We start from the raw sequence: 70,245 nt of genomic DNA on the forward strand, positions 1-70,245 counted from the left end.
CAGGGAACAGCAGAGGCTGGCAGGACCATAGGGACTCCCACCTAGCCCGGAGTCTTCTGCAGGGCGCAACAGACACTCAGGAGCGGGCTCCTGTGAGGCAGAGAACCTAAGGCTGAGTCACGCTGACTTCCTATAACTAAATCAAAAGGAAAACCCCACACCTCCATGCCCAAGTAACAAAACAATCAGAGCCCACTCCCTTTGCAACCCCTGACTTTGCACTGCCTGGCAGAGGAAAAATGGAAAGTACCTCTGATTGTTCCCCTCCCACAACCAATCAGACTGGCCACCAGCCAAGTCTTCATTTGCAAAAGGGTGTAACCTGGTAACTTCCCTTCAGCCTCTGATTGGTTGCCTCCTGTAAGCAATCAAACTAAACAATCAGACCAATCAAACCAATGTCGGCCACTACTTCATTTACATAGGGTGTAACCAAGTAACCAATGGGAAACCTCTAGATGATATTTACACCCAGAAAACTCTGTAACCAGTGCTCTTTGAGCCACTTGCTCCAGTCCACTCCCACTCTGTGGAGGGTACTTTCATTTCAGTACATCTGTGCTTTCCCTGCTTCATTCTTTGTTGCTTTGTTTGTTAAAAATGCCAAGAACCTGGACAACTCATAGTCAAGACTCTCCACAGGTAACACCTGTAGACAGTGCTTGGGCGGGACCTGAGTTCACCTGCAGATGGAGCAGCTGCCAGCCCATCAGTGTCCTAGAGCAGGCCTGGCCCAGGGAAAGCAAGCGCAGCCCATCGGACAGCGGCAGCTCCCTCCCTCACATGTGGCCTTGAGACCTCACAATGGAGCCAGTGCCTGAGCTGCCTGGCTGGGATGTGGACACAGCCCGACTAGGGCACAGCAAGGTGGTTAGGCACAGCCTGCCTGGCCCTCTGAGGGCCAGTGGCAGTCACCTGACTACTCCCAGCCTTAATTTTCCAATATGAGAAATGGCGCTTGCTGTAGTGATGAGAGGAGGTAATGAACACGAGGGCTCAGCCTGCAACCCAGCAACCCATGCTCAGCAAATGGGGGTGAAAAGGAGCCACGAGCCATCAGCAGCCCCCAGGCCCGCACCTCACTGCTCCTGCATTCCTACCACCATCCCCACGGAGCCTTGGTGCCCACCAGTCAAGACCCTTGTCCTCCCCGCCCACTGCCCCAGCCCAAGCACCCTGTGCCACCTCCCACCATCCCGACCCCACTGCCCCAGCCACGGTACCCTGTGTCACCCCCTGCCACCCCCACCCCACTGCCCCAGCCCCGGTACCCTGTGTCACCCCCTGCCACCCCCACCCCACTGCCCCAGCCCCGGTACACTGTGTCACCCCCTGCCACCCCCACCCCACTGCCCTAGCCCCGGTACCCTGTGTCACCCCCTGCCACCCCCACCCCACTGCCCCAGCCCCGGTACCCTGTGTCATGCCCTGCCATCCCCACCCCACCGTCCCAGCCCAGGGACCCTGTGTCACCCCCTGCCACCCCCACCCCACTGCCCCAGCCCCGGTACACTGTGTCACCCCCTGCCACCCCCACCCCACTGCCCTAGCCCCGGTACCCTGTGTCATGCCCTGCCACCCCCACCCCACCGTCCCAGCCCAGGGACCCTGTGTTACCCCCTGCCACCCCCACCCCACTGCCCCAGCCCCGGTACCCTGTGTCACCCCCTGCCACCCCCACCCCACTGCCCCAGCCCCGGTACACTGTGTCACCCCCTGCCACCCCCACCCCACTGCCCTAGCCCCGGTACCCTGTGTCATGCCCTGCCACCCCCACCCCACCGTCCCAGCCCAGGGACCCTGTGTCACCCCCTGCCACCCCCACCCCACCGTCCCAGCCCAGGGACCCTGTGTCACCCCCTGCCACCCCCACCCCACCGTCCCAGCCCAGGGACCCTGTGTCACCCCCTGCCATCCCCACCCCACCGTCCCAGCCCAGGGACCCTGTGTCACCCCCTGCCACCCCCACCCCACCGTCCCAGCCCAGGGACCCTGTGTCACCCCCTGCCATCCCCACCCCACTGCCCCAGCCCCGGCACCCCATTGTCCCCACCACACTGTCCCAGCCCTGGGACCCTGTGTCATCTCCGGCCGTTTTGCTTTTTCAGGGTTGGCTCAGGGCCTGCTCTCAAAGGTCCCCAGGGGTGGGTCCTATGTGAATCCCGTTTTACAGATTTGAAAGCTAAGGCCCATTAAGGGACACACAGCAGCCAGTGCTGGAGCAGGGACTCCGATGGGATCCCCAGTATCCCTAGCCCTCACCCTACCTCAGTGTCCACAGAAACTCTCTTGGCGTTAAACTCATGTGTTTCTTTTTGCTTCCTTTGAGGAAAATGGCTCCCCCAAAAGCCTGTGCTAGTGAGGGGAGCAAGAGAAGGTGAAGGGGTCTAAGAATTGCATGGTTTTATCCAGAAAATCACATTTTAGATTAGTCTTAGCCTGTGTATAAAGAATCGGTAAGGGCCTGAAGAAGCCGCCACATTTGTCTGTGATTTTATTGCACTTGAATGGGCTAAATTAGCCGCTGGTTTTATATCCAAGAACTGGAGACTCGGGAACACCTTCTGGAATTGTCTGTCCCTGTCTCTGTCTTCTGTGGTAGGCTCAGAGCCCCTTTAGGCTGGGGTGTCTGGTTTGAGCCTTTGGCATGGAGCTGTGCGATCATTAACCTTCTGCAGAGTTGGGCTGCAGGGTAACCCCACAGGGCCACGTTCCCCCCGCCTGCCTGGGACCAGTGCAGACTGACAGTCTCCTGGTAGGAGGGACCCCGGGGAAGCTCCTCTGGCTGTCAGTCTTCTCCAAACCTCAGCCCAGCTCCAGAATTCACAGGCCAGGCCAGGAGCCGATGGGCCGCAGTAAGAGTTTAATTGAATCCTTTCCCAGCCCTTCTGGAGCTAATGTCAGCTTCTTGGAATGACCTGATGCAGCCACAGTTTTTCTTCTTTATTATGGCCTGCCACAGCCAATTTAACAGGGACAACAGGAGCCAGCCTGAGCGAGACAAACAGCCTGAGGGCTGATAGGAGAGCCCGTCCTGCTAATTACAGAAATGAGGAGCCTGGAAGCTGGGGAATCGTGATGCTGGTGGACGGACAGCTGGCCACCTTTCAGGCTGTGCTGCACTGGGGACAGCGGAGGGGTCAGTGCTGGAGGCACTAGCCAGAGAAGGCACTTTTCATGGAATCTGGACGAGCCACTGATGTCCTTGAAACAGGAAGCTGTTTGGGGGTGGAGTAGCGGCCGTGAGGCTGGGGTCCTCCAGGAATAACGATTCAATAAGCGAAACTGAAACAAGAGACACGCAGCAACAACATCATTCTTGGCGACCTTATTTTCCAGCCCGTAGCGGGAAGGAAAAGATCGATAAGGAAATTGCTGTTTCTTTTCACAGTCAGCTGCTGGAACCTGCAGTGTTGCTACTGCCCAGCCTCCTGGCTCTGACTGGGGAAGGAAGAAAGCGGCCTCCGGAGGAGTGGGCTCCTGCCCCCAAGCAATTCTGAAAACTTTGGCCCATTCGAAGGCAGCTGCTTGATATCACACCAATTTCTCCAAACATGGCTCTTGGAAAAAGCCCGAGGCTGGGTGTCAGGGGACTTGGGTTCCGTCTCAGGCCCATCTCTCCCTTACCATGCTAACTTGGGCAGGTGTTAACTAGTCTTTTCGGGCCGCGATGTCTCTACTTGCCGAGTGGGGATGACAATGCCTTAGAGGCAGAGCAAAGGGCTGTGGCAGCCCCTGGAGGGAGGAACTGCATGAGCACAGGGGAGGGAGGTTTGCAGCCGGCCAGAGGGTGCTTTGCCTCGAGGCCAGGAAAAGTCCGACTTTGAGGCCTTTTCCAGGTAAAGGGAGCAGAGAGACCCCTGAAGTCATCTGATGTGATGCCCGGTGCCCCCGCCAGCCTGGGGGAGCCATCTCAAGAGCCTTGGCTGCCACTTCCATGAATGGGGAGCGGCGCCTGCTGGCACTGGACCCATGCTTCCCCAGCACAGCCCCCTCACTGTGACACCAGCGTTGGTATCCTCGGCTGTCAGGTGGGGAAACTGCGGCCCAGAGTAGGCTGTGCGTGGTGGAGGCAGGGTTCGAGCCCAGGTCTGGGTGACTTCATGCCCGAGCTTTGCTCCTCCTGCCGGGCTGGGGGTCTGGAGCTGTGGGACATGGGAGCAGAAGTTTGCCGGGAAGCAGGCAGTGGGGGCTTGCCACTCCCGTTTTCCAGGGAGGAGATTAAACCAGAGGAAGCAAAGCGAGTCTGCAAGGCCTGCTTGTTAACCCGCAGCTGCTTGGCGTCTGGTGGGGTGCTCAGTATTAGCTGGCGTGCGTGCTGTATGCATGTGTGTGTGTGTGCGTGCACGCACGTGGGTGTGCACATGTGTGTGCACGTGTGTGTGTGTGGTGGGGCACAGGGATAGAGAGCGCACAGAGGAAAGGCTCAGCTCCCCATCAGCCATCCTCCCCTGAGAGGGCAGAGGCAGAAGTGATGCCGCCTGCTGGCTCGGCCTTCTCTCGCCTCCCTCTGCTGCCCTACTCCACGCTGGCAGCAGTGACTCACCAGCACAGAGCCTGGTAGGGCACGCCATTCTGGCACCTTCCACTGCCTGCTGCGTGATGAATAAGTGGCCGGTGACTCACCAACTGGAGGACGCACTGTGGGTGCCAGCAGGCCTGTCGAAGGCGGGAAAGAGCAGCGCCCAGGCTCGGCAGCCCCAGGTCGGCACCCGGAGCTGTGGCTCATCAGTGGGTCTGGGCTGCTGCGTAATCTCCCCGTGTCTATTTCTGTAAGATGGAGGTCACACAGCACCCCGTGGGGTGAGGGTTTCCCTGAAAGATCCTTCCAAAGACAAAACCTCGCCTTGCCTTAGAATCCTGGCAGAGTCTCTGGAGTTAGGCACTTGGTTTAGAACAACCAAGAACCATGTCCGAGAGACACAGCACCCCGAAGTCACTGCGGTCTTTGCTGACCCAACAACACTGGTGAAGGCAAAAGATGGCGCTCAGGTTTCCGGATGCTTCCTGGAGTAGGGCCTGACAATCACAGGGGTCAGGCATCATGGTTTATAAGCTACTCAGAGATCACTTTGGAAAACAATCCAGGGACCAGGTGCAGTGGCTCACACCTGTAATCCCAGCAGGTTTACAGCTGGGAGGCCGAGGCAGATGGATCACTTGAGGTCAGGAGTTCAAGACCATTCTGGCCAACATGGTGAAACCCTGTCTCAACTAAAACAAAACAAAACAAAACAAACACACACACACACATACACACACACACACAATTAGCCAGGCATAGTGGTGCTTGCCTGTAATCCCAGCTACTTAGGAGGCTGAGGCAGGAGAATTGCTTGAACCCAAGAGGTGGAGGTTGCAGTGAGCCAGGATTGCACCACTGCACTCCAGTCTGGGCAACAGAGCAAGACCCTGTCTCAAAAAAAAAAAAATAAAATAAAATAAAAATAACTTAAAAAATTAAAACTTAAAAAACCATATAGGAAGTGTGCAAGGTGGGTGCCTGTGAAAAAGCTCCTGCCCAGGTGAGTCAATGGGTCCTTTTGCCTTCTGAACACAGGCGCCAGCACAGACCCAGGGAGAGGAGGGCCCAGGGATGGACTTTAGCACAAAGGGTCCAGGGGAGAAAGTTGGGCCATTTAACAAATAGCACTGGGGCCAAGGAGCAGCCTTTGGAAGAAGATGAAACTGGCTCCACACTTCACACTATCAAAGCCAGGACATGGACAGCCCCAGGGTAAACAGACAGACTTTGCAAGGACCAAGAGGAGTAGGGATCATTTGGCCCTAACTCCAACCCCAAAGCCATGAGCATCACAAGGATGATGGATAACTCTGACTACACTCAAACACACACACAGACACACACACACTCACAACACATAACCGACATCAGGAGACAAATGGCAGACCAGACAATATGTGCACCTCAGACCACAGAATCACAAAAGCTGACTTTCCACACATAGAAAGAACTCCTAAATTTTGAGAAAGTAAAGACCAACAACTGAATAGAAAACAGTGGGCAGGAGATAGGAACTGAAGGTTCACAGAAAACAGAGTCAGTCCTCTCCGCTGCCCTGAATGATGGCTCCCTTCCACCTCACACCCCTGAGGGTGGAAACAGAGGCAAAATTACTCACTGGCCAGGCCTTATAGGAGGCTGGACCAGGAGCTGACCCAATTCCTCTGCCTCCCGGTCCCCCTTGAGCACCAGGAACTGTCTGCTGTCCCAAATCGCAGGCTCAGCTGATCTCCAAGCTTCAACTGCTGTCCTAGACCCTTCTCCATGTTGGGCTGTGCTCATCTTGTGGACTCTGGGTTGGAAGCGCAGTGGCCCAGGGAAATTACTGGTGTCTCAGAGCCTGACTTCTTTCCATCTAGCATGGGGCCTGACGCCTCTTCAACGGGGCAGTGAGGTCCCAGGGCTGCTGGGGGCATGGCATCCAGGTATTATCTGCTCCAAGCCACCCCTTCCTTCCTTCCTTCCTTCCTTCCTTCCTTCCTTCCTTCCTTCCTTCCTTCTTTCTTTCTTTCTTTCTTTCTTTCTTTCTTTCTTTCTTTCTTCTTTCTTTCTCGTTCTTTTGTTCTTTTCATTCTTTCTTTTCTTCCTTTCTTCCTTTCTCTCTTTCTCTTTCTTTCTTTCCTTCTTTCTTTCTTTTGTTCTTTCTTTTTTCTTTCTCTTTCTTTCTTTTATTTCTTCTTTCTTTCCTTCTTTCTTCCCTTCCTTCCTTCCTTCCTTCCTTCCTTCCTTCCTTCCTTCCTTCCTTCCTCTCTCACTTCCTTGCTTGCTCTCTTGCCCAGGCTGGAGTGTAGTGGCATGATCTCAGCTCACTGCAACCTTCACCTCCCGGGTTCAACCAGTTCTCCTGCCTCAGCCTCCCGAGTAGCTGGGATTACAGGCACACCCCACCACGCCCGGCTAATTTTTGTATTTTTAGTACAGACCAGGTTTCACCATGTTGGTCAGGCTGGTCTCGAACTCCTGGCTGCGTGATCTGCCTGCCTCAGCCTCCCAAAGTGCTGGGATTACAGGCATGAGCCATCGTGCCCGGCCCACTTGCTGCTTTCAAAGGGAATTAGGTGGAATGTTCCAATAAAAAACATTTTCACACTCCGCAGCTTTATGGACTATGACTAGATGACCTACGGGTTTCTGGGTTGAAGAGTCCCTTGGGCTGAGACAATGGGCCTGTTTGTGCTCAGTACCTGCCCCGATGTCGCCTGGCTTGCTGACTGTTGGCTGTTCCAGAGCGTTCAGCTATTGGAAATAACGGTGCCTTTCATTTCTGGATCCCTTCCAAGGACAGAGCTGGGCACTGGCTGTCCACCCAGCACTTCCCAAGGATCGTGGAGACGGAGCGCCCCACCCAGAGCCACCTACCCAGAGCCAACCCCTCCTGCTCACTGGCTCAGAGAGCAGAGCCGCCCACATCTTCTGTTTCCCCCACCAAGTGCTACCTGAGCACCTGCAGCTCTGACGGGGCCAGGGGAGGATTCGGTGGGGAGCTGTGGGACCACCAGTCACAGGCTTCCCTCTGGAAATTAGGAGAATTTCAGACCCAGCTGCAAACAGAACTGTCTCTTGCTCCGGCCTCTGAGTACTGGGAATAACTGCCAGATCTTGACCCTGGGCCAAACTTTTAATAAAGAAAATTCATCCACAGATGTTCCACCATCAGCCAATATATTCGGTTATTGGAATCTGGGAGATTTAATGGCAGCCTGGTTATTTTATTTGCTCTCTGGGTGGAACCATTTTTCTTGCGTATGTAATATCCTGGAGGAATATTTTCCCTAGCAAATACTCAGCCTGAGACAGCAAATCCATTCTGGACCTGTCAGGTCATTATTTTGTCTTCTGGTGACTCAGAACAGATATTTGAACGCTTGTTTTTTACTATGTCATTAAGGGGAGATTACAAAGAAATCAGCCCGTAATCACAGCCTGTAATTATAGAATAGTTCCCACCTGATTGTGCTTGGACAGGTTTCTGCCTCGTCGGGGTAAAGTCATTGGCCTGCTAGACTGAGTTACGGCTTGATGGAAACTCAGGGCTTTTCTCTGAATATCCACTCCTGTGTCTTGCAGGGGGGCATTTTGTGTGCCACCACGCTCTGAGACAATTTGTAAACAGAAAGTATGAACGTGCCTCCAGCCCTGAAAGTCCTCACTACACGTGCACTCCGCAGTGGCGTGTAAGCGCTGCCTTCCTGCCAGTGAGGCTATAGTTATGGATCAGGCATTTCTGCCCCACTTCCTCCCAAATGTCGGGCTTTTTTGTCTTGGGTTTGGAAATTCACCTATTTTGGATACCCCCAAATCCCCCTCAGATTCCAAAGAACATGTCACGTCAGGTGCAAGAGACTCGTAGATGATGGATGCAGGGGCTGGTGAGAGCCGGGGAACGGGAGAACGGAGGCCTGGAGGAACGCAAGGCCAAGGAGGAATGCTCCCTGGAGGTGAGAAGGAGTCATTCCCAAAATGATGGCCCCTGAGCTGGCCCCTGGGGGAGGCGGAGAGCGGGGACAGCAGGGCACACAGGGCAGGCAGGGCAGGGGAGAGGCTTGGAGGCGGGTGGGGCCTCAGAGAGCAGATGGGAAGTGGCCAGACTGACTGGGAGATGCGTGTGCAGGGCAGAGACAGGCACTGAGCCCCTGCCGTGGGGTTCTAGGCAGCTTGGGACTGGGGCATCACTGGCCCACCCAACCCACTGTAGAAATATGGTCCTAGCGGCCGGGAGGAAGGGACCTGGGGCAGACTTCGACTCCACGAGCGGCTGATGGCCATGGGGACTGGGAGCTGGGCTCTGCACCTCTCCGGAGATGCTGGCATCTCCTCCCCTTCCCACTCAGTGGGTTAGGGCTCACCTGTGCCCTATTTGTCATCCCGTATTTTCCTAACTGTTGTCCAGGGTCAGGTAACAAGGGAGCTAGACGTGGTCCCCAAATGTCTCCAGCTGCCTCCTTCCCTGACCAGTTCACTCTTTCAGCAGCCCCAACTTCTGTGTGGTTTCAGGAGCTGGTGTCGCACCTTCTCACATTCTTGGACTCAGTTCCACCGGGTGCTACAGACATCAGCTTCTTCTGACTAAGTGCCATCCACGATTCCACCTGGGTACTGCCCAGCTGGCTGTCTTTCCAGGACAAATGATGGAAATACTAGAAGCTCATCCACTTACCAGTTTGAGCAGGTGCCACTGGGCCAGGCTCACAGGGTTGCCTGGCTTTCCCCAATGCCCCACGTCTCTGCCCTGCCATCCACGTTGCTGGGGGTGCCAGCTGCCCCCGAGCAGAGGACAGGTGAGACCAGGGTGGCTCCCAACCTCACACTATACCTGGGGACGCAGACGAGCAGCCCTCTTCTGCCAAGTTGGTGTCAGTAACGTTGTGAGGGAGTTACTCTGACATTCTTCCTTCTCTGGCTGACAGAAAGTGCCAGTACATTCCAGAACGACTCTGGACATTGAGTTGTGGCCTGTCCTGCAGAGACCTCAGGGCCTGCTGAGTGGCAGGGGCCTTACGAGGCTCCCAGGATCTAGCCCATGTGACGCCCTGGGCCCCTCAGGGTTGCCAAGGGCTGCACACACCTGGCCACGGTCTCCAAGGCCTGGGGAGATACGGGTCCCAGAGAGGGCTGTCACTCACCTCCAGGGCCTGCTGCAGCCGTAGATGAGTGAACTTTTCCTCAGCAGGGTCTCTGCCCACCACGCCAGGGCTGTCTAAAGTGGGTGCCACCCCAGGCCCCCTCCAGCGGTGTCTGTGGAGGGAGAGCAGGGAGGAGGTGGGGTGTGGGTGGGGTCCCTGGCACACAGCCCCAAGTTGGAGTAGCGCCCCAGAGTCACCTAAGGGGCAGCGGGTAGATTCTAAGCTGCTTCTCCAGGCTGGGGGGATGGGAGGTTGGAGATCCAACAGGGACCTGTCTGTGCCCTCTTCCGAAAGAAAGGATTTATTTCCCTTTCTCAAAGGGCCACTCAAACCCAGGAATCCATCTGCAAGGACCTGGAAGTCTCGGTCATTTTTAAAACTCTCAGAAATGACAAGTGAAGCAACAAGATCTCCTAACGTTTTTATTGTTCCTTAGATAATTGGATAGTACAAAGTTCGCCTGTTTTTTACTTAAAAAATGTACTTTCTGCACACTGTTGCCCGTATGACTTTCCTGTCCCGTCGGAAACCAAAGTTTCCCTAAGCGAGCCCTTCCTATCTGCGGTTATATGATTTAGCTAATTTAACAAGAAGAGAGTAATTCCTTTGATTATTATCAACATGAACTTGACTATGTCTCTATAAGGGTGAACACTGATTTTTTTTTTCTTTTTAGAAACAAAAACCATCCACTTATTAATCCAAACTACGGCATTGCATTTACAACAATCATTGCATAAACTGAACATACGAAGTTACCACCTCAAGGGAATAACAGAAGAACGTTGCACAATATATCTATGGGGATACGCGAGTTCAAACAACGTGGGCACAGCAACTTCACTCTACACACTCTGACCATCGCTTCAGTATGTACTAGACACAGGTCCAGGAGCTACGTGGAGTCTCAGCACAGTTAATCTAAGAGACAGCAACACAGTCAAGAAACGGCACTGTGATGGGATGCGAGTTACACTAGCCTACGGCCGGGTGCGGCCCACGGCTCTCAAAGAGCCTGGACGCCACATCCCTCGGAGCTGACCACGATCTAAGGAAATGTTCATGCCATCCTAACAGTGGGTTGTTCCCCGGTGAGAGTTGGCCAACAGTCATTGCCTTGCCTCTTTAGTATGTTGTTTGACCAGAGAGGGACAGGGCAGGGAGGAAAACCGGGGCGCCGTGGGCTGCAGTTCCAGCTGCAAATACGGGAGTTTCTTCCGACGTCTGTGGCCCAGCGGCTCGAAAGGGAGAAACATGAGGTAATGCCTTCCCTCGATGTCAGAATCCGCACTGCTGATGATTTTTTGAGATTGGTACTGTTAGTATTATTGGTATCTTTTTGGCAGCGGTTTCACAGGAGTTTCCTTGTGGTGAGGACGTGGGCCCTTGGCTTCTAGGAGGAGGGAGCTACAACTCGTCGGAGCGGATGACGTGGAAGAGGGTCACGTTGTAGAGGATCTGGTGGCCGTTGTTCCAGGCATACAGGGCCCGGTCCTTGGGGTTGTAGTCCAGCATGGAGATGTGGGAGTATTTGTTCTGGAAGGGGATGTCGATGTACTCGTAGGTTGAGGCATTGGTCTGGTATGCGTAGTGGACCTTGGTGCCCCCCGAGTAGCCGTTGGTGACGTACAGCGTGCCACAGATGATGAAGGCCTCCCCGGCGCTGCGCTTGGGGTAGCTCGTGTTCCAGGTCTGCAGGGTCTGCAGGGACACGGGGTCCAGCCTGCTGACCACGATGTTGCCAGCGTTCTGGTTGGTGGCGTACACGGCCCACAGCCCGCTCTCGTCCACCATGAGGTCGATGTCCGAGTGGCCACCCCAGGCGTAGTGGTACATGTTGTTGTAACCGGCATAGTCCAGGCTGCGGGTCTTGAGGATGGTCTCTGTCTTCAGGTCAAACCTGATGATGATGTGGCTCTGGAACTTGTTGAAGTAGATAGACCCGTTGTAGACCACCTGCCCCGTGCCTGACCAGGGGTGGGGGAGACGGTGGGAGGTGAAATTGTCCGTGTTCATGAAGTCAACCATGGACTTGTACTCACGTACGAAGCGGTTGTTGTGATAGCCATCCATGTACCACACCTGTGGAGAGAGCAGACCCGGTGGTGAGCACTTCCAAAGACCCAGTGAGTACTCCAAAGACCCAGTGAGCACTTCCAAAGACCCAGCGAGCACTTCCAAAGACCCAGTGAGTACTCCAAAGACCCAGTGAGTACTCCAAAGGCCCAGTGAGCACTTCCAAAGACCCAGTGAGCACTCCAAAGACCCAGTGAGCACTTCCAAAGACCCAGTGAGTACTCCAAAGACCCAGTAAGCACTTCCAAAGACCCAGTGAGTACTCCAAATACCCAGTGAGCATTTCCAAAGACCCAGTAAGCACTTCCAAAGACCCAGTGAGTACTCCAAAGGACCAGTGAGCATTTCCAAAGACCCAGTGAGCACTCCAAAGACCCAGTGAGTACTCCAAAGACCCAGTAAGCACTTCCAAAGACCCAGCGAGCACTTCCAAAGAACCAGTGAGTAATCCAAAGACACAGTGAGCACTTCCAAAGACCAAGTGAGTACTCCAAAGAACCAGTGAGCACTCCAAAGACACGGCGAGCACTTCAAAGACACAGCGAGCACTCCAAAGATCCAGCGAGCACTTCCAAAGACCCAGTGAGTACTCCAAAGACCCAGTGAGCACTTCCAAAGACCCAGTGAGCACTCCAAAGACCCAGTGAGCACTCCAAAGATCCAGCGAGCACTTCCAAAGACCCAGTGAGTACTCCAAAGACCCAGTGAGCACTTCCAAAGATCCAGCGAGCACTTCCAAAGACCCAGTGAGTACTCCAAAGACCCAGTGAGCACTTCCAAAGACCCAGTGAGCACTTCCAAAGATCCAGCGAGCACTTCCAAAGATCCAGTGAGCACTCCAAAGACCCAGTGAGCACTCCAAAGACCCAGTGAGCACTCCAAAGACACAGTGAGTACTCCAAAGACACAGTGAGCACTTCCAAAGACACAGTGAGTACTCCAAAGACACAGTGAGCACTCCAAAGATCCAGTAAGTACTCCAAAGACCCAGTGAGCACTTCCAAAGTGGGGCGGAACAGGCTTGTGTGGAAAGCTGTTCCTTGGGCAGGAAGCTGTTCCCCGACTTGGAATTTCCTGGGCCTCAGGAGAAGGAGCTGAAAGAGCCAGGAAACAGTAGTCACGACCAAAGGATGCCGTGTCCTCCCTCCAAACCCAGAGAGCCAGGAAAGAGTAGTCACAACCAAAGGGTGCCACGTCCTACCTCCAAACCCAGCACACTCCTCAAAAGGAGACACAGCTATTGTGCTATCAGAGAAAGGATGGCCCAGTTTGAAGAAAGGGTCTAGCGGGAAGGTGGGATGGGAACACACAGTTTGAAGAAAGAATCTAGCGGGAAGGTGGGATGGGAGCACACAGGCGTATACGTGCAGCCATTCGCCCCTAATCCTGCCCTCTGCTTGCTTGGGATGACACCAGGTTGTGGGGCAGCAGCTGCACCTATCTGTTCACTGCCGTACCCTCAGCCAGGGGCCTGGCCCATAGTGGGGGTCATACACACATGTGCAAGAAAGGAGCTCCTTCAGTACAGAACCCACAGCTAAAGGGGGCCTTCGAAGGGGCACAGCCGCCTGGCCTAGCCGAGGGCAAATGCTCACAGCCCCGGGCAGCTCTTGTCTGCAGTGAGGATCAACTCTCAAAGTCACCAGGAAGGGGCAGCTCCCATATCCCAACGAGACACCATGCTTGAGGCCTCTCCTCCCACCAGGCCATCGCTGCAGCACGGATTGAGTCATCCTGTCTGCAGGGCGGAACATCATTAATTTGGCATTTGGGATGCTGTGAGTGTAATCACTCATTGTCACCCCTAATCCAGGGAAAGTGCCTCTCTGAGAAGAATATGGGCTTTGAAGAAGGCTCTCGTTGTCGAAATCAACCAAGATAGCAAATCCAGTAATGGCCCAAGTTTGGGGTTACAGAAGAAGAGATTTCCAATGAAATGCCAGTTGACTTGAGAACTGTCTGGACTTTGCGCAAAATGCTTTAGTCATTTTCCAACCAATGTGGGAGCAAAGTAGAAAGCAACGCAGTTAGGCAGAGGGAGTCTGGCAGGCTGGTGCCGCTCTGCATGCATCTGTCTGGCAATGAGACAGCTGCTTTATCCATCGAGCGCTCTGGAGCTGCAGGAGACTAGGGATGAGGGAGCTTTCAGGCTTGGCATTACACATGCGCTAAAAATTAAAAAAAAATTATAACCTTCTTCTCAAGACATCCATTCAGATACTTATAGGCAGATGCGCTTTTTGTTTTTAATGAGATTTTTTTTTTTTTTCAGCTGGGCCTCATTCGAGGCTATTATCCTTAGCCTCTCACAGACCAAACCTCAACGATATGGGTCACAGATTAGAACTGGGAGGGGTATTGGATGGAATGGGGCCGTGCGCTGAAACCCCCTTAATGACACTGCCACAGAGCTGCCCTCTTGCCCCCTCTTTGCTTGGCTATCTCATCAGACAGGGAGCTCACTGCTTCTGAAACTCACATCGAATACCATTCCTCCCCAAGCCCTCTCCTGACCTGCCTGGAGGGGAACCACCCCTGCCATCGCAGCACACAGAACACCTTTGACTGTGTTCACACATCACCCCCACAAACAAGCCCTTGATCGCGGGGACCCAGGGTGACTCACCCCTGTACCCTGGGTCCAGAGCCTCCTTCCCATGGGCAGAACGGAGAGACACCAGCATCAAGTTGCTAAGGATTTTTAAATCACTTTCTCTTCCAGTACACCGGCAAATCGGACACAGGGCACAGCACTCTGAAGATGTAATTGGGGGCGGGAGGGAGAATCGGCACACGGTGCTCAGGCAGGGTTCAGGGGAGGCCGCTCTGAGCGTTCGCCAGTTTCTGTGGGGTAAAAACTCCTTCGAGGCTGAGATCCAGTTACCAATGGGAAGGCACTCATGCAAAGAGAGGCACACGGAACCCCAAAGGCCTTGGGATAAGGAGCCCCGTGCTTCACAGTAGGCCCTCTCCTCTGAGTTCATTCTCTCAACCTTCTCATCTGAAAGGCCTTTTTCTTCCCCTTTCTCCAAGTCCCAAGGCTCAGATCAAATCCCATCAATGCCTGCTAGCTTCCTCTCTGGGGCCCCAAATACAGTACCAGCTTTTAGGGAGATTGAGCACTTGTGCCTCCAGGCAGGACCTATCGTTCTTTCCAAAAAGACCCAAGGGCACCCAGCAAAAGGCCAAGAGCGGAACCAGGCTGCCTGGATGCCAGGTCACTTGTGTGCCCTTACTCAGGGCATTCACTGCGCCGGACGCTGGCATCATCTCTTACCTTCAATTATCACATGAGCCCGTGCACCCAGGGAGCCGTGATCACCCCATTTTTAGCCTAGAAAATGGAGGCCAGGGAGGTTTGGTGACTTTCCAGTGGTCAGGGCCAGGAGGGGACTCCAAACCCTGAGCTTGAAACCACCGCTCTGGCCAGGGGTGATCTGCCATGGGGGCACTGGCCATGCCCAGAAACGGTTTGGATTGTCTTGACTGGGAAGGGGGGGAAAGTGCTGCTGGCATCTAGGGGCAGAAGCCAGGGGTGCTGCTACCCATCCCCACACACCGACAGCCCCCCGCAACAAGGCATGATCCAGTCCCACATGTCAGTGGGTGAGGCTGAAAAGCCCTGACGTGCTGCTGTCCACGCCATGAACCTACCAGGTAAATGGCCCATTTCCCTCCGTCCACTTATCCTTTCTGCCCCCAGGGGAACCTGGAGGGCAAACCCTCTGTCCCTGCGTCAGCCACCAGGCCTGACCTTGGGCAGGCAATCTTGTCCCTGTGCTGGGGAAGTAGGGCCTGGCCAGGTGAGGCTTTGCCAGCCTCCTCCCTCTTCTGACAGATGCAACCCAGATGTGGACGTGGGTTTGAAGGCTCGGCCTGAAGCTGCAGACCTGAGTGGTGAGTGTGTAGGAAGGTAAAGATGGCAGCCCTGGCTGAAGATCTCGGAGGCTCCCACAATAGAGGGTATTTCTTTCCCAGCAGGGCTGAATTACAAAGAAGTACATTCACCCTTGACGTTTTGTGGCCCTAGCGGTCTTGAGGAAAGGATCTGTGTGTGTTGAGCTCCAGCGGGGAAATTGTCCCAAATAGGGTGGACGCATTTGCAGGGAGAAGCTTGCTGTTCCTGCCTGGCCTCATCCTTCCTGCCATAGTGCAGGGGTGGGTGGGGGGCTTGGATGACATCAGCCCCGGGGGCCACACTGTGCCGCATGCAAAGAGGGCTGTTCCCCATGCACACGGGAATAATCCTTGTCTGGGGCCTGGTTCCCGCTGCCTCATTCCTCAGTGGTGCTGACAGCTCCCTCCTGGCCTCTGCAGCTCTGGTGTGGCCTGTGTGAACCTTCCAGAATGCCAGTCCAGCCTGTCCCTTACCCAGTCCCCTGTACACACCCTTCCTGATCCCAAATTCCAAACTCTGCTGCCCAGCCAGCCTCTCCCTCCCTCCCCAGGCTGCCCAGTCACATCCTTCAGTCCCAGAGCTTCCATCTCTTGCCTCTGTGCCTGCGGGAGCTGCCCCTCCGCCCCGTTCCCATGCCTGCCCCAGGGCACACTCACCCCCTCGGGAGGTATTTCCTAAACCCCTGTACCCCCAGGCAGGCAGGTGTCCACTCTGTAGTGGACTGAATAGTGGCCCCCAGAAGACAGGTCCACATCCTGGGACCTGCAAATGGGACCTTATTTGGGAAAAAGGTCTTTGCAGATAGGATTAAGAATCTCGGCTGGGCGTGGGGGCTCACGCTTGTAATCCCAGCATTCTGGGAGGCTGAGGTGGGCGGATCACGAGGTTAGGAGTTCGAGACCTGGCCAACACAGTGAAACCTCTTCTCTACTAAAAATACAAAAATTAGCCGGACATGGTGGCACGTGCCTGTAATTCCAGCTACTCGGGAGGCTAGGGCAGGAGAATCGCTTGCAGTGAGCCGAGATCGCACCACTGCACTCCAGCCTGGGCAACAGAGTGAGACTGTCTCAAAAAAAAAAAAAAAAAAAAAAAAATCTCAAGATGAGCTTGTCCTGGATGAAGGTGGGGGCTCTAAATCCAGTGACAAGTGTCTTTATAAGAGACAGAAGAGGGGACACAGACACAGGGAGGAGCCATGTGAAGACGGAAGCAGAGACTGGAGTGATGCACCCACAGCCAAGAACACTTGGAGCCACGAGAAGAGGCAGGAGGGTCCTCCCCTGGCATCTTCAGAGTGCAGCCCTGCAGGTGCCCTGGTCTGGGGCTTCCAGCCTCCAGCACTGGGTGGCAGTGAGCCCCTGTGGTGCCCCCCAGGCTGTGGCGCAGCCTGCAGCAGCCACAGGGCACCTCTTGGGCTTCCACATCCATGTGCTGGGGCATCAGGCATGTGTCCCCCACCTGACTGTGAGCCTGGAGGGGAGGCCTTGCTGCCTCACTGTGACCCAGCACCCCCACTCAGCTCAGGGCACACCGTGGGTCTGCCAAAGCTTTCTGGCCTCCCAGGCACTGCTTTGTGGATCCCAGAGAGTGAGGGGTGTCCATGTGGCTGGACTCCTGTTAATGCGGCACCAAGAAGCGCCTCCACTGCCAGCCACCACCAGTCTCCAGTGAGACCTGGGGAGTTTCCACCCCTCTCTGTGCCTCAGTTCCCTCTGCTGTAAAATAGGTCCTGTGGGGACCTGCCACCTGTAGTGGTTCGATGAATGGCAGCTATCATCATTTATAGCCCAGGACTCGAGTGGCCTGTGGTTCTGGGTAAGCTAGACATGGCCCTCAGAGCCTGCTGGAGCTCACCAGGCCCAGGCACCATCCAAAGGAAGAAGGCCGTAAGACCACCTGTGGGGACGTAGCGGTAGGGTCACCCCATCTGAAAACTGAGACCACAGGGGGATTGGCCTCCAGACTAGCCCAGGATGCAGCGAGACAGGCCGTGACACCCATCCCTCCACAGAATCACAGAGGCTTAGGGACTCCATCCCCACATCCCCAATTCAGAGAGGCCCAGAGAGAAGGAAGGCCTCTCTCAGGGTCACATGGCCAGCTGTGCTGGCTGCCACCTGCTCTGTGCATTAGGAAGCGTGCACGCTGGTCTGGATCTTGCACACAGCACATTCAAAGCCTGCCCTGACCCGGACACAGCTTGCTTCCACCCAGGTTCCCAAGGCTGCCCTCCCCCACCCCACAAAGTGGCTTTCATCTGTGAAGGAGACAGTGGTTCCCCGAACCTGCTCATCCCTGGACACCCCCAGCAATGACCTTCTCCCTCCTGCCATGGCCTCTCCTCATCCCCCTCAGGGACCCTATCCCAATCTCACTTGGCGACCCCATGTGGTGGCCCCTGTCTGTGCCCCTGCAGAAGGCAAGCTCTCATGCTGCCGTCCTCCCAGGAGCACCACGGTGTCCACACGAGTCCCTGCTGCTGAGCTCTCCAGTGTCAAGGCATCCACAGTGGCCCAGAAGACACCTGTCCAAGAGTGGCCCTGTGCAGACTGGGTGGACGGGTCACCCTCCGACTGGGAGAATGGTGCCTGAAAGCAGGTGTGCATGGCTGGCTGGCCATCCTGCTCCGGGTCTTGGCTACACAGAGCCCCAAGGCTGGGCCCCAAGCTCCACCAAGGGCCACCATTCATCTCCTATTTTCCAGGTGCTGGGGACACAGGCCCTGTCCTCCCAAAGCTTCTGACCTCATGAGGGGCCATGGCTCCATGCAAAAATCCTCGTGCTGGAAGAATCTTGGGGTTCCCCAGGCATAGGAACGGGAGACCAGAGAGAACATTCTGGGAAAAGAAGGCCAGTGCAGCCTGGAGGGAACAGGGACAGCAGAGACCAGAGACTCTTCTGCAGGTGCCTCTCCCAACTGAGAGCCCCACAGGGTGGGTGGCCCCTGGTGCTGTCTGTCCATGGAGCCCTCTTGGCAGATCAGCAGCCAGTGCATGTCCCTCCCTGACCTAACTGCTCTTTATTCACAGCTGGACGGCCTGCTGTGTGCCATGGGGTGAAATCTGGTGTATTAGAGCCACTGGTGCTGCCGCCACCGCATACGCTGAGAGCCCCCTGTGCAGGTGTGCCCTTTCTGATCATGACCCTGAGGAACAGAAGGTTAAGAATGTCCTGGCCGGGCGCGGTGGCTCACGCCTGTAACCCCAGCACTTTGGGAGGCTGAGGCAGGCGGATCATGAGGTCAGGAGATGGAGATCATTCTGGCCAACATGGTGAAACCCTGTCCCTACTAAAACACACACGCACACACAAATTAGCTGGAAGTGGTGGTGTGCGCCTGTAATCCCAGCTACTCAGGAGGCTGAGGCAGGGGAATTGCTTCAACTTGGGAGGCGGAGGTTGCAGTGAGCTGAGATTGCACCACTAAACTCCAGTCTGGCGACAGGGCAAGACTCTGTCTCAAAAAAAAAAAAAAAAAAAAAAAAGAAAGAATATCCCAGAGGTCACAGAGCTGGGAGGAGCAGCAGAGAGATGCAGACTCCAGTGTGGAGCAGCTCTGAACCTCTGTACCCAGCTCTGAACCACACCACCCACAGGGACCCCACACAGGAGCTCACTGGTAACATCTGATGTCCCCAACAGCTCTGCAACACACCCACCCTCAGCACAGGCAGGAAAGGTCAGATTCCCGGCCCCGAGACCTAGGAAGAGCAGGGGGTCAGGGCTGGACTCAGGCCTCCTGGGGGTCGTGGGGGTCTCTGCACACTGATCATCCTTCTCTAGTTCAATGAGTCGTGCGCTTAAGTCCCTGAGAGCCTGTGGCCAGACGGTGAGTGAGGCCACCCTGCCCCGAGCACAGCCTCACTCTAATTCGACGACACAGGCTGGAAGGCCCCAAGTTCCTGCCCAAATCTCCTCCCCAACCCATGAGGGTTTCTTTGTCGGAAAACATAAAATAAAGCAATGGGTGGATTCTTCCTTCTCACGCAAACACGCAATGTGTTTGTAAATACCATGCTTTCACGGGACCAGGCTTCTCCGAAACTGAGGCCCAACACAGCTTCCCATATAAGAAAAACTGGCTGGCTGAACCTCTGGACCACATTTCAGCCATATGTGGTGCAGTTTACTGAGAATGTGGGATTTTCCTAACTGTCCTGATTACTTTCATCAGCTTCCCAGTGAAGAGGGCCTCTCGGTTCAGGGTAGAGCTGGACGATGGGCACGGATCTGGCACAGCTGTCCCAAACGCCTCTGATGCAGCCCCCAGGAAGTGGGAAGCGGATGCTATTTAAAGGGTCTTGGCGTAGGGACTTGGGCCTGCATTGGCACTTCTCTTTGGTTTGGCGAGCATCTGTCACATGTCCTCCTCACAGAATTGCTAACATCAAGGAGCCTGGGCTGCTGGAAAAGACGCTCTAAAGGGGGCCATAGCTGAATGGGTGATGGGAAAGAGGTGGGGATGCTGGCAGTTTCTGCTGGAGGCTCCACTTGGGGAGTGAAGGCTGAAGGGGAACACACAACGATTCTCGGTCCTGGGAACGTCCCTTCTCACACCGAGAAGTGATTTGAAGGGACGTTGATGTTTATTGCACCACTGGCGGTGGCCTGACCACTGCCTGCACCCACACGGTTTTATGCATTTCCACCTTCTGGAAAAAAAGATTCCGTAGGATCCTTATAAAATATCTAGATGGCCTTGACGCTGTTTAGATGATGGGAAAGGACTTTGAAACGCTAAGCTAAGCTCGCTGCTGTTTGTAAAATGACAGTTTTCCTAAGTATATCACCCCTTCGAATATGAACTTCCTGGGGTGGTGGGAGTAGCGCTGCCCCCCTTTTTGGTGTCTGGTGTCTGATGTGAGCTGACCTGAGACTTTTATAGGAAGTGGGTCAGAAAGGAGGAGGCAGATGTCGGGCTCTGGAAGGCAGCCCATGGTCAGAGCAGGCCAGGAACCTCCGAGCTGGGGAAGGGGTCCCAGAACTCATGTGGTCTCCCAGTGGGCGGGAACACAGCCTGGCAGGGCATTCATGCATCAGGTTGAGAGCTGGCCAACCTCCACACAGCCCTTCCCTCCTCCAACACTGAGGCAATGGGATGGGTGGGAAGGAAAGGAGGGGCTCTGGGGCCCAGCGCCCTGGGAAGTGCAGGGGTGGCTCCCTGCTGAGAAGCACTGGGGGGTTCTCAGTGCTCAGCACAGGCCGGGCATACAGTCAGTGCTTAATAAATGAATCGAGAAAGGCCTGATGCAAAGGCGTCCCAAGCTAACCTTGTTCTGACAGCTTAGCGAGGCCCTGCAAGCTGGCTCAGGACCGTCCCTCCTGTGGTCACATGAACACAGAGATTCTGCAGGTCCCCCTGAGCCGGGCTCTTTCCTAGGCAGTCCCATTGTACTTCTCCCCTCTGCCCTTGGCCACACCCGTCTTATGATGCCCTCCATGGCAGCCTGCACTGAAGCCGCCGACATTGATTTCTTTTTCCTTTTTTTGGAGCGAGTTATTGGTCTCCTGTGTGTGTGATCAAAACTGAATGGGAGATTGGAAAAGATCAAAACAAACAAACCACGGCTGGCCTAGATCAATGGCAGGACCTGGGGACATGTCACTTAGCACGCTGGGAGTTGGAGGCTGTGCTGAGCGTATGGCTTGGAATGGCTGTGGCAGAGGGTGCTCTGAGCAGGCCCCCGGTGGTTCCTCTGCCAGCCCCAGCACCCATCTCCCCCACCCCCTTGCCAGGGATCCCTTCTCCTGGGGCTTCTTCTCCCCACACTCTACCCACCACCAAAACTTCTTTTCCTGAAGGGCAATCCAGTCATCAAGCAGAAAATAGATGCCTAATGATCAAAAGCATCCATCAGCACTGCGACAGCTTTGCGAACCCACACCCTCGCTGTGCTGCGCAAAGCAAACAGCCAGGGCTTTCAGGAGCCCCAGATCCTTGGTACCTAGAAAAACGATAACTTGACTAGTGCTCCCTATGACAAAGGAAGGTGATACAAAAACAGAAGTCAAGAGGCACACAACTGTGGCGTTAGATACAGACAGAGCAGTCCAGTCTTGGGGGGCGTTAGATACAGACAGAGCAGTCCAGTCCTGGGGGGCGTTAGATGAAGACAGAGCAGTCCAGTCCTGGGGGGTGTTAGATACAGACAGAGCAGTCCAGTCCTGGGGGGCGTTAGATGCAGACAGAGCAGTCCAGTCCTGGGGGGTGTTAGATACAGACAGAGCAGTCCAGTCCTGGGGGGCGTTAGATGCAGACAGAGCAGTCCAGTCCCGGGGGGTGTAAGGTACAGACAAAGCAGTCCAGCCCTGGGGGGTGTTAGATACAGACAGAGCAGTCCAGCCCTGGGGTTGCCCTCTGCAGCAGCGAGGTGACTGCTTCCTGCTCACAGATCTCAACGTGGCCAGCGTGGGTTTGTGGGGTGGTTTTCCTGCTCTGCATGGTGGGGTGGGCCAGATTGCGGGGAGGTGTGGGAAGGGCACTTGTAGAGGGAGGGTGGTATAAAGGGACTCAGCTTGGAGTGTCAGTGCATGCTGCAGACAGGCACTCCACCATCCTGAGACCCTTCTGCCTCTGGGGGTGAGAACACAGTCTTGTCATCCACACTGAGATGCCGATGACCCCGATGCTGGAAGGTCCCAGGGAGGACAAACCAGGAAGGGCATGCAGATGGCCGCATTAAGGCCCTGTCCTTCCCCCTGCTATTAAGGGAGTTAATGCATGAAGAGCAAGTGCTTTGGACAGCACCTGCACACAGGACCCACTCGCTTTTTGTGTGTTTTTTTTTTTTTTGAGACAGAGCCTCGTTCTGTCACCCAGGCTGGGGTGCAGTAGTGTGATCTCGGCTCACTGCAACCTCTGCCTCCCAGGTTCAAGCGATTCTCATGCCTCAGCCTCCCGAGTAGCTGGGATTACAGGTGCATGCCACCACGCCTGGCTAATTTTTGCATTTTTAGAGAGATGGGGTTTCCCCATGTTGGCCAGGATGGTCTCAAACTCCTGACTTCAGGTGATCCACCCGCCTCAGCCTCCCAAAGTGCTGGGATGACAGGTGTGAGCCACTGCGCCCGGCCCTGCTTTCTAAGTGCCTGCCAGCATCACCTTGTTTTCTTCTGTATTATGATCATTATCGGCAACATTTGTGGCAGAAGCAAGTTCCTAACTCTGAACATAAGTGGGGTTTTCCAGGTGGGACGTGGAATAAAAGAGTGGTCGGAGTCTTCACAGCTAATTAAATTGTTAGAAAACTTCCGAGCCTCGGCTGTCATGATTTAGAAAACAGGAAAGAAAAACCTTCTCCCTGACAAACACCCAACACGAATTGTATCCCAGCTCTGCAGTGTGGCCAGCCCCTCCAGATGGGGACAGGGGCCACTCCCATGCGAGGCCAGGGGATCAAGACACATGCAACAGGCTCTAGCAGGCCTGCCAGTCCCTCTCCCCGCCCCAGCCGTCTTCCTGGAAGGAAGGAGTGTGCTGGAGGCAGTGCCGCCCATGTTTTAAATATAAGAGATTTTGTGGAAATGGTGGCAATGGTGAAGGAGGGAGGCAAAGAGATCAGAAATGGGAGGGGAGAGAGCTGGGTCCATCCCTTCCATCAAACCCTCTCCAGATAAAGCTTCGAGGATCTCACATTTCAAAGGGCTTTTCTCAGTCGGCCCACGGCAGAGCTGGGTTGTTTGTTTTTAAGTGTTTATTTTCTAAGTGTCCTGTAAGCCCCTGAAGGAAGAGGGGGCTGGGTGAGAAATGCCCACTCTGGCAGCCAGAGGTCAGTTTGCAAATCAAGGGACAGCGAAGCCCTGACAGCTTCCCTCCTCCAGCGAGAGCCTTCAGAGGGTGCTCGCTTTGGAGGGAGGCTATAAGCCCATGCTGCCTGTGTCCAGGGGTCTGGGGCCCAGGGGCCGAGCGAGGCCGGGCCTCACCATCGGTCGGGCAGCCACCCTCACCTCCCCATTTTTCAAAGGGGCTCGAATGTAAAACCCAGCTCCCCAGATAAAGGCAAATATGGTGCCTGTTTCTCTCTCCTCTTCTGAGGTTTCACCCAGTGGGGAAAAGCCTGGGAAAAAAGAACATGGCCTCTTTCCTAAATCAAAAGGAACATGAGTCTCCATCAGCCATGAAAGGAATGGCAAATGAAATACAAATGAGATGTCATTAAAACAAGAAAGGCCTAATGAATTCTCTTCCTGAAGCAGATGCAAGGACTGGAAAAGTCAGGGCTGGGTTTCGGCTCCAGAGAAACGGACTTGGGGCACCAGCCCAGCCCAGTCCAGCCCAGCCCACCGGGGCCGGGGAGGGGGCTTTGAAGGGGTCTGCAGCCAAGTCATGGGATGCCATCATCCCCATGTCACTCCCCGGCCCATGATCTACAACTCTGGATTAGCACAGGCCTGGGTCCCTCCCGAAAGTCTTCCAGGAACAAACGCCCCCAGGCACCAAGCTGCCCAGTCCACAGGCCCTGGAGGGTGGGCGTGGCTTGTACCCATGTCCAGGGCCCACCAGGCTTCCGAGAGCACCCTTGCCCAAATGACCCCCTATGACATAAGGGGACCCTTACCCGGTTATCGCCTTCGGGGGCGAGAGGATCTGTCATCCAGGATCCGAACCTCGAGCCGGAGGTCTTGATAGTCACGGGGTCACTGATGCCCGTCAACTTCCCGCAAGCTGGAAAAGAGCACGCAGGTCAGGAGAGGGAGGGCAGGGGCCCCGGCCCGCGGTGGTCACCCTGACCCTGACTGCCCAGAGCACATGTGCCACGTGGCGGCTTCTCCTCTTGCCCTCGGGGTCTGGGGTGCTGTGGAAAGCTGCTCACGCCCTTGTTTTCACAGACAACTCCCCCAGTCTCGGAAAAGCCACCTCCTCCCCAAAACAGAACAGCTGTGGCCAGGATAGCAGGGAAGAGCCGTGGGCAGACGGCCGCCCTCCCGCGCTTCACGCCTCCTCAGCCTGCTGGACCCATGGCCTGGGGATGGGGGTGCCGGAGCAGCACCTCTAGGAGAGGGGGTCAGCTTTGCCAAGACTCAATTTTCTTCTCTTGGAAATGGTAACGTGGCAGCTCCACCCCCAAGGGCATTAGAAGTCATGCCCTGACAGCCCAGCCCACGTGGGGCACAGTTAGGCCCAGTGTGAGACACTGCATCCAGGCAGGCCCTGTTCCACGATGGAGCAGCACCACCACCAGCCGCCCCGGAACTGACCCGGGACAAAGGCCACAGCTGCCTTCCGGCAGGAAGAGCCTGCGCGCCTCTCCCACAGGCGTGAGCCAGTTGCTTCTGCCTGTGGGAGGAGCCCAGGCTGGAGCGCTGGGATTTTGAGCACCAGGGCAGATGGGATCCTGGATGTGACCTCAGCAGCCCTCCCGTCTCACAGAGGACCATGGAGGTGAGGAGGGACACACCCGGGCCACCCGGTGATTCGGGCTGAGGCTGGAGCCCCCCATACCCCTGAGGGCTCAGGGCGGCTTCCACACCCACTGCATAGGAACACAACTCCTCCTGCCCGGAGGCCGGCGAATCTGCACAGCCATGCAGCTCTTCCAGAATGCACGAGCCTCGGCCGCCCTCTGAAGGGCCAAATGCTCCTGATTCTAACAGGGACCCTGGATGGGAAGTGGGTGGCTTCCCTGCGCAGGGTGGAGGAAGGGCCCCTCTGCCGCAAGCCCCCGCACCCTGCCCTGTCCCTCCCGGCCAAGCCAGCCTGTGACCTCCTAGGTCTGCGTGGCACCCTCGGTGGGCTTGCACGAGCACACGAATTCAGAGGCCATCCATGTGTGGTGGAAGACTGCTGGTGAGTGCGCCTGGACCTCGGCTCAGCCAGGATAATCCCGTAGGCAAGCAGGGTGGGGCAGGCTCCAGGCTGCCCCCCTAGAGGACGCGGCCACTCCCATGCTCAGCGCAGGTCTCAGGGTGCCTCCCACTCTCTCCCAACTGGAAGTGGCCTGTTACTGGCATCACACAAGACCAGAAAGAAGAACGCTCCCGGCCCCGCCGGCGTGGAGGCGTCTCTGATTCTGTGGGTTGGCGGGAGAGCGTGCATCCGGGCACCAGGGGCTTTCAGAGGGACGAGGAGCCCACTGCCCACAGAAAAAGACTGGGTTTGCCCCCACATTCCCATCGAGTCGGGCTGCACTGCTCCAAGGCCCCGGCAACCTGGCTCCCAGGCTGCCGCCTCTGCCCCGACCGGAAGAAGAAATGTCACAGCCCTTCCCTCTCTTCCTCCTCCATGCTTAGTCCCCCGTTCCTAATTTCAAGAGGAATTATGTGCTTTCCCAAGTAAATATTGTCCCCTCATGGCTGGAGGCTTCCCGGCAGTGGGGCCGGGTGAGAGGCTGCCAGGGTCTGCTCGGCCTTGGCCCACACGGGCTCTGGGCGAGGCCATGCTCCCCATCTGTGGGAGGAGAAGCAGCAGAAGACAGGGATGGAGAGGAGATGGCCACAGCTGACCGGCATCTATGGGGACGAGAAGTAAGAAGATGTGGGGGGTCTGAGAAGTCTCACAAGAGACTCCTCTTCCAGGAGAGCCTGGCCCAGATTTTCACTCCAGTGCAACTCGCTGGCCGAGAGGGGGAGCTCAGGGCGTCTTTACCAAGGCCCTGGAGGAGCAGGAGACAGGAGCCATGGCCGGGCTCACCCCTCACCCTCCGGCTGCTGGGGGGCCCTGGGCTTCGGGGGAGACAGCAGCTCCCTCTGCACTGGGTGGGTGCTGGGAGAGGCCCTTCACAGCCCCTTTCCAGCCCTCCCTGCCGTCCAGAGGCTGGTGTCCCCTAAGACAGTGCTTTGGCCCTGGGAACGTCCCGTGAGGGCTCTCCACGCCGTGGTTCGGTTAGTTGTCCAGAAGGAGAAGCCTAGAGGAGCGGCGGCCCCACGCTGGGTTTCCATCTAGCAGCGCACGCGGGCTCTGGCCACTTCAGCCTCCTCAGTCAACACGCTGGCCCTTCCGTGACGCTGGCCCACACTAACGCCCAGAACAACACCCGCAGCAGGCTCGTCCCGGTCGCATGACCTCCCGGGAGGAGACCAGGTATCTGCCCTCCACCTTGCAGGCAGCCGGCAGAGGCCAGAGGCAGCAGTCAGTGCCGGGCTCCTTCCTCTCTGCCGCCTGGCCCGAGCCCCACCCTGCTGGTTCACGCAGCTTTGCTCCAGCTGTCCCTCCACCTGGCGTGCCGGCCCCAGCCCCACCTTCCCACCCACCTTCACTGGCTTGCCCCAAACTGACACCTCTGCCCTAAAGACGTGCCCCTCCTTCACTCTGCCTGGCCTGCCTGTCCTCACTGGAGCTGGAGCCAGCTTCCCACCGTACATCTCCTGGGGCTGCCGAGGAATGTCTGGGTCTTACTGCCCCAGGGAAGAAGCTTCCTGCATTCACCCTGTTTCCTCCAAAACTCAGCCTGGGGATTTGTATGGAATGAATGAATGAATGAATGACTCATTGCTCAGAAAAGCCTCCGAAGTCGAAGGCTTCACTCTCTGTCTCAGTGGAGGAGGGAGAGTGACCCTCTTCCCTGGGGGATGCTGTGTGCTCCCTCTCCTTCTCTATAGATGAGCTAATAACAACAGTGCCCCCTCGGAAGGCTGCTGTGAGAATTAGGGCAGGGACCACCAGAGAGCTTTTGGGACAGCACCTGCCACAGAGTCAGAGCTCCACAGAGGTCAGGAGGCATCCCTGGGGATTCAGACTGAGGATGTGCAGTAAGGCGAGCCCAGGTGAACGTGGTCTTCACCCCTCCCACTTCATCCTGCCCACCCTGGACCTTGCAGTTCTACTCTCCAGAGGGCGGCTCTGCCCCAGGCCCACCCTGCCCTGGGCCAAGGGCTCCCTCTTCCCTCCTGCATGGTCCCCACTGGCTCAGAGCTGAGCATCACCCTCTCCAGCTCCCTCTTTTAAATGCAAAAGTGACCTCTTGAAATGAGCCTTAAAATATTGGCTTAGCGAGGGCAGGGAAGGGTGAGGCTGGCTCTGCACCCTGCTCTTCCAACTGCTGGCTGCAGGCACAGCTCCCAGGGCCCTCGGGGCTGGAGGCCACCTGCCCTCCTTGAGTCAGGGAGTTATTTTTGGTTCTCCATCCAGACCGCTTCTGCCAAGACCTCAGGAACTGACAGGATCTAAAAAAGCCCATGGCAGAGCCTCAGCAGAATCTTGGCACATCCAGTTCAGGAAAGCGTCCCTCTCCAGTCACGAGCACTCAGGATGCACTCACAGGGAGGGAAGAGGAGGGGAGAGGCAGGAGAGGGCTGGCCAGGCTTCCTGCACTGCTGGAGGCTCAGGAAATGGCCCAAACAGGCTCTGTCTCCTGGGAAGGCCTGGGCTGGGAGGGCTGGCATGCTCAGCTGGAGGGGGAGGCCCCCCGAGGGCCCCAGACGGGCTCAGAAGGCAGAGCACTGTGCAAGGCCGGGAGCCTGGACAAGCCGATGCCCCTGCGGATGAGACAATCTGCCTCTTGCTACTCCCAGGAGGAGGCCACTTCTGAGCAGCAGCCTGGACGATCTCATAGAACAGGCCCGGCGAGATGCCCACCGAGGACCTCAGGCCAGAGACAGAGGGGTCTCTGGGTAACCCCGGAGACAGGCCAGGAGGGCTGAGTGCCCTGAAGCAGGCAGATGGGGTTCCTGGCCTGCTGCCTGTCCTCTGAGCCTATCTTCCTTGGTCCCAGCTTTTATCCCCTGCAATCCGGGAAGACTTAAGCTGGAAGAAGTCTGCAAAGCTGGGAACTTGGACAAACCAATGTCCAAGATGCATATGAAAGAAGCTGAGAACCATGCAGCATCCCCACCAGGCCTCGGGATCAGACCCAGGGCCTGGGCTGGGGTGGCCACTGAGAAAAGGGTCATGGCAGACCCTCCTCCTTGCATGGCAGGGAAGGGCGGGCCTCCAGGAGACTCTCACCGCCTGCCATCTGGAGAACTTCCTGGGAGGAGCCCTGGCCGCCTGGGCCCCACTCAGTCAGTGCTTCTGAGTGGCTTTTTAGATTTCGGTTTATTTCCTCCCCTGTCATTCCAGTGCGTTTTCCTTCAGAATCCACTGGCCAGGGCTTAACTCTCTATCCTTGAACGTGCCATGTGTGCCGGTGATAGTGGCTCACTGTCTAGCCCCACTCAGGGCCGGGGGCAGGAGAAGACAGACGCTCTCTCTGCCTGGTTGACCCTTTCTCACATCTCAGGGTCAGGGAACAAGAGGGAGGCTTCAGATTTGTCTCCCCCAGGACAGAATGTAGGGCATGGTGCCAGAGCCAAGCACCATGCCCTGCCATCCTGAGCTGGGACGGGGGCCTGGGGCCTGCGACTGGACTTGCATCAACCTAGATACCCAGGCAGGCCCAGCTCCCAGCGGCCGACAGGGGACTCTGAAGCTGGAGCCAGCGGGCTTTGTTAAGACGTGTTCCAGTGAAACAAAAAGACCCCACTGACCCTGAAGCCCAGGCTCTGTCTGTGCTTATGGGTGTCTGGGGGCTTCCTTCTCACCCTTTGGGAAAAAAAAAGAAACGAAGGAAGCCTTTAGCACCAGAGTGCCAGGATGGTATATCTGGGAGGAGCCCTTCACATCAGCTGGCCCCCTCACCCCTCGTTTATAGAGAGGACCATGGAGGCCTGAAGCCGACAGGCACACGACACGCCCCGGGAGCTCCACGGGTAGAGCGGCGTCATGCACTGACCCTCACGCTTCTGGCTTCGCTCAGCTTCGCTGCTGGGGCATCTGACTCCGCAGGTTCCCCTGGAGAGAGGGCCCCACACCCAGCTCAGGGGACGAGGCCAGGGGCACGGGGCAACACTGCCTCTCCCCTTGCCTGGCAACAAGACCTGCTCCAGGGGAACCGACAAACTGCCTCCCTTCCAGAGGATGCCTGAGAGGAGAGGTTCAGATTCAAGTTTCTGGCTGGGCCAATAAAAAATCATATAATGCCATCAAAAGAGGGATCTTCAGAATTGGGAACTGAAAGCTGATGGAGCCCTGGTCCTGTTTCCTCTGTTTCTGAGTATGTTCTGGGCTTGTCAGCAACAGTGCCTTGAAGAAGGTAGCAGCAAGGGGAGAACTATCAGGAAGACTTTGGGAGAGCCTCTCCTCCAGGCTTACCGCAGGAAGGGACGCTGGACCCTGTTCACCAGACCACGGAACCTGCAGTCAGACTTCACACCAGCAGGTGCAGCAGGCACACCAAGAAACTGCAGGGTCTGGGACAGGGGAGGAAACTGCCCACTACTGGATGCCACATCTCACAGAAGCCCTGACCACCCAGGATGGCCGGCAGCGTGTGCTGGCTCCACCTTGCAGAAGGCCGGTCTCCTCGGCAACCTCCCAGCAAGAAAACAGGCTGCCAGGGTGGTCCTGAGATGGGTACCTATTTGCAAAGCTAAAATGAAGCTAAATTAAGCAGCTGCAGGATATTAATTTGGTGCTTAAGTTACTGAACTTGGACAAAAGCCTGTGAAGAGGGAGGAGGAAGATCAGCAGCTGCTAAATCTGTGTGTCAACCATCTATCAATCAATCAATCAATCAATCAATCAATCATTTATCTGTCTAACTACCTATCCAGTTATCAGTCAGCTATCATCACCTCTCTATCCATCGACCTACCTGCCTACCAGCACCTCCCCTGCTGGGCACAGTGCTCAGGATCTGAAGGACTTCCACGAATTATCATTCCATGAATTACCCCGGAGCTCAGGGACTCCCTGCACCATTTTACAGATGAGGAGGCAGCTGAAACTCGAGAGGGTAAATGCCTTGGGGGAGTCGCACAGCTATCGAGTGGCATTTACTACCTTACAAAGCTGCCTCCTCTAACGGGGGAGCTTAGTTTGCTGTGTGTCAAGATTAGCCGGGTGCTGGCTACAGGCAGATGCCAGGGCCCCACCTGCAGACGCTCTGATTCAGCAGCTCTGCCTACGTATCGCAGCCCTTCCAAAGAAAGAATTAAATGCAGAGGGGAAACCAGGCAGCTGCACTCCAAAGGTGGGAAAAAGAGGGCCTCTGGAGGCCTATTAACCCTCTCTCTTTACTCTCAAATCAATGGTGTTAGCAGCCCAAGGACAGCCATGTGATCTCTTTCACAAGACCCAAGATTTTAAGCCGCAAGGTAAACTCACCCAGCTACTAAAAATAGGCCAAGCACAGATGGGAAGGCCAGCTCATCCGGGAGGGGTGGTGCCCCCTCGGAAAGGCCCTTGGCTTCTCACTATTTGCAACTTTTTACTCCAAATCCCCACTTTGCTCCCTTGATTCCTTGATTGGAAAATGTGGAGGTTTTCTCTGGGTTTCTCCGTGATGTGCCCTGTCTATTCCAGGGAGGGAAGACACTGCTCGTGGGGAAACACATAACAACAACAAAAAGACCCCGCCACTGGATTCTTCGGAGGCCGAGGGAGACCCCATAAGTGGGAGTGTTTGGAGGTGCTGGAGAGAGGGGCAATGGTGAGGTCACCCAAGGGCATGATGGGTAGCAAGCCGAAGATAGTACCCGAGGGAAATAGTCATATAGCCCCATGATCGTTAATACAGCCCTATCGTCATTAACATTCACACCAACTCCTAGAAAGTTAAACACTCACACCAACTCCTAGAAAGTCAAATTGGGAAGCCATGGTAGAGGCCATCTGGCCCAGACCCCCCTCCTGGGACTGTCTGAGGTCACCCAGCCACTGTCACACCAGGGCTGGGCACCATGGAGCACGGAGCTGAAAGAATGCAGTCAGCAGCCCCCATGGGACACAGCCAGCATGCACACATCAAAATGGATTAGTTCTCCGACTCCAAGCATTTCTTATTGTCTCTGTTTTGGGACTGGGGAACTTAAAGCTTTGTGCGTTCACTGAGGACACCTAGAACAGCATTTAAAAATCACCTAAAGTGGGAACCTGGGAAAACAAGGGTTTGGCTGACTCTTTTCTTTCCCCTTGAATATTCTCTCTCTTCACCCGACTAACAACATTAGAGGTTTTTTTTTTAAAGTGTTCTTTTTGGATGTTTTAGGTTTATAATAAGGCACTTGGAGTGTGTGTGTGTGGAAGGGAGAGTAGAAATAAAAAGGTAATCAAGTTAGAACATCAGAGAAAGCCTGAGATAAACTTCATAAGGCAAAATCACCCTAAAATTACCCTAAGTTACCCTAAAAAGTAGGTAGTATGAAAACAACCTTTGTGTTATTAAAAAAAAAACACAGCTTGGTGAGGACGGATGGTTAATATTTCTTAAGAAAAACTACAAGTAGAATTGGGATTTGAAATGTGCTATTTAAAAGCAGACTCAGACACTAATGTGTTAATATTTCTGCTAGTAATTAACTGGAAAGTTGATAAGGTGAATGGGTAATCAATCAGAAATAAGAATCCAAATGGGTCACCCCACACTGGGGGTCTTTCTGAGGAAACACACCTGAGGAAGGGGCTCATTTGCTCAGAGGCCCCTCCCCTTCCAGGCTGGGAGCGGGGGCTCCCTCCCCTGCTGTGAATGGCAGCTCTACTGTGATGTGATTGAATTTTGTTCCCTTTTTTATTCAAACTATGCATGATTCAATATTTCAGGAGCTCCACCAGCCCCCGTTCTCAATCCGGAGGAATCTGAGATGTTATTGCCAGCCCTATTAAACTGGTGTCTTCAATGCACACACACATACGGTACACACACACACACAATCCGCCAGATGGTATGCTATTTTTTTCCAGATGTGCGACTTAGCAGGGTCTGTGGCCTCTGCACAAGACCCGGCTCAGAACAATGCCCTAGGATGGGTGTGGCCTACGCTCCGCCTTTGCTGTCTCTCAAGGTAGCCCTGCCCAGGAGCCCTAATCCAGCCATCACCTCGCGAAGCCAAGCGGGCGCTGTCCACTTCAGCACCACTCCCTAAGCCTGTGCGTGTGCCGGAGGTGGGCAGTGCAGCGCCACGTCCCGCAGGGTACTGGGCCTACCTAGTTTTTGCATGCATGCACGGAGCCTTTCTTCAAGATTGGACACTCTGCTCTGAAGTTCATCGTAGTCATAGGCGCCAATTTCCTCTTGCAGCTCGTTAAGCACTGACGTCAGATTCTGGACCTCCTCTTTAAACTGCAATACCAATTTGGCATCGGCCTTGTACTCTTCCAAGACAGGTATCAAAGGCCTAAGTTCATCCATTTTCGCTTTTATCGCCTGCAAGGTTAAAATAAGCTGGTTCAGTGCGATGCATGCAAGAACTCTCACACCCTGCCTTGGCCTGGCTTCTCCCTAGGTGAGGGAAAGTGTGTATATTCCCGCTTTATTTACAGGCTTATTTATTCTGGTCCAAATGAGTTAGAAGAGCATATTAAACAGTCCTCAGAACACCAACATATTTGGGAAAGGTCTTTATTGTCAGTTTAGAATGCAACATCTTAAGGTTACATGCTTTGAGTCACATACACGAAGTTTTTTTTTCTTTCTTTTTCAAAAAATGCATTGACAAGGGTTCAAACTATTCATGAAATGCAGCTACAGTCGCATGCAAAGGAGGATCTTGGTTGTATTCAAGGTTCCTTAGTGAAATGGTGCTAAGTATTGGAAAATAATAGTAAAAATGCATGGTGCAAAAAGCTCTCTGGCTCTCTTTCATGGTTACATGGGAGTGGACTGCTTCTTCAGTCACTGCAGCATTGAAAAAACTCTTTTAAGTTAGCCCTGCAAGTAAGAAAATGAAATACCGTTGAAGAACTAGCTCACTAGCCTGCCTGAAACAGACAGCCATGAGGAAACACATATTTGCATGGTCACTTAGAAAAATCCCACTGTAACGCTCGAGTTAGTCAAAACAAACTGCTTTAAGAGTTACTGAGATTCCCTCATCACAATTTCTGTTGGAATTTTTTTTAATGCGGTTTAGCACAGTATAGGCAAGTGCTTGCTTTTCTTCCCCCAGAGTCACAGCACCCCAAAATTGGAAACTCGGAGAGATGCCTGTGTCAACAACGTTTGCCAAGATGAGCTACCTCCCAGTTGCTGAAGACACCCCCATCGTTAGAGGAGTCTGCGGCCGCAGAGAAGGGAGTGCTGGCTCAGAGACATAAATGCTTTTTGGTTAGACAGGTCAACATCTCTCCCTCCAGAGTAATTCATGATGACCAGCCAGATGCAAGGACAAAATGTCCACCTGCCTCTGATGAGTGCAATCGGCTCATTTCACCTCAACAGGATTGGGCCTGCTATTATTTTATTTATAATATAGATTTATAATTTCATTAGCTTGCCATTTCATCTATTTAATGTATCATTTTTAAAAGAGAATTAGTTCTTGCCTCATGCAGGGAGCACATCAGAGAAAAACATTAGCATATAAAGGACGGGAAGACAGAGACAGAGCACATCAGCAGCTTCCAGTTGGGTGAGGCTGTGTAATTTGACCTGTTCATTTACATCTGGGCTGGATTTCTAATTAAAATGCATGTATACCTTAATTAAGGTGGCATATAACGTTTCAGTCGAATCGAACTGAGATGGAGTCAACTGTGGGCATATCTCTACCTGGCTGCACATCTGTATCTATGATTTTAGGTCAAACAAACACCAGTTTTAATGTCCAGAGTTACCCGGAGAAGCAGAACACTTCCCACGAGGTGGAAAGGAGGTTGGCGTCTCTCTCTTTTTTCTCTACAAGTCTATGGCATGCCTTGTCATGGCTAGATTAGGTCAGATGTGAAAAACTGCCCTGAGAGATTCCTGCTCCAGAAGGGCCCTCATCAATTCAGCTAATCTTTGGCTAATGTGATTTACCTGCAGCAGCTGCAGAATGACAAGGGCCAATAACGATGTCCCTTCCCAGCTAATATTTGACTTGGCTTGGGCAGCGCAGGATCTCAGACCCCTGGCTTCCAAATCCCACTGACGGGGGCTTGGGGGCGAGTGTGTGCTGTTGCCACCACTCAGGCCGCCCCTGTCAAGGTGGCTTCTGCCAAGCCAGGGCCAGTGGTGGCCTCCCTACTGCCAAGGGCAACAGTCCTTTCAAGGCACAGAACAACCTTTGCTGTGCTTCTCCCTGCCCCAAATGACCATTTCTGTAGGGAAAGGGAGAGCATGAAGGGAAAGCACACCCAGCCTCAGAGGAGGAGAAGAAGGAGAAGGAGGAGGAAGAGGAGGAGAAGGAGAGGGAGGAGGAAGAGGAGGAGAAGGAGAGGGAGGAGGAAGAGGAGGATGAAGGGGAAGAGGAGGAAGAGGAGGATGAAGGGGAAGAGGAGGAAGAGGAGGAGAAGGAGAGGGAGGAGGAAGAGGAGGATGAAGGGGAAGAGGAGGAAGAGGAGGAGAAGAAGGAGAGGGAGGAGGAAGAGGAGGATGAAGGGGAAGAGGAGGAAGAGGAGGAGAAGAAGGAGAGGGAGGAGGAAGAGGAGGATGAAGAGGGAGAGGAGGAAGAGGAGGAGAAGGAGGAGAGGGAGGAGGAAGAGAAGGATGAAGAGGGGGAGGAGGAGGAAGAGGAGGATGAAGAGGGGGAGGAGGAGGAAGAGGAGGAGAAGGAGAGGGAGGAGGAAGAGGAGGATGAAGAGGGGGAGGAGGAAGAGGAGGATGAAGAGCGGGAGGAGGAAGAGGAGGAGAAGGAGGAGAGGGAGGAGGAAGAGGAGGATGAAGAGGGGGAGGAGGAGGGGGGAGGAAGAGGAGGGGGGAAGGAAAGGAGGGGGAAGGAAAGGAGGAGGAAGGAAGGAGGAAGAGGAAGGGGGAGGAGGAGGAAGGAAGGGGGATGAGGAGGAGAAAGTGGAAGAAGAAAAGGAGGGGGAGGAATGAGGAGGAGGTGAGAGGGGGGAGGAGGGGGAGGAGAAGGAGGAAAAGGGAGAGGAGGAGGAAGGGAAGGGGGAGGAAGAGAAAGGAGGAGGGGGAGGGGAATGAGGAGGAGAAAAGGGAGGAAGGGAAGGAGAGAGAGGAAAGGGGAGGCAGAGGGGCAAGGGGGAAGAGGAGAGGGGAGGAGAGGAAGGGGGAGGAGGGGGAAGGGGAAGAACAGGAGGAGGAGAGGGAGGAGGAAGGAGGGGGAGGAGAAAGGGAGAAAATAGGGGAGAGGGGGAGGAGGAGAAGGAGGATGAGAGGAAGAGGGGAGGGGGGAAGGGAAAGGAGGAGAACAAGGAGGAGAGGGAGAGGAGGAGGAGAGGGGGAGGAGGAGGAGAGGGGGAGGAGGAGGAGAGGGGGAGGAGGAGGAGAGGGGGAGGGGGAGGAGAGGGGGAGGAGGAGGAGAGGGGGAGGGGCAGGAGGAGGGGGAGAAGGGAGAGGGAGGGGAAGGGGGAGACGAGAGGGAGGAAGAAGAGAGGGAGGTGGAGAGGAGGGCAGGGAAGGAAAAGGAGGAGGAGGAGAGAAGGGAAGGGAGGGGTGAGGAGGAGGAGGAGAAGAAGGAGGGGAAGGAGGAGGAGGAAGAGGAGGGGAAGAGGAGGGAGGGGAAGGAGGAGAGGAGGGAGGGGAGAGGGGGAGGAGGAGGAGAAAGAGGAGGGGAAGAGGAGGAGAGGAGGGAGGGGAAGGAGGAGGAAGAGGAGGAGACGAGGGAGGGGAAGAAGGAGGAAGATGAGAAGGAGGAGAGGAGGGAGGGGAAGGAGGAAGAAGAGGAGGAGGAGGAGGATAAGGGGAGGGAGAGGGGGAGGAACATACACATACCTTAAACTGCCTGGCCAGGTGTTGCTTATGACTCTCCTCCACCTGTTTGAACTTGGACTCCAGTCCTTTCATTTGGTTCTCCATCTTCTCCACGTACTGCAAGTCTCTCTGGGTCCGCCTGTCCAAGACCTCTATGGACTGAGACATGTTCTGCACCTGTCAAAAGGGCAGCAGGTTCAGCGAAACGGCTGCAGCAGGTGCCAGGCAATCTTCTCTGCCTGCTGTACCGACACTGCCCTTTCCCACACAGCCAGGACACTGGGAACCGGAGGTGGCCCATGCATTATTTACAGGGTAATCGCCAGCATCGCGGACTGTGAGGACCGATAACTCCCCAAACACAGCAAATTGGTTGGGTAAACATTTCCTCTGCCAACGTGTTCTTATCATCAGGGATGCAAATAAGGGGTGCGGGAGACTCAAGGGAGACTCAATTTCCGTTACTGGTTGTAGCTCCAGGCACAGGCTGGGTGATTTCTCTTGATCTCTCTCTCTCTCTTTTTTTTTTTGGTGGTGGTGGGTGGGGATTGTTCCTAGTCTTTATGTTGCAGGACAACATCAGTTAGGCAAGCATAAATACCAGCAGAGAGGAATGGCACTCTTAGGCTGCCCCGCCCCCAGGTATAAATTCTCCTTCCTCCTAAATCTCATTGAGTGTCTTGCTAATAAGGTTGATTACTTAAGTGCAGAGTGAAGGAACAAGGGAGCCGCTCTCCCTGCCTCTGCATCAAGCTTTTTTCCCTATCTGCTATAACATCCATCACACCCCACAGTATCATAGGTAGATGACTGCTCTGCAAACATGTACATTCTGAGCATAGAGTCAGGAATCAATCACCCAGCAAATGAAGAATCGCTGTTCTACATCTTTACAGGCAGATCTGAATTGAGTCTCGCCTCAAGATAGAACTTTAATATTCAACAGGATTCCAGGGAGCTTAAAAGAAAAACAGTTTTAGTGCAGCCACCTGCCAGTGCATTTTATTTGCAGGAAACTGGTGTGTGCTTCTGTGCAAATGCATTCAGGGCTGCGGGGAGGCGGGAGGAAGCTGAGGATTGCCGCAGTGGTGTTTGGGTCATTTTCTCAGAATCTAATCCAATTACTAGGGAGGAAGTTACCTCCATGACAGCAAATCTTCACTCCTAACTTCTTTGCTGAATTGGAAAATACTCTCCCTTCTAGGAACAAAACCACTTGGGGATGAGGCTTAGCTTTGCCTGGTCAGTGTGAAAAGAGGTCAGCGTGGTTTCCACTTCTTACTATACATCCTCCACCCCGCCAAAAAAGTAAAATTCGAGAGAGCAAACCAAGCCTCCTCAGTAGAAGGAAAACCACGATTGCCAATCTCAGCACCCCAAAATGCAAGGAATTTAATATCTTGTTATTAGAAAGTAACACACACCAACTCATCTTGAAATTTTCAGTTTGTAAAGCCCACGGTGGGGTGGCTTTAGCTCCCTCTCACCCCTTCTCTTCCCGGGGAAATGGAAGCATACTTCTTACACCACCTGCCTGATTCTGTTGCTTGTCTTCGTCTATTACTTTGAATAACTACAGCACCTTTTTCAAGAAAAGATGTAAAGTTTGTCTTTATTCATCCTTCAAGGCCCAGCCCAAATGCCACCTCCTCCAGGGAGGCTTCTCTGATGAACTGAGTTAAAACTGGCTGCAAACTATTTGGAAACAACAACGTCACTTTGTTGGCACAATGTCTGCCTAGGAGTGAGCCACGCAGCTGTCCCCAGACAGCTTTCTGGACACGATGCTCATGGGGGGATTGACACTGGGTCTCATCCACATCTGTAACCCCTGCACAAAGTCCAGTAAATCTAGTGCACAGGAGTGGCCCCTGCAGCCACACGGCCGGGGGAAGCAACAATACAATGGCGGCGCCAGTCCAGACGCCTCTCTCCATTCCCCTCCTGGCAAAATCCCCAGGAGCAAAGGCTCACAAGTGCTGAGGAGAAGCTGCTGAGCTCATGCTGGCCTCGGTCAGGAGACCACACACGGTGCCACAGGCTTTTTGCTCCCCAGAGAAGGAATGCTTTTAAAAGATTTCAAAGATTAGACTTTAGATTTAAAAAACAAATTTTAAAGATACCAAGCTATTCAGCTGCCTTAAAACCAAACAATTACTCTCCTATAGTTCTTCTAACCCTGAATGCACTTTCCTTTCTGGCCATGGATAAGGCAGAGGCACAGATCTGCCTCCAGCTCACAATCAGTCTGGGATTGCAATCACACACCCATCTCCCAACCCTCGGGAGGGCGTTCCTCTGAGCACAGCCCTTCCTCTGAGCACCTTCATTTTCCTGCCTGCAGGATGTGTCTCTGAGGAGCCAACTGGCAGGCTCAGGGTCACAGAGCCACAGGACAGTCTATCCCACACCCTACCCAACACGGCAGCACGCATCAAGAAGCGGGAGGGGGGCCAGCTACGCGTGAAGACACGCCTGGCCTCAAGATAACTAACAGCTAATAATTACCCATCCTTTCCCATGTTCCAGGCACTGCACTGAGTCTGCTGTATTATTTATCTCATTTGATCTTTACAAAACCCCGGGAGATGAATACTATATTGAGTCCCATTTTACACATAGGGAGACCAAGGCTCAGAGAAGTTAAGCAACTGCTTACTGTCACTCAGCCAGGAGGCCTGCCAGTTCAAGCTGGACTGGCTCCAAAGCCTACACTCTCAAACCCAGAGCCAAGTGCTTCTTCAAAGAGAACGGAGCCCGTGCCCCATGCCTGCCACTATCCGTGTCCCTGCAGTGCTCAACCCTAGCTGCATGGAACTACCTGGTGAGGCTTCCAGGGCTGTACATGCCTGGGTTCCCCACAGGGACCCCAGGGCAACAGAAATCAGAGACTCTGGGGGTGGGGCCTGGGACTCAGTACCTTGCAGCCTCACCAGGTGGGTTAAAGGTGAAGCCAGGCCACAGAAACACCAACCTGGCTGGAATATGCTCAGCTGTGACCCAGCCCCATCAACAGGGCACTGGGCTGAGGTTTCTGGAGCATCCTGTCCTGCTTCTGCCCATGAAGAGAAGGCAAGAGAAGAAAAGAGAAAGAGGAAAGAAAGAAAATAGCACACAGGCCAGGGTGTGCGGGGGAGCTGAGGACAGAGCAGCGCTGCCTCCTGCTAAAATGCGCAGTGCATTAAGGAGTGAGGGCCCTCTTCCACAGCAGATGGCTCATGCCCTCTGAAAATAGAGTGCCCGCTATGGTATCAAATGGGGCTTTAAATTTTTAAGCAGTAATGCTGTGGCACGCACAGGCAGGAAGGAATGTTCCAGGGCCTGCAGTCCCAGGGGCTCATGGAACATTCTGGAATCCATTTGCCAACTCTCTGCTCCCCCCGCAAATGCCTCCTTCCTGGGCTCAGGGCTCTGTTCTCGCCTCCTGACTCTCGCTGGCCCCCACAGCCCAGAGGCCCCTCCAAGTGCCGCCTCCCTCCTCTAAGCTTCTGAGTAATTAAAGGCTCAGTTAGGCTTTGGTCTAGTTTGGTGTTAATAAATGTTGGTGGAATCTTTTAAATGCATCTTACTTTAATTCTTTTAAAATGATTTACTCAGGTGGCTAAAGAAAAAAAAAATTCCATTCCTGCAAGGTGAGGTGCTTTATGAACTAGGCCAGTTGCCCTGGGTACCATGATGCATCCTTCCTGCCCAAGAAACAAGGGTCCTGTGGCCATTCCAGACAGGCACTGGGACACAGAACAGGCAGTGACTCGGAGCTTTCAAGGCCCGTCAGAGCTGGGTGGGCACTCGAAACCTCTAGCCCACCCTCTCCCTCTCCAAGAAAGGGGACTTGCTTTGTCCAGAGTTTCCTGAGGGTTTGTAGTTCAGCACCAGGAATGTTGACCCGAGTCAGGGCAATGCTGTCCTCTCACCAGGCTGCTCCCACCTTCCCCAACGAGGTGGGCAGTGAGAGCACTATCTGTCCCCCTAGCATGGAGCCAGCCCTGAGTTACAGAGGCCCCCTCACAGACCTCCTGTCATACTCCTGAGCTGACTCCCATTCCAGAAAGTCCAAGGCCAACCTGCAGAGTCATGGCTTTGCTATTGTGTGTGTGTGTGTGTGACTGTGTGTGAGTGTGTGTGTGACTGTGTGTGTGTGATTATGTGTAAGTATGTGTGTGTGTGACTACATGAATGTGTGAGTATGTGTGTGTGAGTGTGTGTGTGTGTGACTATGTGTGAGTGTGTGTGTGTGTGTGTGTGGTGTGACCCCACTCCCTCAGGGTGGGAAAGTTCCCTGCCCATAGGAACTACATGCAAATGCCCCTTTCTTCTGGGGAATCAACGGGTGGAACAGAAGGGCCCACCATTCCTCCTTGTTCCCTTGGTAACTCTCCTAGGGGGCCCCCAGAACCTACTTTAACTACAGAATACGGGGTCCTTGGGTGGAATGTACCAAAAGGCTGGTGGGCTGTGCCCATCAGGAGAAGGCCACCTGACTAAAGTGGGGAGTGGGGGAGACTGAACCAGGCGGTGAGCTCCGCCATGTGGGTCCGAGTGCCTACTTCCCTACTAACAGCTGTTTGGCTTGGGACAAATAAGTCCACCTCTTGGGAACCAGATTTCCTCTTCTTGAACTGGAGTGAAAAATCCCACCAACTTCACATGGTTCTTGTGAAGATTAAGTGAAATAATGGATTCAAAATGTGTTATGCAAACGACACTCTGCTGTTCCCATGTGGTTCTGAAGGTGACCACATAGCCTGCTTTAGCCCCAGGAAGGCATTCATGGGGATGAGCACCTGTCCAGCTACTGGCCAGGTACAACCATTCAAGGGCAGAAAAAAGATCTCGTCTAGTAAAATCCAAATGGCCATGCATTCCTGGGCCCACGGGCACTCTCCAAGGTAGCTGCTGGGTGACAGCCCCAGCCCTGTGTACACAGATTATGACATCACTCAGAGACGGGCCTTGTGTCCCGTCTCACCATGCCCATGTGACTTCTCAGTGGAGCCTGCAGTGACAGGGAGGCAGGTCTAGTCCTCTCTTCCTGGGCCACTCTTGGAAGTCTCAAGCCACCTGTCTGTCTACCCACCCATTCACCCATCCATCCATCCATCCATCCACCCACCCACCCACCCTCACCCATCCATCCACCCACCCACCCATCCATCCATCCGTCCGTCCATCCACCCTTTCACTCATTCACAAATATTCTGAGTGGAGACAAGCCAGGAAAGAGTCAAAATGGGGCCTGCAAGCTAGCCAAGTCTTGATGCTGGCGTGAGCACACAGGCATGTACACGCACGCACACGCACACAAACACACACACACTGCGCAGACTCACCTTCTCCAGTAGCTGCCTCAGCTGTTTTGTGCGGGCATCCCGTGAACACATGGTCTGCTGTGGGGCGACCACTGTGCAGATACACCTGCCCTCGCTGTCCTGGGCAGAGCTGTACACCTGCCAGCTCTCCTCAGGGTTGGTGGGCAGCACCTGGAGAGGGGCGGGGCGGGGACGGAGAGGGAGGGAGAGAAAGGGAGAACATGAGGTTGTGTATCAGAGCCAACAACCAGGGGAAACTGTCCACATCCACCCCCAAGGAAAAGACACGAGGAAATGGTCCCAAGACATGTTTGACCCAAAGGGAAGAAAGGGTCCCTGGGAACAAAGAGGCACAGGTCTCCTGTTAGGGGGCCCAGGGGTGGAAGGATGTCAAAGAGGCAAGACCCTTTACATTCTTAAAATTTAGGTTCAACTCAAGGGATGTCTGCAGTTTGTCATCTGGCCAAATTGATCTGCTGGGTGGATGGGAGGGGCAACTGGGGGCCACAGGCTGGACGAGGCGCAAGGCTGGAAAGCAAAGGCCGGGTGGCTTGCAGCGGGCACGTATTTCAGAAACAGGATATCCTTCCTGTAAGTCAAGCACAGGTGGCTGGCACCACTAAGCCTCGCCCTGCCATTCCCCGACACTTGCAGACGAAGCACCCACTGTAACAGCCCCAGATCCAGCAGCCTATTCGCCCAGAGCCGTGATGAACCCCAAGCCGCGGCAACCTCCCTGCCGGCAGCGCGGCAAAGACTGACCCGAGAAAACACTAGGTTTCCAGCTCCTTGTGGGCTCCACCCACGAGCCATTTGGTGGATGTCGCCAAATTGCTGGTGACATGCTGTGCAGGGGTCACCCCCAACCTCAGTCCTGAGGTTTGCCCAAAGACCACCAAGAAACTGGAGCTGCCCATGTCTGGTCTAACCTTGCAGCCCAGCCCCGCCAGGTACAGGGGCGGGCACTCCTGAGCCTACACGCTCCATCCTGCTGCTGGCCCTACTGTCTCCGAGCGCGCTCCCCTCCGGTGGCATCAGGTCATCTCTCTGCTATTTTTAGCATGACGATGGGGAGGAGAAGTTGGGCTGGGAGAATCTATAGTAGTCACATCTTTAATCTCATTCATTCCCAACCCCAGAAGATCGGGACCCGCAGGCAGGAACAAAGTCATCATGGAGGAATCGCCCTCCGATTCCTGTAGGAGCAGGGGGGGCGGCCTCAAGAGGGGTCTTAGGAGGGAGCCACACCACGGAGCCCTCTTCACAGAGCACTCTGGCAGCAAAAAGGGAGAGGGAGGGAGACTCACGTCCTTCACCTCTCCTTTCAGCCTAAAGGGGCAGTGGTCTGGGGCGCGCCTTCCCGGCGGCAGCCCCTTCCCCGTGCGGCCCTCCGGGTGGCGGTTTCAGCTCAGCCTCGCTCAGCCATCTAAGTCAGCTCTGCCCAGAAGCAGCCCTGGCCACGGTTCCCCTCCCGCTAGGCTCGAGAGGGAGACGCGATTTCAATTTCAGAGGCCAGGAGGGAGGGGTGCGCGCAGAAGAGGAAGGCAAAGGCGAGGGGTGAGCGCCCAAGGGCAGGCTCCCAGGGGCCCCACCCAAGCCCCCTGCACCGTCCCCGGAGGGGAAGGAACGAACCCTCCTATGGACTGGGGAGGAAAGGGCGCCTTGGGACTTTGGGAATGCAGGCTCGGGCAGGAGCTCCGGAGCCCACCGGCCGCGGCCCCACTCCCAGCCCGGTCGGGCCAGTCTGGCTTTTACAAACTAGGGCGGGCTCAGAGTCCCCGCTGGACCGAGCCCAGACTAGGGTCTAGCGGCGACTCCACCCCTCACTCGCTGAGTGTGACCTTGGACAAGTCCCCAAGTCCCCAGCCTTAGTTTCCTAACCTTTCCAATGAGGGGCTCATGATTAGTGACCCAGGACTCCAAGCCTCCGAGAACCCACCAAGCTCCCCCGGCCCCGCGGCGAGGGGCCCAGGCGAAGGAAACGCCGCCCCAGGGGCGAGCGGGCGGAGATGGAGAGGCCCAGGCTGGGGGAGTGGGGAGCAGGGTCGCCACCGCTGCGCCGGCCCGCGACGCCTGCCCTTGCCCGCCCTGCTCCCCGCCGCCTCCCTGGGCGACTCGGGTCCCGCGCGGCGCCCGCCCAGCCCCGGGCTCCGGACCGAGGAGCGGGGGGAGGAGGAGGAAGAGGAGGAGGAGGAGGAGAGGCCGTGCCAAGGCGGCCGGCGGGTGCACTTACGCCGGTGCTGCGGTCCAGCGTCCCGCCGCCGGCCGCCGAGAGCTTGGTGGTGTTGAGGCCCACCAGCGAGGGCAGCGTCTGGGACATCCAGTTGGTGATCATGGCCATGGTGCTCAGCACGACCCCGATCTTGAGCAGCGGCACCGACATCGCGCCTCGAGCTGCCTCCAGCGCCCGCTCCGAGCTGGCACCGGCTCCCGCGCCCAGGCGGCCTTCAGGCGGCGGGCACCGCGGCGGGCAGGGGCGCCCGGCTGTGTCCCCGCGCCCCCTCGGCCCGCCGCCGCCCGCCCGCCGCCTCCGCCGCCCCGCGCGCCCCGGCCATCGCCGCGCCTTCCCCGGGCGCCAGGGAAGGTGGCCAGGCGGCCTCTGCCCGCCGCGCCCTGCGCCTCGCGCCGCCCGCCCCGCGCCCTGCCTTGCCCGGCTGCGTCCCTCCGGGCTCCTCCGCCGCCACCGGGAAGCGCCGTCCGGCTCTGAGCGCTGCGCGGGCTGCGCGCGGGGGCCGCGGCCGGGAGGCGGGGCTCGGCCGGGCGGGGCCGACGCAATCCGCCCAGGAAATGGGTGGATTTTTCCTCTCGCTCGGCTCCCCGCCGCCCCCTGGCTGCTGGCAGCGAGGTCTGCAAACTCCAGTCCGCCCAGGAGTTGGGATCAGGGTGACATGAGGAGACGGACGCACCAACACCCTCAGATCATAAAATACCCGGCAGCGGCGCGGGGACTCCAGCTGGGGGCACGGCCCGCGGCCCTCTCGTCCCGGGGCTTCTCCCATCCTCAAGCCGGGGCACCCCTCTCCGATCCCCGCAGAGGGACCGCTTTGGGGCAAAGGTTTTCGGCAGAGAGACGGCGCCATCCTGCCTACTGGGGCCCTTTTCCGCGGTGATTCGAGGGTCCCAGCCAGCCTGGGCCGTCGCCTGAAACTCAGCAGGCAGAGCCGGCTCCGAAAAGCAGCCAGACTAGCGAGGGCCTCCAGCGCCAGGGGGGCGTCGGGGCATCAGTGCAGAGTTAAAGGCGCCCCTGCGATCCCTGGGCAGCCGCGGTGCCCTAAGGCCTTGCTTGGGAGGAAGGGAGCGAACCGGCACTCCTGGCACCTGCACAGCAGGGCGGGGGCTGGGGTGGTCCGCTGTGGCCCGCGGTGAGCAGGGAGGGCCCTGGGAGGGCGCACACCCGCAGGAGCTGCATAAGGTCTGGGGCTCAGGCCTGGGCCTCAGGAGCTGAAGGGGCCACGCCCGTGAGCGTGGTGTTGGGGAGGTGGGTGTGTGAGGCGGGGACTGGGGTCTGTGGTGTAGGGGTGTGGGTTGGGGGGTGTCCTCACTGGCTCAGAGGTGGGGCTCAAGTGCTGGCGCCCAGGCCCAGAGGCAGGGCAAGTGGCGCACGCTGCCCCTCTCCCGGCCCTCTGCGGCGACCGCCGCAGTACTCACGCGTGTCGGTCCCACCCGAAGCGCAGGCCTGACTGGGTCAAACACGTTAATAGGGCTTTTGCATTTGCAGAAGGCTTCTAATCGGAGATGAAAGCCGCTTCCTCCGGGGCCTTCCATTAAGCTTTCCCAGCCATGTGGGAAGGAAAGAATCCTCCGGATAACTCACTACACTCTTCTCTGCCTGGGCGAAAATTAATCTCCCTTCCTGGATGGGATTTGAAAGACGGACGCCGGGCCGCAAGGAGCGCGCCTCCCTGGCGCCCGCCTAAGAGGAACAACGCCTTCCTGGGGCTTTTCTCTCTGTGTGCGCAGTCCTCGGCTGTAGAGACTTCAGCTGCAGCCAAGATGATCCTGGCCTGAGTGCTGGGCGTGAGACCCGCTAGTTAAATGAGCCCCTCAGATCTGCTTTTCTGATTAATACTGTAATGCCGGGCTGGGTCGGAGGCCAGGAAATTCCAACTGTTGGGGAAGGGCGCCATCTCCCAGTGTAAGCTGGGACTGCAGGCCCGGCTCACAGACTGGGCCCAGGCCGAGACACAAGTCCGGTTGGGCTGGCTCCGCCCCCCTCCTCTGGCCATGCATGTTCAACACCGATTCAAGGCCACAAGCCGTGTCTGTCCAGATCACTCACGCCGCTTCCCGCTGCGGAAGGACAACGACCACTTGTTCTGCGGGAACAACTTCAAAGGCAACCCAGTCCAATCCACAAAACTCTCAGGCCATCTCAGAAACCATAGTCATTTATTGAACGAAGTACAAGATTAACCTGCACTTGGACTGCTCGAACGTGCACCTGAGCGGCTCCAACCTGTCCTGTCCAGTTTCTAAAATCTGTGATTCAGTGGGCGTAATGGTTTTGAAAGGGTCGTCAGATAAGGCGCAAGTAAGTGTAATTTGATTTAGAAGGTCGTGGAGCATTCCAGAAGGAAACTATGGATTATTGAAGAATGAAGGCATTTGGATTAGAGGATCCATGGCGCCAGCCAATACCAAGTGTTCCTAAAGAGGACTTTCAATCCCAATTTCTTCACGACTTATCTTAAAGCAAGGACTCATTACACCTGCAGCTCTGAACAATCATATGAATACTGATGGGGCAGGTGCTGCGCCCCAGGTGGCACTGGGGCTTTGCCATGCCTGGTACCCAATCCTTACTGAAGTGCATGGTGTGGTGGCATTGACTCCACTGTATAGATGAGGAGTCTCAGGCCTAGAAAGATGATAAGACCTGTCCAAGGTCATATGGTGACAGCCTATTTCCAGGGCTAAGCCCATACACATGGTAGCATCCTCGTCTCGTAAATGTCATGGCCATAGTTAAATCTCATGAGCCCCAGAAGTGGCATGAGTTGCATGGCATGAGCTGCATGGCCACAGAAGCCCTGGCCGTCTGCACAGTTCCATGAGCCACAGAGGCCGCCAGAAGACATTTCATGGGCCCTTGCCTTCCACGCTCATGGGAAGGACAGGAGGCTGCCCACCCCTTTCTGAGTCCCGGCATAAGCCTGCACCACCTTCCCTGTCATGACAGGTTAGACCAGCCAGGTCTCTGTCCTCATGCCAGCCCCTTACAGGCCTTGACCTTGGTGGACTCTGTACAAATTCATCGACACACATAAGAACAAGCACACCCCCTCCGCATCTCCCGGCTTCACAGCTCAGAAGATGCACATGTGAGAGGGTGCGCCTGCCCAGCTTGCTGTAGACCTTGCCAGAGGTGGACACACATGGGCTGTTGGAGAATCACCTCGGGAAGCCCTAGGACAGCCACACGGCGAGCTGGGAGGGCACAGACGACACCGACACCCACGGTCAGACGGCCACCAACACCCACAGTCAGAACAGTGAGGTCCACAGGCTGCAAACCTACTCAGGTCCCAGAGCCAGGAGTGGCCGCTTGGAGAGAAGCAGGTCTCTGGGCCACTTCCTGATGCTCCTTGGCAAAGGACGCCCTCAAGGGACAAAGTTTGGACGCCTGGTTGCTGTTTAAAAATACGCATACTGTCCTCAGGCTATTGGCAAATAGCTTGAAGGGAAACAAGGGGAGGGGAGGAAGAAAGGGAGGAAGAAGGGGAGAAGAAAAGAGAGAGACAAAGACAGAGAGACAGAAAGACAAAGAAACAGAGAGGAGACAGAGAGGAAGACAAAGAAATGGAGAGAGAGAGAAGAGAGGAGAGACAGAGAGAAGAGACAGAGAGAGAGAGGAGACAGAGAAGAGACAGAGAGAGAGAGATGAAAGACAGAGAGGAGAGAGAGAAGAGAGACAGAGAGAGGCCCCGCATGGAGCCACCTCTACTTTTTCTACGTTGTATGTACCTTTTTCATTTCCTTTCTGTGCTGGAACATTCCTGGAGCAAGGAAAGGACCTGGCCTCAAGCCAGGCAGCATGGGAGGAGCCACAGGTCCCCTGAGCACTCCCTCTGGGCAGCTACAGAAGACCAGCATGGGTCTTCTGAGGCAAGTGTCCCCTACACTCCCCTCCTCTGAGGCCCCTGGGTTCACACATGGGTGGAGGAGTAACTGCTCCTCACCCCCTTCCCTGGAGAGGATTTCCGTCCTGGCCTGGCTCCCTGTGCCTGGCAGCACCTCCCATAAGCCGACAGTCTCCCAAACACCACCTGCATCGGGCGTGGCTGTGTGACCTGCAGTTTTGGCCAGGGGAGGGAGAACGGCTAAAGGCCACGACGGAGCAGCTTTCAGAGCCAAATGTCTCAGCCACGCCCTGGCTTTCTGCCTCTGTCATGAGGAAAACAGGTCCAGAGGGGGTCCCTCCCTTGCCCAGGGCCCTTGAATGAGAGGACATGTGAGCCAGAGGTGCCCCCAGGCAGCCTGTGCCCTATGCACACCGTTACCATCATGAGTCGCTGTGCTTGGGATTTGTGAGCACAGCTGGCCTGAGCTGCTGACCTGGGAGATTCAACTTCCTCCAAGGCATCGTCCTTCTCCCTTTCCCTCAGTGTCAGCTGGTCAAGTCCCCCAGTGACAGTGACGGGGAGCCACTTGCCCTGGGGAGAGCATCCCACAGACCCATGGCTGTCACTGGGGGACATTTCCTCCGTGCAGCAGTCAGCCTTGTGTCCAGCTCTTCAGTCCTAGTTCCTTGTCCATCCAGCAAGCTGACTTGTCCACGGCCCCCGTGCCCCCAGACCCTTCGTGCACCCTCCGCACTCTCCCTGGCAGGTTCCACACCTCTTTCATGGATATCGCCTCAGCCTGGCCACAGCCAGGCCGTGGGAAGCCACAGCTCTGTATTCCCTTAGTTGCCAAATGGAAAAGAGGCCAATTCTGGCAGTGGTACTTTGAAGAACAGGGACAAGATAATTCAGCAGACACGTCACCCTCTGGGCTGAATGCACGTTTTTCAGGGACCCCACAAACACAATCATTTCCTACTTCCCAGTTGAAGAAACTCACCGTAACTAATTGGGAAAGGCAGCCCGGTTTCTGTGGAATCAGTCATTGATCCTGACATGAATTCAAAGGTGACATCATGATGAGAAACATCAAAGTGTCAATCCCAGGGTCCAGCTGGGAATGTGGAACATGCTCCAGCTGGCACCATTTGCTTACAGCCAAGGATTTGGTGCTGCCAGATTCCAAACAAAGTTCTTTGCATCCAGATGACACCCGGCCTCTGCACAGGAGGCTCCCGGGCATTACTGACGGGGCCTGCCCTGTGGAGCCTGGACTTGGCCTCAGAAACTTTCTTAGCCACCTCTCACCAAGACTGCCGCAGCCTCTGGGGGAATCTCCTGTTTCATCATCCTTTGTATTGCTGATGGAATGAAGCACCCCTGGGTCCGTCAACACCCCTCACCTGCTGCCACTCACAGCTGACTCAGTCTGTGCATCTGTGGGACAAGATGCTGAGGCTGAGTGGCCTGGGAACGGAAACCTGTGCGTGCATATTGGGGGCCGGGAAGGACGCTGGGCAGGGGTTCAAGGACTCAAGTTGACAGCCAAATTGTTGGTAAATGGCTGGCTCCCCCTTTCTGAGTCCCGCTGCGCTGTCTAAAAACCACATCCTACAGTGCATGGAGTAAAGTTATTTACGATACACTGATGTTCTTTCTTTGACTCTCAGGCCCCGAAGCATCACCAGAAGCAGGTGGGGGAGACTTTCTTTTCAGCACCACTCAGGAGAGCCATTTTGTATGGTAGGGAAATCCCCGCGGCAGGGTTTAAACTCCCCGAGGACAACTTGTATACCTAAAACCACTAGATGGAATGGAACCACTTTAGGGACGGCCCAAAGCAATGCTGTGAACTGCTGATCTGAATGTGGACAAGGGCTGGGGAGCCGACCTCATTCCCATCTCCCCCTTACACTCTTTCATCTCAACTCTTCATGGCTACACACTCTCCAATCAGATTTTAACTGTCATTGAACCGTGCATAAGGAATATACGGGCCAGATCCCTGCTGCCGGGATGTCTTTCTGGGGCGAGCAGGTCAGCTAACACTGCAGCTGCCATCACCAGCTGAAGTCCAGGCAGAGGCGTGAGTTTTGACATGAGCACAGAAGAAGTAGGGACAGGAAACCTTCTCCAGGTGAGCAGCCACACACGAGGGCGGGTCAGTGCGAACGCGGCGGAATCTCTCCATGGCGGCCCCTCCAGCCGCCTTGTGCAAAGCATGCCAGGTGCAACAAAGGCAGTCACCAGAACAGCGGGCGTGTTGGGCGGTTTAGAGCCTCATTGAGAGGCCACCTTAGCTCAGGACCTGTAGGTCCTATTTCTTGGTTCTTGGTCTTGGACCCCTGACCTCAAGTGATCCACCCGCTTCGGCCTCCTGAAGTGCTGGGATTACAGGCATGAGCCACTGCGCCTGGCCCCTAATTCTTACTTCTTGGATCTCAATTTGTCAGGCACGTGCTGGGACATTTGAGGGGCACAGGGCTGCCTACGTAACCCCTAACCTTACACCCCAGAGAACTGAGGCTGCCGAGCAGGCACTCCTAGATGCACCCCTGTCTCCAAGGGGTGGATGGGCCTGCTGGGGTCTTTAAAGCCACAAGCGGATCCCCTCCTTCTTGCCCTGCTTTCTCCTTCAAAAGCCCGTTTTCAAGGTCAGCAGCCGGCCGTGCACGTGTCCACACAGTCGGAAAGGCACAGCTGATGGGCTCTGTGGTGCATTCCACAGAGGTCGGCGACCTGACGGCAGCACCAGCACCTCCTTTACACTGGTGTTCGGTGACACTGCGCTGTTTTTCGACTTTGCATTTTCTTTCTGTCTTAACAAGCACCATAACTTAGGTTTCTCAGGTGTCAGACAGACCTGGAGCTCCATCTGGGGCCACCACTTATGTGCTGGGTGGCTGGGCAGGCTGCTTAACCTCCCCACGCCTGTGTGTCCTCAGCTCAAGAATGGGGACAACTGCCCAGGTTGCTGGGACCGCCACAACACGATAAAGTTTACACTTGTGACATGCGGTATCTGTCCTCGCCACTGGCAGGATTCCTGGGGCTTTAACTCGGGGCAGGCTCCAGTTTCTTATATTATCTATCTTATACAGTATATTATGTATTATCATTATTTATAATATTTATATTATTATTTTAATAATCTAAAAGAACTCAGAGGTGTGCATTTTTACTTCCTGTTCTCTCTTCCCCTCCCTTCGGTCGCCCTGCGGTGCCGGTCGGGACAGCGCTGAGGTTTCCGAGCGTGCAGGGCGTCCAGGACGCATCTTTCATAGCTGGAAGTTGGCTGCTCGCCCCGTCAGCCCGGCTCGTGGTTGCCATGTATCTAATTCAGTTTAGCTAGTAATTAGTTTTGTATTACTTTACACGGTGATGTTAATACTGATTACAGGGCCTGATAACTTTAGTAATAAATGCAACCCAAGGCAGGAAATTACCTTTCTTCTGATTGGGGAAGGTTGAAGTCAGTGGAATGAGAAGCAAATTGCTTTAGGAGACTGAGCAGCTGCCTGACGGGCAGGATTGACAGCTCAGCGCCCCTGGTGTCAGGAGCCTCTCTACTAGGGGAGGCAGCCCGGGAATGGGAAAGGGGAAGGTGTCCCTCTCCCTCTGTGTGTCCAGAGGCGTTGCCAGCCCGAGAGGCCACGGCCAACTTTGGTGCAAAGACTGAAAGAATTCCCCATATTCTGAAATAATGGGTTTAGGAAAAGACCCCAATTTCACCTGAAGTCTTCCCTCTACTCCTGCATTCCATCCCCTTCTACAAACACCGTATCCTCCCAGCATGCCCCAAACAGAGGGCGGCAGAGAAGCTGGAGGGGAAGAGGGCCTGGCAGGGGGACAAGACAGGTCATCCAGACCACCTGGCCCAAGCTTAGGTTGCAGCAGGTAAAAGCGTTTAGCTGTTTCTACTTGTTGGATTTGCTCAGGGGAGTGAAGTGAGGTCTTCAGCTCTAGAATGAGCTAAATGGGGGGGTGAGGAACAGATTCAGAGGGATGGGCCTCAGTGGGGTTCTGAAAGGCTAAGTCAGCATCGCCTCCCTGGTCTTCTCGTCTGCCCTGTTGACACCAACCCACAACTCCCCAAGTGCAGTCCAGGGTCCGCCCACTTCTCAATGCAGGCACCTAGGCCCGCAAATAGCTGGCCCAACTCCGAGACCCAGCAAACAGTAGTCACTCAATAAAGCCTGAAGGCAAACACTCACAGTGACAGTTGCCACTCAAGCCTGTTCTGTGTTCACTGACAGCTTGAACCCCATCAGGGGCATCCAGGGGCGTCGTGTTGTAGGAAAGGCCAGGTTCGGCCTGGGGATACATGATTAATGAGGAGAGCTCTGCTTCCATCTTCAAACACTTCAAATACCCTCAACCCACGTGGATTGAGCACTGGATGCTAGAGTCAGGGTTTTCAGGCCCTTCTTCCTGCTACAGCCTCTGTCTGCAGCCATTTGTGTCCTCTTCTTCTTCTTCTTTTTTTTTTGAGACAGAATCTCGCTGTGTCGCCCAGGCTGGAGTGCAGTGGTGCAATCTCGGCTCACTGCAACCTCTGCCTCCTGGGTTCAAGCGATTCTCCTCCCTCAGTCTCCTGAGTAGCTGGGATTATAGGCGTCTGCCACCACGCCCCGCTAATTTTTTGTATTTTTAGTAGAGATGGGGTTTCATCATGTTGGCCAGTTTTGAACTCCTGACCTCAGGTGATCAAAGTGCTGGCCTTAAAGGCGTGAGCCACCGTACCCGGCCTCTGTCCTCTTCTTCTTTCCCCCGGGCTCACTAGTGGACCCAGGTGCAACCTTGCACCCAGATCAAATATCCTCCTTTTCCAGAGCTTCCTCCAGCTTCCAAAACAGAACTCACTCCCCAACTCCCACCCAGAGCACTTGGCGCAGACACTTCTTGTGCCACTGAAACACATGATTATGGAAGAGCCTGGGGTCTTCCCTCAAAGCATGCCAGTCCCAGATGCCAAGCAGAAGGGTTTGGACTCACTCAACATTGTAAGCCCAGAATTGACTGAGTTAAATCCAACCAGCTGGTATCCAGGAAACGCTTGTCTAAGGAGAGGACGGGTGAGCCAATGAAAGAATGTGGTTGGAGGTCTGTAGCAGGAAGGGATCTTACTCAAGAATCATCTTGTTTAATCCTCCTTGTGAAACAAGGAAGGTCAGGCTCAGAGGGGTTAAAGGGCCTTTCTCAAGGTCACACAGCCAGTGTCTGGTGGGATCGGGGTGAGAATGAAGCCATCTGGGTTCAAGATTGTTGCTACAAAGCTTCCCAGCCCCTTTTACCCTATCACCTACAAAACACATGCTTCACTCTGAAGGGAAGCCTGGGGGGTGTGGTGGTGGGCCTGGAGCCCAGGGAGGCCCTGCCCTGCCCCACCTTCCCCAAGGCCCAGAGATCAACGCCTCAGTACCCTGCCCGGGAAACTCAGTACGATGCCACTTTACCCTGCTTCTCTAAGAGCCTGAAATACCAGCCTTTTATTGAAAATCACAGAGCAAGACCATGTAAAATGTCTTTCTGTCTGAGGACAAAGTTCACCTGGCCCCACAACCTCGCGTGTCGTAGGCCATCCATCAACGGTTGGCGTTTGATTGAGTGTCTCATTGTAAGCAAGCTGTCGGGACAGCAGATGGCCCGGCCATGTGCTCCACTCCCCCTGCCTGTCCGCCTGAATCCTCCAGGCAGCATTTCTTAAGTGCAGGTAGGATCCAGGCATTTCTGACATCTTCTTATGTCGACGTATGCTCATTTAGAAACACAGTGGCCCTAGAATCGCATGTCCATTCCTTGGGCGGAGCTAAAAGCAAGGATGTGCCTGTTGGGAGCAATTTACCTACAGTGGAAGTGGGAGGCAGACACCAGGCAGCTCCAGCACCCTTTCCTGAAGCCCAGACATGTTTCTTCACTCACTCACAAATATGAGCAGCATTGCTCAAGGAACCCGCAATGCATAACTTTGGAATCAAGAAAGTAAGATGCTTGGGGATGGATGTCCCCTAGTAGCTCTTGGAATCAGAGCAGGCTGGTCCTGCACCCACACCCACTCCTGACCCCAGACACCACCTTAGAGGTCAAAGATGAAAGTTACCTGGCATAACCCCAGTGGGGCCCACCCAGGTGGGGACCAGGATGGCCAGGCTCTCGGGTGCTGGTGCTGAGCCAGCCACTCTCTGCCCCCTTCAGAGACTTGAAAATGTTGAAGTGATTTCACTTGCTGAGGCTTTTCTCCAAAATCCCGACATAGCAGGATAACTGGCCTCCAATGCAAGATTCCGAAAGCACAGTTATCAGAAGCAAGCCCAGGGAAGGTGGAGCTGTACCGTGAGGGTGGGAGGTGCCTCCTGGCTGAGTCGAGGGACACATTCCCCTGAGAGAGCCTGTGGCTCAGCTTCAGAGAGAGGAACCTGCCAGGCCAGCAAAGAAAACAGCAGCATTTCCTTTCCTGACCCGCGGAGGCTGTGGGCTGGAGGAGCTGACCAGGGTCCTGAAGGTGGCTGGCTGGGCCCTGACTCCAAGGTGTGAGGATGCAGGGGTGTGACCAGGGGCTGGCTGGGGTTCGGATGTCCAGCACCCTTCGTGTGGATGGACAAATACTTTCACCACTGAGACAAAGCTTCTAATTGAAGTTGAACCAAAAGTTTCTCCCCAGAACAGGGAATCTTTAAAAAGACACAAAGAGGAGAACTTAAGGAGGAAAAGCATCTTTTGGCCTGGGCATGGAGGCTTAAGGGTGCCATTAAGGCTCGGAGGGCCCTTGGGTGCGGCCATGTCCAGGACCACCCAGAACCAGCCATCTCTTTGCCAAGGTGTCTCAATAAGACACAGGCATAGCTCTTTGTAGGGCAGCTTGCCACTAATCAGGACCTGGTCGGCTCTTCTCTGCAGGTATCTGCTCCCCTGTTTGTGTGCGTGTGTGTGTGTGTGCACATGAATGAATGCATCTGTCCAGCAACAGTGCACAACCACCACCCCTCCACCAGGCCTTCCTGGGGCCAAGAAAACTTCTCTCCTTGAGGCCATGCAGAACCTCTCCAGGGGGGACTGGCTGATCGTCTGGGCAGCACCAGGAGAAGGGCTCTGAGGGTAAGCGGGACGACGTAACCCCATTGCTGGATTGGGATTTGGACTGCATGTCCTGGGCAGAGCCAGGGAGCCAGCGAGGGCTTCCAGGCAAAACAAGGGAAGCTCGTTCAGTGTCTTCTGTCCTGTGGTCTTCCTCTTGCTCTCTGGCCCTCCCATCTTCTCTGCTTTGTTTTCTCTTTTATTCTGAGGGAGATGGAGGAAGGGAGGAAGGAAAGGAGGGTCAGGGGCAGCTGGGGCTTGGGGCCAAGGTACTGGCTGCCCATCACTCCCTGGACTTGCAACTCCAAAGGGCCAGAGTCTCCCAGTTCAGAACATGGCACAGTGGCATCATTGAAAGGGCATTTTAATGTCACTCCCAAGCAGCCCAGCTCCCGAGGCTGGCAGGCTCTTCCGAGAACCATAGTGCCAAAGCAACCCTCCCAGTTCGGCGCTCACAGACAGCCCTTCTCCTCCCCCAAGACCTGCCAGCTCCAAGATGCATCTTTAAAATGGAGAATACCAAGCAGAGACCTTTCTCTATTGATACATTGTTCAGGGGACGACGAGCCCGTTTGAAATGCCCACGATCCCCACACCGGCACACCACAGGGCTCCTCACTCACCTCCTGCCGGGCATGTGGCCACAGCCCCCCAAGCCCTGCACATTAAGCCAACAATGCACACAGCTGGCCGGCACGCTGGCTGCCCTTCCAGGTCTCAGCGGCACAATCCCCACCGCCTGTTTCTGGAGCCCCCAAGGGCAGCGTTATGCCCAAAGGGAGGATGAGCCACTCAGGGGTGTGTGTTGGGGTTAGGACTAAGGTCCCACCACCTCTGAAAATGCCTGGGGTCTTGGCTATCCGGCTCTCACTCTTCCCCCTCCAGATGACAATAGCAGCCAAAGACCCCCTCGTGCTGCCCTTTGAACTTCTCAGCAGGGAGTCGGGGGCAGCGGAGTCCTAGGAAAAAGGGGGCAGCTGTCAGCTCTGCTGAGCCGGGGCTGGAGGAGCACCGTCTCCGGTCAGCCTGCACCCTTCCCTCCCACCCAGGTCCCCCCCAGGGCCCTGGCCCCCTCCCCAACCCCGGCACTTCGGGCGCCCAGGCCGGGGGCGCAGGGCGGCGCGGAGCCGGAACCGTTCCCGGACTTTGTGGGGCTCCCGGGGGGCCGGGCTGGGCGCCTGGCAGGGAGGAAAATGGCGTTGGATGCACGTACTTGAGTGAGTTCAGTGCCCATCAGGATGAGGAAGAGGAGGCTGAGGAGCTTCCGGGCCGGGTGCATGTCTCGCTGCCACCTCCAACGACCTGGCATGCAGGGCCCTGGGTGCTGGCCGGCCGGTGGCTGCGTGGACGCGGACGCGCTCCGGCTCTGGCCCCGGCTCCGCTGGCTCCGGCGGCGGCGCCTGGCTCGTGTCCCCACGCCTGGATTCAGCACCCGGAGCGGGCGGCGCGCGGGCTCTGCTGCGCGAAGTCTCCGCTCTGCATATTTATCGCGTCCCGGTTCCGGCGCGTCTGCCTCCGGGCAGGGCTGGGCAGGGCTGGGCTGGGCGGCAGCTGCGCCCTCCTCTCTCCTCGCCTCCTAATGGCTCCCCCGCGCGCCTGGCATTGGCGGAGAGAGGCGCGCCCTGCGGAGCACGAACGCGCGCTGGGCTGCGGTGGGTGCCAAAAGTTTGCTGGGAAGGTGCGGGGGCGGGGGTGGCGCAGAGGGACCCGCGCGCCTCGCTCTCTCCCGGGGAGGAGGGCGGCGGCCGGCGGGGAAGCAGGCTGGGACAGGATGTGACATCAAAAAGGCGGGGGAAATTGAACTGGGACAGAGAACTCCATCCTGGGCGGCCTGAGCCCTCACGGGCTCCGGGTCCCGGGATGGGGACAGAGGGGTTGCCCACCCCGGGGACCTGGGCCCCTGGACAGGGAGTGGGCCGAAGATTGGGGAGGAGGAATGACAGCTGGGGGTGGGAGGGATGGGATGTTAAGTCTTGATGTCTACGGAGTGACAGGAGATAAAAGCTGAATGGGTCCTTAAAAGTCACCCTTCAATGAGGTAAACAGGCTGGGTCAGGAAGGATGTTTCCAGGAAGAGGGGTCAGGGAGGAAGCCAGGGTTAGAACCCTGGTCACCTGGCACGCAGCCCTGATGGGTGGGGAGGTCAGCAAAGGGGTGGAAGCAGGAACATGGGGCCCGCGCAGCACACCGGGCCTCAACCCAAGTTTCTCCTTCAGCCTTCACATTGATGCTCCAGGTGGCTGCTAATAAACGTCTGGGCTCTGGGAGACATGTGACATGGCCATAGAGCTGGAATGCGACCCCCGTCTTTGGGGTTTTGTTCCTGTGGGCTGGGAAGGAAGGCTGCATCGATTTCCTTGAGTGGACTAAGACCTCAGACCCAATTTTAGCAAGGATCGTTTTTATTTTTAAAGTTACACACCAGGTGACCCAGCCATTCCACTTCTGAGTTCACACCCAAGGGAAGAGAAAGCAGGGACTGGAGTGGATATGTGCATGTCTACGTTCATGGCAGCATTATTCATAACAGCCAAAAAGTGGGAACAGACAGGACATGGTGGCTCACGCTTGTAATCCCAGCACTTTGGGAGGCCGAGGCGGGCGGATCACCTGAGGTCAGTAGTTTGAGACCAGCCAGGCCAACACGGTGAAACCCAGTATCTACTAAAAATACGAAAATTAGCTAGGTGTGGTGATGGGCACCTGTAGTCCCACCTAGTCAGGAGGCTGAGGCAGGACAATCGCTTGAACCCAGGAGGCGGAGGTTGCAGTGAGCCGAGATCACGCCATTGCACTCCAGCCTGGGGGACAGAACGAGACTCTGTCTTGATAAAACAAACAAGCAAACAAACAAAAAAGTGGGAACAACCCCCATGTCCATCAATAGATGCATCAACAGACAAATGCGCTCTATCCATCCAACGAACTGTTACCAGCCATGAAGAGAAGGGAAATTCCAACACATGCTACGACACAGATGAAGCTTGAAGACATTATCCTCAGCAAAATAAGCCGGTCACTGACGGACAAGTACTGCAGGATTCTGCTTTTATGAGGTCCCTAGAGTAGTCAAATTCACAGAGACGGGAAGCAGATTAGTGGTTACCAGGGGCTAAGGGAAAGAAGGTTGGGACATGATTAGTTAATGGGTACAAGTTTAGGCCTGGAATGATGACAAAGTTTTGGAAGTTGACAGTGGTGATGGTTGTACAATATGGTGAATGTCATCAGTGCCACTAACTTGTGCACTTAACAGTTAAAATGGTAAATTTTATGTTACGCATATATAACCACAGTTTTAAAAATATAGTAATATAATATACCAAAAACCATTGAATTGTACACCTTAAATGAGTGAATTGTACACCTTAAATGAGTGAATTGTATGGTATGTAAACTATATCTTTTTTTTTTTTTTTTAATGGAGTCTCGCTCTGTCACCCAGGCTGGAGTGCAGTGTCGCGATCTCAGCTCACTGCAAGCTCCGCCTCCCAAGTTCACGCCATTCTCCAGCCTCAGCCTCCCGAGTAGCTGGGACTACAGGAGCCCGCCACCAAGCCCGGCTAATTTTTTGTATTTTTAGTAGAGACAAGGTTTCACCATGTTAGCCAGGACGGTCTCGATCTCCTGACCTCGTGATCCGCCCACCTCGACCTCCCAAAGTGCTAGGATTACAGCCGTGAGCCACCGCGCCTGGCCTGTAAACTATATCTTAATAAAGCTGTTTCTTTTTTAATACAGACTTATTATTGTATTTCTTTAAAAAGATAAAATACAAAGAAGAATGTAAAAGTAACGAAAGCCCCCTACCCAGAATAGCCAGCGTTGACCATGGGGCTGCCCTGCAGGCATTCCTCTGTGCACATGGTCAGGAAATGCAAAGTGTGCAAACGTAAGAGGGTGGCCTCTAAGACCAAGTGCCCTGGGTTCCAAGCCAGAGCCCCCCTCTTGGGAGCTGTTGAGGCCCTGGGCCAGTCACCCTCTCTGGGCCGCATTTATCTCCCTGGGGGTGGATTGATGATGGCAGCCCCACCTCAGTGCCCAGCTGAGTGGCGTCAGGGAGCCACAGCCGTGCCAAATACCTAGAACCGTGCCTGGCGCATGGCAATGGCTAGAAAGAAATAGGAAGGATGGGCAAATGCTGGTGTAAAAGATGACATCATCCTTCTTAGGCTTTGCAGCCTAGAAATATTAGATCAAACTGCAATGTAAAGAAGGAAGGGGAACAAAGTCAAGCTGAAGATGCTGCTGACTTCAAGTGCGTTTATCTTCACCCCATGAGGCATTGTTTCCTGGAAGAACCTTCTAAGGTTTAGAAGGAAAAGTCTGTGAAGACCATTAACTGTCTGGAATTAGACATTCTCTATCCCGTGGTCCTGTTTTTGACAATAACGCCCACTTCCTCTTTTGAAAGGCTGGGTAATATTCAGCTCCTCTTTCTCTGGCCACCCTGTCCCTCCTCTCAATCTGTACTGCTTGTATTATTTGTATCTTGTCCGTACTTTTAATATCTGTGTTTGCTCCTGCAACCCAAACTCCTAGCTATTTGGCTCTAGTTCCGGATTTTGGGGGATCTGGCATCCATCGGGCCCCTCGAGGAGGTTGCTCTGAGTTCTTCATTGCGTCCACCCCTTTGGGGTTGGCTGAAGTTCAGGTGCAGGGAGACCACAGCCCGTGACACCAACACACCTCACTGCTGACAGATGTAGATGCTTGTCTTTTTCCTCATCCCATGGTGTTCCTGTCTGCAAAATCAGGAAGCTCCCTAGAGCAGAGGCTCCATGTAGAGGTGGGCGTGGGGCCTGGGTCCCAAAGCTCCAGTCAGTCTGGGGCAGCCGCCCACCTCCTCCACCCCAGCTCTGAGATCCTGAGCTGCCTTGGGATGAGGCCAAGTGGGTACCCAGCATCAGCCCCGCCTCACTCTTGGGTGGGTACCGTGGGTCCTGGGACACCCCCATCTGCCCCTCTTCTGCTGCCTTCCCGATGGAGCTTGGGCAGCAGGCACCTAGGAAGCAGCCGCTTTCCCGCTGAGCTGCCTCAGGACACCAGCAAATCGATCTGCTTTGTGCTCCTCTAAGACAAGCCTCCTTCTACTGCTGAGCCCCATTAGAATGTGACAGAGCGTTGCCAAGGCAACGGCACTAACTCTCCCCTCCTCTCTGCGAATTTCCTAGCAAATGGGACCCAAAACCCACGCGATCGGCTGCCTGTGCCCTGAGCCTTCAGGCTGCCGGCTTCACCCTCTCCAAATCCAGCTGAGCTGAGTGAGCACCCAGATGGGCCCCTGGGGACACCGGCCTGGGGCGGGGGTGAACAGGCCCACAGAGGACCCAGGCTGCCCCTCCTTATCAGCTCCCTGGACTTGTGCACAGCAACCAGCTGCTTCTGTTTGGAAGCCGTCAAGCAAGGAAAGGGTGGCCAGCTCTGCTTCTGGGACCACCTGGGTGGTTTGGAGTTCTCAGCCCGACTGTGTGTTGTGCACGTGCTGAGCTTATGTCATTCTCTCACTAAATCCTTGCAGCCTAGGAGCACATTTGACGTTCCTGGGAGTCAGTCATGCGCTTGCAGATGTTCAGCTGGGGCAGGCAGCACCAAACCCTGCTCCGTGGTCTCCCCCTCGTCACTTCCCTGCTTGTCCAGCTGGGATTCCCCCAGAAGTCACTCCTGTGCTCTCAGTTCCCTCGAGTTGCCCATCCTCCCATCTTCCTGGCAACACCCGACTCCCTGTCCACCCCTCCCTGCTCCCTGACAGCTGAGCAGGGCCGGGGAAATCACACCGCCTTGTGGACTGGTCCCTGTTTGAATTCGTGACCTCCCAGCCCAAGGGAGTCCTGAAATCCTGCCTCTGCCTCCCCCTGCCCACAGCCCCAACACCCTTGGAGGGGCTCTAACTCTTTCTCCCCTGCCCCTCAGCCCTCCTCCTCACATCTCTCCCCTGCCCCTCAGCCCTCCTCCTCACATCTCTCCCCTGCCCCTCAGCCCTCCTCCTCACATCTCTCCCCTGCCCCTCGGCCCTCCTCCTCACACCTCTCCCCTGCCCCTTGGCCCTCCTCCTCACACCTGTCCCCTGGCAGATGACATGATTCTCACTGCACTAAGGAAGGCCCAGCTCAACTCTCGGCTCCCATCACAAGATCCACCACCCAGACCCCTGCCTGGCCCTGCCTTGCTCTTTGCAGGAGGTGAATCATCTCTGTTCCCAGGCAGGACCACCATCCTGTGGGCCCAGGAGCTTGCCCTTCCCTGCTCTGTCTCCCCACACCTGTCCTCTCTTCGAAAACATGTTGCCATTTTTGCCCATCTTCACCAAAGAAATGTCTTTCCTTTCATCCCCTGCAGCCACGCCCCACCTCTCTGTCCTCCTTTGCAGAGATGAATGTCCACATCCCATCTCTCCAGGCTGCTCCTCCACACAGCTCCGGGCAAGCTCACCAGCGACTTCTTCGTCATTAAACGCAACGGTGGCAATGCCAGCCTTCATCTGACTGGAGGGAACCAGCGGGCACCCGGCACAGGCGCTCCTCCCTCTGCCCTGGGAGCCTCGCTTCCTCTGGATGGTGCATGCCCCTGCCTTGCATGCCCTCGTCCCTGCCTGGCTGCTCCTCCCCGGGCCCTGTGCTAGGCCTCACCACCTTCCCACTTTCTTTTTTCTTTTTTTTTTTTTTAGATGGAGTCTCAGTCTGTCTCCAGGCTGGAGTGCAGTGGCGCAATCTTGGCTCACTGCAACCTCCGCCTCCCGGGTTCAAATGATTCTCCTGCCTCAGCCTCCCGAGTAGCTGGGACTACAGACGCGTGCACCACACCCAGCTAATTTTTGTATTTTTAGTAGAGATGAGGTTTCACCATGTTGGCCAGGCTGGCACCTTCCCACCTTCTAAAGGTTGGGTGTTGCAGGGCTCCATCCTCCGTGGCCCCCGCCAGGTGCCTCCTCCAGCGCAGGACAGGAACTCCCATTGCTGGGATCCCCTCACCTGCATCTCAGCATAGCCTCTTCTCTGAATTCCCAGATCGTACCGCACCAACTGACAGTGCCCCTTGGTATCGAACGTGCTTGTGTGCCTGGCGAGTCTGCAGCACAGCTCTATGTAGCCTACCCCAGACCCAGCCAGCTCCTGCCCCAACTTCCCAGTCCAGGGAACAGCAGTTCCACCCTTCCTGTTGCCCAGGCCCAAATTCCAGGAGCTATGCTGGGCAACCTGCTTTCTTTTAAATCTCACATCCAACTCACCCACAAGTCTTTTGGGCCAACCTCCTGAATAATCCAGCACCGCCCCACACAGTCATCAACCACTCAACTGCATCCTCTGGTCTCCCTGCTGCCTCCCTAACCCTGAGGCCAGGGTGGATTTACAGAAGCTTCCCCAAGGTCCTGACCCCGCAGAGGCTTCCCACAGGACTGAGAGCCCTCCGTCCTCTGTCATGAGGTCCCCACCACCTCTCGTATCCCACCCTTTTTCTCTCCCCTCCTTCAGTCCTGTTCTGCTGCACTGCCCTGCCCTAAGGCTGCTTGGGGACAAGGCTGCTTGGGGACATGCCTGCTTTCCTGCCAGGAGCCTGTTGTCCCTGATGCCATGTGAATCCCGCCCCGGCTTCATTCAGGCCCTGGCCTCTGCTTTGTTTTCTTAGCTTTTCTGACTGTATGATGGAGTAAGGCTCTCTCTCCCTCACTAGAGCTCCCTGAAGGCAAACAGAGCCCTAGTGAGGGAGAGAGAGCGTTATTACATCAGACAGGGATGATGATAAGAAGATACCCCAACCTGAGAAGCTTAAGGCGGTGGAGATTCATTCTCTCCAAGTTCTGGAGGCGAGAAGTCCAAGACGAAGGTGTTGGCAGGGCTGTCCTCCCTCCACAGGCTCGAGGAGAGGATCCTTCCTGCCTCCTGCAGCTTCTGGAGGCTCCGGGTGTTCCTTGGCCTGTGGTTGCTCCAGTCTTCCCGGCCAGCACCTTCAAGCTGTCTCTGCTGCATCTCCACGTCCCCTGCTCCTCCGCATGTGTCTCCCCCAACCCTGCATATGTCTCTCCTCTCTGCATGTGTCCCCACCGCTTATGCCTCCCAGCTGCATGCGTCTCCCCCACTGCATGTGTCTCCCCCTGCATGTGTCTCCCCCGAGCATGTATGTCTGCCACTGCGTGTGTCTCTCCCCACTGCATGTGTGTCCCCAGCACGTGTCCCCCTCATTGCATGTGTCTCCCCTCCTGCATGTGTCTCCCCTCCTGCATGTGTCTCCCCTCCTGCATGTGTCTTCCCCCCCAGCTTGTGTCTCCCCCCGACATGTGTCTCCCCTCCACATGTGTCTCCCCTCCTGCATGTGTCCCCCTCACTGCATGTGTCTCCCCTCTGCATGTGGCTCTCCCCAACATGTCTTCCCCCTGGCATGTGTCTCCCCCTTGCTTGTGTCTTCCCCCTACATGTGTCTCCCCCCACCGCATGTGTCTCCCCCCTGCATGTGTCTCCCCACTGACCACTTGTGTCTTCCCCTGCCTCTTATAAGGACACTTGAATTTAGTACCCACAGGGAGAAGCCAGGAGGATCGGAGACTCTGGATGTGGCCACATCTGCAGCCCACTTCTTCTGAATAAAGGCCCATCAAGGTTCATGTCCAGCTCCAGGGTTGAGAACATGGAGATCTTGGAGGGCTGTTACTCAGCCAACTGTAGGGACGGTCAGAAAACAAACAAGCAAGCAGATAGAAGAATTCGGTAAACGTCAGCCGTGGTTGAGTGGTGTGAGCCTAATGAATAGGATGCTGGGCCCAGAGTCACTCGGGGAGCATTTTGGGGAAGATGGCCCATGACATGGGGAAGAGCACCCCATGCAGAGGCCTCAGGGTGAGAGTAGGTGGCTTTGGGGAAAGGTTGGGGGTTGGTGTCAACATGACTGGTGCAGGGGGAGGGCATGGGGAGCAGGCAGGGCCTTGCCAGCCCTGAACAGACCATTAGCTCTCAGTCTCATGAAAAGGCAGTCACTGGGGTTTTGAGTCAGGGAGTGACAGTGTCTGATTTGTGCTTTGAAAACCCTGCCTCTTTGTGGAGAATGGATGAGGAGGATTCACAGGGAGCTACAGGGAAGGGGGGCTGCACTCCAGGGGCCACTGGAAGGGGTCACATGAGTAACGACACAGCTTATGCATTTGGTTTGGGGGCTCTGGGTGAGACACATGCCTCCTCCTTGCCTTCCGCCATGATTATGAGGTATCCCTAGCCATATGGAACTATAAGTCCATTAAACCTTTTTCTTGTATAAATTACCCAGTCTCGAGTATGTCTTTATTAGCAGCATAAAAACAGACTAACACAGTACATTGGTACCAGTAGAGTGGGGCACTACTGTAACGATAGCTGAAAATGTGGAATTAACTTTGGAACTGGGTAAAAAACAGAAGTTGGAACAGTTTGGAGGGCTCAGAAGGAGACAGGAAAATGTGGGAAAGTTTGGAACTCCCTAGAGATTTGTTGAATGGCTTTGACAAAAATGCTGATAATGATATGGACAATGAAATCCAGGCTGAGGTAGTCTCAGATAGAGATGAGAAACTTGTTGGGAACTGGAGCAAAGGTGACTCTTGTTATGCTTTAGCAAAGATACTGGCAGAATTTTGCCTCTGCCCTAGAGATTTGTGGAACTTTGAACTTGAGAGAGATGATTTAGCATATCTGGTGGAAGAAATTTCTAAGCAGCAAAACATTCAAGAGGTGACTTGGGTGTTGTTAAAGGCATTTAGTTTTATAAGGGAAGCAGAGCATAAAAGTTTGTAAGATTTGCAGCCTGACAATGTGACAAAAAAGAAAATTGCATTTTCTGAGGAGAAATTCAAGCTGGCTGCAGAAATTTGCATAAGCAACAAGGACCCGAATGTTAATCCCCAAGACAATGGGGAAAATGTATCCAGGGCATGTCAGAGGTCTTCACAGCAGTTCCTCCCATTGCAGGCCCAGAGGCCTAGGAGGAAAAAATGGTTTCATGGCCCAGGCCCAGGGTCCCCGTTCTGTGTGCAGCCTAGGGACTTGGTGCCCTGCATCCCAGTCACTCCAGCCATGGCTGAAAGGGGCCAATGTGGAGCTCAGGCCATGATTTTAGAGGGTGCAAGCCCCAAGCCTTGGCAGCTTCCATGTGGTGTTAGCCTGCAAGTGCACAGAGGCCAATAATTGAGGTTTGGGAACCTCCACCTAGATTTCAGAAGATGTATGGAAACATCCTCTGTTGTGTGGATGCCCAGGCAGAAGTTTGCTGCAGGGGCGAGGCCCTCATGGAGAACCTCTGTTAGGGAAGTGCAGAAGGGAAATGTGGGGTCGGAGCCCCCACACAGAGTCCCCACACAGAGTCCCCACTGGGCCACCACCTAGTGGAGCTGTGAGAAGAGGGCCACCATCCTCCAGACTCCAGAATGGTAGATCCACTAACAGTTTGCACTGTGTGCCTGGAAAAGCTGCAGACACTTAATGCCAGCCTGTGAAAGCAGCTGGGAGGGAGGTGGTACCCTGCAAAGCTGCAGGGACAGAGCTGCCCAAGACCGTGGGAACCTACCTCATGCATCAGTGTGACCAGGATGTGAGATATGGAGTCAAAGGAGATCATTTTGAAGCTTTAAGATTTGAGTGCCCTGCTGGATTTTGGACTTGCATGGGGCCTGTAGCCCCTTTGTTTGGGCTAATTTCTCCATTTGGAAGGGCTGTATTTAGGCAATGCCTATGCCCCCATTGTATCTAGGAAGCAACTAACTTGCTTTTGATTTTACAAGCTCATAGGAAGAAGGGACTTGTCTCAGATGAGAGTTTGGACTGTGGTCTTTTGAGTTAATGCTGAAATGAGTTAAGACTTTAGGGGACTGTTGGGAAGGCATAATTGGTTTTGAAATGTGAGGACATGAAATTTGGGAGGGGCTAGGGGTGGAATGATATGGTTTGGCTGTGTCCCCATCCAAATCTCATCTTGAATTCCCACGTATTGTGGGAGGGACCTGGTGGGAGGTAGTTGAATCATGGGGGCAGGCCTTTCTCATGCTGTTCTCATGATAGTGAATAAGTATCACTAGCTCTGATGGTTTTATAAGGGGGAGTTTCCCAGCATAAGCTCTCTCTTTGCCTGCTGCCATCCATGTAAGATGTGACTTGCTCCTCCTTGCCTTCCACCATGATTATGAGGCCTCGTCAGCCACGTGGAACTGTAAGTCCATTAAACCTTTTTCCTATATAAATTACCCAATCTCGAGTATGTCTTTATGAGCAGTGTGAAAACAGACTAATACAGTAGGTTTCTGTGATGGGATTTCTATCCTGGTAGCCTGCCTGGTACTCAAGCTTCCTTCTGGGAGAGGGAGAGGGGAGGAAACGTGCCTTTAGTAAAACTGAATGTGGACTATGGTGCTGGGGGCTGTGTGTGTGTTTCCCTGTGCATGCATGAAGTGCATTCTGGCTTCATCTATATTCATGCCACCCTGCTTCCTCCTTAAAGTGAGGGAATTGGGTCTCAGACATGCTAAGATCCATGCACTGGGATGTGGCAAAGCTGCAGTTCTGCTGGTTTCTAGCGCTCCTCTTCTTCCCTGATCCCACATCACCTCATGAGGGTCAGGCTCAGCTTTGATCTTGTAACCCCCTGCTCCCAGGGCTGGAGACCTGCTTCTGAATTCCACCCTTGTAGCCAAGAGCCATCTGGGACATAAACAGATCGTGAGAGAGCCACTTCTTGCTGAACAATTAACTTGTGCTGGGCCCTAAGCTGAGCTCTTTGCAGCAGGAATTTTCTCCTTCCTTTTGCTTTATGGAGAGTGCACTGCTCTTGCTTCATTTTACAAATGAAGAAACTGAGGCAGAGATTGAGGAGAATTGCTGGCTCTAGGTTACAGGGCCAGGAGTGGCTGAGGCTGTCTTAAACCCGGGACCCTTGGGATTCAGAGCTGGAATCTGCACCCAGCTCCCTCGTTACAGCTGCCCTCTCCTCCTCTGGGGTCTCCCTCAGCCCCAAATATTCATCTGCAGAGATAGCCACTCAGAGAGGTCTGAAGTTTCACCTGCTTGGTTCCCCAGGGTGCAATTTGAGAACAAAGCTAAAAAAAACTCCAAAGGCTATTAAATGCACTAGTGAAGGTCATTGGTTTTAAGAGAAAAGGCAAAAGGAAATGAGGCACATCAATTTCAACGGTCTTTCCGGCTAGCATTTTGTTAGCATCAACCGAGGGGATTTAACAACAACAACAAAAATGGAGATGATCTGATAATTCTGTGCCAAGCCTGCTACTTAGGAAAAGTCTCTGGGGGCCTTCTTGGTGATGCCAATGCATGGAAATGAAGCAGGCAATTGCTTGACCTCCACGACGTCCTTTTCTAAATCTGTGCTTAAGATGAAGAGGCTCCGCGAAGACTTGAGTGGCCGCTGCGTGGAGATGCAGGGGCTGAGACTGAACATGAAGTGCTTCCAGGGCTCGTGAAGCACCCACCCCATGGAAAGGCTAGCGGGAGGCCCTCTGTGGGCTTCGGTTTCATGAATGATGGTTCAGCTTGTGCTCGCACCAGCATCCCATTTGCTTCTGAATTCACTCGCAGGGCGCAGATTCAGGAGAAGAGCCAGGGGGGGCAGGAAGGCTCAGGCTGCGGTGGTGGAGGCCTCTGGTCCTTTGTTTCTGAGGTTGCAGCCGCAGCCCCATCCTCTCCCCCACAGCATTGCAGGGCTGCTAGGTTAGTGCTGAGACTTCATGTGCTTTGCACAACTAAAATATTAATAAACAAACTGGACACACAGAATTCCTTAAGTTGAAGGATCAGAGAGCCCTGCCGGATCTGGGAATATTTATCCACCAGGTAACATTTTCATCTTTATCTTCCTGTACCAATGTTTTCCCGCTATACCAGGTTGTCTTTCGAGGATTACGTTCAGCTTTGATCTTGTCATTCCCACTCCCAGGGCTGGAGACCTGCTTCTGAATTCCACCCTTGTAGCCAAGAGCCATCAGGGACATAAACAGATCGTGAGAGAGCTGCCACTTGCTGAACAATTAAATTGTGCCAGGCCCTGCACTGAGCTCCTTGCAGCAGGAATCTTCTCCCTCCTCACCCTATGGGGTGGATGCTCCATGCCAGGTGCTGGACCAGCAGGGGAAGGGAAGGGGATCTGAAATCCAGAGAGTGGTTGGTTGGCTCTGGGAACCCCATGGGGGTCCTGGTCTCTGAGCTGTTGAAACAGCCCTCCTGGCTGGGTCTGTCTGCTCCTCTTTGGTGGGGGCATGTCCCCTTTGGCAGGACCATGGGACTCTGGGATGGGTACTCTGCATCCTGGGAGACAAGTGGGCATTGGGAGAGAGGGAGGGGGAGGCAACAACCAGGCAGCTGGCACTGAAACCCCAGGTGTGGAGTCCTCCTCCTGTCCGAGCTCCTCATTCCTGGGCCAGCCTCATCATGTGTCTGAGCTGCACTTAGTTGAGCTGTTGAGCCAATGATGTCATCGAGGTTCATTTCCTCTGCAAGTTCCTTTTCCTCTCTGGGACTCTCTCTGAGAGTGGCCCCAGGAGGACACCCAGGCTTCACTTGGGGTGGCTGGAGCCACGGTGTGCCCTAGCCTGGATGGCCTAGGCAGTCCCTTCACAGTCTCCTGGTCCACCCTTACCCCAGATGACCAAAGATACTGGGCATCTTCTTGTGTGCTTATTGGCCCTGTACATATTGTCTTGAGCTGTACCCAGCTGTTCCGCTCATTTTCTAATAGATATTTTTGTCTTCTCCATGAGTTGTAAAAGTTCTTCCTATGTTCTGGGTATAAGTCTTTTGTCAGATAGATGTACTTTCAATACTTTCTTCCACTCTGTGCCTTGCCCCTTTTTTGTTTGTTTTCTTAGTGGTGGCTTTCAAGTTTTCGATTTTGATAAAGTTAACTTTTTCAATTTATATTTTGTGGTTTGTGTTTTTTGCAACCAATCTAAGAAATCTGTGCCCCACAGCTGCAAAGATTTTCTCCTATGTTTTCTTCTAGAAGTTTAGTATTAGCTTTTGCACTTTGCCCTATGATTTGAGTTTTGCTTTTGTACGTGGTGTGAGGTGAGGGTCAATGTTCATTTTCTCTTCATAGGTGTACCCCATAATTCCAGCAGCATTTGTCAAAAAACTTGTCTTTCCCCATGAATTGCCATTGCACTTTGGTTAATCATGAATTTCACATATGTGTGAAAATATTTCTGCACTCTCTGTTAGAGATCACTGATTTATATGTGTATCCTTTTGCAAAATCCTCACTGTCTTGGTTATTATATATTTACAATAAATCTTAAAATCAGATGAGTTTAAGCCCTCCACTTTGTTCTTGTACCTTTTCAGGGGTGAAGCGCATAATCTGAAGTCCACATATATTTGGGCTGTGTATCCTTTATATTAATAAAAATGCTGATCTAGTAGAGCTACTCTTAGCATTTATATTTATGCTTATTTTTCAATTAACCTTTACCTTTAAGTCTTTTTAGATTAGCCTACACCTTTAAATCTTTCTGGAAACTGCTTTTACTGATGTATATGTGTATCGTACATATGGCGTATATATGTGGGTTTATATATCATACACTTTGTTTATATACCTATAACTTGATGAATTTTTGCAAACCAAACACATCCATGAATCCAGCACAAGTTAAATAAACAGAACGTTCCCAGTCCCCGAGAAAGCCCCTCCTGCTCCTTTCCAGTCCCTAAGCCCCAGGGCTCACCACTCTGGATTTTAAACCTTAGTTTTGCTTGTTTTGTGCTTTACGTACGTGAAACATAGGATGTCTCCATTTGATGTTGTGATTTAAGTAGAACTATATTTGGAAAGCTCACAATTACAAAATTATTTATATTCAGCACTAAATGCATTTCCCATTTGATCCAAGTAGAATTAGTCTAAGGGTTTCTGCCACTTGCTTGATGATAGGAATGATAGAGGTATCATTAAAATGTAGACCCCAGGTTCCTTTGCTGACAATTCAAATCCAGTGAATCGATCTGGGCCTGGGAATCTGTATTTATTTATTGCTTTTATAATTATTTTTAATGACACATAATAATTGCCCATACTTATGGGGTACAGAGTGAGATTTTAATACGTGTATATAGTGTGTAATGATCATCTGATTTCAGGGTGATTAGCATAGCCATCGCTGCAAACATTTATCATTTCTGTGTGTTGGGAACATTTGAAATCCACTCTCCTAGCTATTTATTAAATTGTTGTTAATTAATTACAGTCATCCTAGGTGCAATAGAGCCCTGAACTCATTCCTCCTCCCTAGCTGTCCATTTACATCCCTTAACCAACCTTTGATTACCCCGCCTTCCCTTCAACTTTGTTCTTTTTAAAAATTGCTTTGGCTATTCTAAGTCATTACCATTTTCGTATACATTTTTTAAATCAGCCTGCCAATTTCTCCATTCCAGCAAAATGCCTGCTGGGTTGCACTGAATCTATAGATCAGTGTAGAGAGGACTGAACTTTTGACAATGCCGTATACATAAATAGGGTCTGTCTTCCATTTACTTAGGTAAATTTCTCTCAGCAGTGTTTCATGGTTTTCAGTGAGGAGGAGTTACACTTTTTTGTTAAATGCATTCCTTTTGTGGGTTGTGGTGTTATTGTAAGAGTAATTTTTAAAATTTCACTTTGTAATTGTT

The 70,245-nt window shown here is 54.5% G+C and overlaps 1 protein-coding gene across 2 annotated transcripts; it reads right to left on the reverse strand.

The window, feature by feature from the left end:
* Positions 1-10,056: 10,056 nt before the first annotated feature.
* OLFM1 (olfactomedin 1) lies at positions 10,057-44,591 on the reverse strand. Of its 2 annotated transcripts, none has more exons than XM_055270435.2 (6): positions 44,408-44,591; positions 41,499-41,648; positions 36,190-36,345; positions 32,526-32,745; positions 24,184-24,290; positions 10,057-11,730 (listed from the first exon to the last, which is right to left on the reverse strand). In XM_055270435.2, the coding sequence occupies exons 1-6, from the start codon at positions 44,555-44,557 to the stop codon at positions 11,056-11,058; spliced, it is 1,458 nt and encodes a 485-aa protein (XP_055126410.1). In that variant the 5' UTR covers positions 44,558-44,591; the 3' UTR covers positions 10,057-11,055. The 2 variants fall into 2 exon arrangements, with proteins under 2 accessions (XP_055126410.1, XP_055126409.1); XM_055270434.2 differs by lacking the exon at positions 44,408-44,591 and adding an exon at positions 43,711-44,183.
* Positions 44,592-70,245: the final 25,654 nt, after the last annotated feature.

This window comes from Symphalangus syndactylus, chromosome 3 (genome assembly GCF_028878055.3).
Source record: "Symphalangus syndactylus isolate Jambi chromosome 3, NHGRI_mSymSyn1-v2.1_pri, whole genome shotgun sequence".
NCBI classification, from domain to species: domain Eukaryota; kingdom Metazoa; phylum Chordata; class Mammalia; order Primates; family Hylobatidae; genus Symphalangus; species Symphalangus syndactylus.

Excerpts from the sequence above, each read along its gene's own strand:
- OLFM1 (XM_055270435.2), bottom strand. The coding sequence starts at position 44,557 with ATGGCGCCGTCTCTCTGCCGAAAACCTTTGCCCCAAAGCGGTCCCTCT. Across the intron at positions 41,649-44,407 it reads AGTCCCCGCGCCGCTGCCGG|GTGCTGCCCACCAACCCTGA; the intron begins GTATTTTATGAT and ends GCCCCTCTCCAG. Across the intron at positions 11,731-24,183 it reads CCCCCGAAGGCGATAACCGG|GTGTGGTACATGGATGGCTA; the intron begins GTAAGGGTCCCC and ends CTCTCTCCACAG.